General features: G+C 45.6%; 1 protein-coding gene across 1 annotated transcript; it reads left to right on the forward strand.

Moving 5' to 3' along the window:
• The first annotated feature begins 24,690 nt into the window (after positions 1–24,690).
• LOC123076182 (probable RNA-dependent RNA polymerase 3) lies at positions 24,691–56,121 on the forward strand. Its single transcript, XM_044498567.1, has 26 exons — positions 24,691–25,016; positions 26,071–26,527; positions 26,625–26,760; positions 27,467–27,553; positions 33,391–33,580; positions 34,608–34,809; positions 35,184–35,205; positions 35,517–35,657; positions 36,819–36,925; positions 37,566–37,714; positions 37,874–38,099; positions 40,661–40,889; positions 41,483–41,628; positions 42,241–42,403; positions 43,225–43,375; positions 46,480–46,659; positions 47,939–48,118; positions 49,398–49,580; positions 52,384–52,566; positions 52,730–52,818; positions 52,890–53,063; positions 53,781–53,832; positions 53,877–54,059; positions 55,370–55,552; positions 55,716–55,804; positions 55,876–56,121. Exons 1-26 carry the CDS (start codon positions 24,953–24,955, stop codon positions 56,119–56,121), a joined length of 4,212 nt encoding a protein of 1,403 aa, XP_044354502.1. The 5' UTR covers positions 24,691–24,952.
• The last annotated feature ends 15,968 nt before the right edge of the window (positions 56,122–72,089 follow it).

Consider the following 72,089-nt stretch of genomic DNA (forward strand, 5'->3'; position numbering starts at 1 on the left):
TCCGCGTTCAACACACGTACGGAGCAGAGACGTCTCCTCCTTCTTGATCCAGCAAAGGGGAAGGAGAGGTTGATGGAGATCCAGCAGCACGACGGCGTGGTGGTGGAAGTAGCGGGGATCCCGGCAGGGCTTCGCCAAGCACAAGCGGGAGGGAGAGGTGTTGCAGGGGGAGAGGGAGGCGCCAGGGGCTGTGGTGTTGCTGCCCTCCCTCCCCCCCCATATTTATAGGGGTCCTGGGGGGGCGCCGGCCACCCTGGAGATCCCATCTGAGGGGGGGCGGCGGCCAAGGGGGTGCCTTGCCCCCCAAGGCAAGTGGGGCGCCCCCCACCCCTAGGGTTTCCAACCCTAGGCGCAGGGGGAGGCCCAAGGGGGGGCGCCCCAGCCCACTAAGGGCTGGTTCCCTTCCCACTTCAGCCCATGGGGCCCTCCGGGATGGGTGGCCCCACCCGGTGGACCCCCGGGACCCTTTCGGTGGTCCCGGTACAATACCGATAACCCCCAAAACTTTCCCGGTGGCCGAAACTGGACTTCCTATATATAATTCTTCACCTCCGGACCATTCCGGAACTCCTCGTGACGTCCGGGATCTCATCCGGGACTCCTAACAACTTTCGGATTTCCGCATACTAATATCTCTACAACCCTAGCGTCACCGAACCTTAAGTGTGTAGACCCTACGGGTTCGGGAGACATGCAGACATGACCGAGACGCCTCTCCGGTCAATAACCAACAGCGGGATCTGGATACCCATGTTGGCTCCCACATGTTCCACGATGATCTCATCGGATGAACCACGATGTCGAGGATTCAATCAATCCCGTATACAATTCCCTTTGTCAATCGGTACGTTACTTGCCCGAGATTCGATCGTCGGTATCCCAAAACCTTGTTCAATATCGTTACCAGCAAGTCACTTTACTCGTACCGTAATGCATGATCCCGTGGCTAACTCCTTAGTCACAATGAGCTCATTATGATGATGCATTACCGAGTGGGCCCAGAGATACCTCTCCGTCATACGGAGTGACAAATCCCAGTCTCGATCCGTGCCAACTCAACAGACACTTTCGGAGATACCCGTAGTGTACCTTTATAGTCACCCAGTTACGTTGTGACGTTTGGTACACCCAAAGCACTCCTACGGTATCCGGGAGTTGCACGATCTCATGGTCTAAGGAAATGATACTTGACATTGGAAAAGCTCTAGCAAACGAACTACACAATCTTTTGTGCTATGCTTAGGATTGGGTCTTGTCCATCACATCATTCTCCTAATGATGTGATCCCGTTATCAATGACATCCAATGTCCATAGTCAGGAAACCATGACTATCTGTTGATCAACGAGCTAGTCAACTAGAGGCTTACTAGGGACACGTTGTGGTCTATGTATTCACACATGTATTACGATTTCCGGATAACACAATTGTAGCATGAACAATAGACAATTATCATGAACAAAGAAATATAATAATAACCATTTATTATTGCCTCTAGGGCATATTTCTAACAGTTTGGATCATGCGCTGATAGGTGGCGCCGGCATTTTTAAGCCCGAAGGGCATGGTGTTGGCAGAAAGGCCCATATGGGGTAATGAATGTCGTTGCGGCTTGATCTGACTCCTTCATCTTGATTTGATGGTATCCGGAATATGTGTCGAGGAAGCACAGTAAATCGTGTCCTGCGGTTGCATCAATAATCTGATCGATGCGAGGGAGAGGGAAGGGATCCTTAGGGCAGGCCTTATTGAGGTCTTTGAAATCGACGCACAGGCGCCAGGACTTATCTTTCTTTGGTACCATAACAAGGTTTGCTAGCTAGTCCGGGTGTTTTATTTCTCTAATGAATCCAGCTTCGATTAGCTTGGCTAGCTCCTCCCCCATAGCTTGGCGTTTGGGTTCGGAAAAGCACTGCAGTGCTTGTTTGACCGGTTTATATCCCTTCAGTATATTGAGGCTGTGTTCGGCCAACCTGCGTGGGATTCCTGGCATGTCAGAAGGGTGACAGGCGAATATATCCCAGTTCTCGCGCAGGAACTCTCGTAGTGCGGTGGCAACCGTTGGGTCTAGTTGTGCTCCAACAGATGCTGTCTTCTTGGGGTCCGTTGGATGGACCTAGAATTTGACTATTTCTTCCACCGGTTTGAAGGAGGTGGATTTGGGCCGTTTGTCTAGGATTACATCGTCCCTGTCCACCGTGGAGCGCAGCGCGGTTAGTTCTTCGGCCGCGAGGGCTTCAGATAATGCCTCCAGGGCCACTATTTTCGGCGCGGAGTGCTATGTCCGGATCACTGACGAGAGTGATTATGCTGTTGGGCCCGGGCATCTTAAGCTTCATGTACCCATAATGGGGTACAGCTTGGAAGCGTGTGAATGCATCTCACCCCAAGAGGGCGTGATATCCGCTGTTGAAAGGGGCCACTTGGAAGGTTATTTCTTCGGACCGATAATTCTCCGGCTTGCCGAATACCACGTCGAGTGTTATTTTTCCCGCACACCGCACCTCCCGGCCGGGAATTATTCCTCGGAAGGTCGTGCTGCTTTGCTCGATGCGGCTCCTGTCTATTTCCATCTTCTGGAGTGTATCTTCATAGATGAGGTTTAGTCCGCTGCCGCCGTCCATGAGAACCTTGGTGAGCCGAAAGCCGTCCATGATTGGACTGAGGACCAAGGCGGCTGGCGCTCGGACTGTCCTGTATTTTGGTTCGTCACCGGCATTAAAAGTTATGGCCGCGTCGTTCCAAGGGTTTATTGTTGCGATTTGACAGACTTCGGCAAGTTCGCGGAGTGCCCTTTTGCGCCTATTGTTTGAAGCGAATGTCTCGAAGACCGTCAGTACTTTGGGGTCATCGTCTTTTGGGGGGTGTTGTTCTGGGGTATTCTTGGTGAGGATATCCTCGCCGCTCTTAGCCACCTGCCGGAGTACCCAACATGCTCTAAGGCTGTGGGTTGGTATGTTATCCGGTGTTGCGTGTATTTTGCAGGGCCCATAGAGCCATCCTTCCAGAACGGTTCCGCGCCCCGTAATGGACTTATATTTCTTTACTATTGGTTCGGGCGTGCCACTAGGGTGTGCCCTTTTCGCCTGAGCAAGGGGTTGAGTGGAGACCGATGGTTCCCAACGGGCTGCCTGAGTTTTCCAGGCGCTTTCCATTGCGCTGTACTTCTATACGATAGTTGCCAAGTCGGCGAAGTGTAATATGCGACGGCGGTTGATGGCGTTGAGAATTCCCTCGTCCATGCAATTGTTGCGGAACGCTGAGATCGCCTCCTCCTCGCGGCAATCTTTGATCTTGTCCTTGACAAGAAGGAATCTGGCCCAGAAGTGGTGGACCGTTTCCTGAGACTGTTGTTGTATGCTCATGAGAGCCCTTATGTTAGGGTGGGTGGGTGGTTTTAAATCCGAACCCTGACCCAGTTTTGGATCCGGAGTCTGAAGGTCTTCCGAACTTAACAGATCGGGTTCTGGGATATCCACTGATTTCTTAGGCCCGTCGTCTGGTTCTATGTTCAGAGGGAAGGATGTATCTCCTCGCAGGTGGGTGTCCGGCTCCTCGAAATCGGAGATCCAGACATAGTCCATCCTCAGTATGGAGGAAGAGTGGTCGTCCCGCTCCTCGCCACCGCTATCTGGTGGGTGATCGGTGGAGATTTAATTTCTCTCTGATCGGGTTTAAGCGCAATTCGATCGTAGTCTACAGCGACCCCCAGGGCGGCGATGCGATCTAGGAGCACGTTTAAAGACGAAAGCTCTGCTGGATCCATCTTCTTGGAGTGTTCGGAGTTGATACGAGCGGGATTTTCGATGACCCGAGAGGTCATCGTCGGCTTAATGGCCGAACGGGCGGTCATGGTAAAGCCGCCCAGCCGGAGGGTTTGGCTTAGGGCCAGTGCTCCTCCGGAGGTGATATTGTCCTTGAGAACAAGGCGAGCCATCGATCGGATCTTCGGCGTCACAGTGGAACTCTCAATGAAAGCACCAATGTCGGTGTCAAAACCGGCGGATCTCCGGTAGGGGGTCCCGAACTGTGCGTCTAAGGTCTATGGTAGCAGGAGACAGGGGACACAATGTTTACCCAGGTTCGGGCTCTCTCTATGGAGGTAATACCCTACTTCCTGCTTGATTGATCTTGATGAATATGAGTATTACAAGAGTTGATCTACCACGAGATCGTAATGGCTAAAATCCTAGAAGTCTAGCCTGTATGATTATGATTGTCCCTACGAACTAAAGAGAAAGGAATCTTCATATCCGGACGCCAAGCTTGCGTTCTAGGCCAAGGAGAGTCCCATCCGGACACGGGTGAGAGTCTTCGGTCTTACATCTTCACAGCCCATCAGTCTGGCCCATGGTTAATAGGGCGGACCCCCGAGGACCCCTTAATCCAGGACTCCCTCAAGGACGACAAGGGCAAGGGCAAGGCGGTCTACTAGGGCAGCGTGCGACGCTTATTAGGTTTTTTATGTTTAGTTAATGTTTAAGTGGACTTTGGCTGGCGGTTGACCAGCCATTTATGTATAATTATGCTTTATGAAGTTTGTTTTAGCCACGTCGGCAAAAATGAATATGCTCCTGTTGGGTGCACGCGCCGACCCAAATGGAAAAACGGACACGGGCGTCCGCGCGGCCGATCCAAATGGACGAAAAGCGGACCAAGCGTCTGTTTGGGTCGTCCAGTTGGAGTTGCTCTTACAAACCGAATTCACTTGTTAGGAATCATGTCAACACACCTAAATAATGGAGTAGACCTAGCTGTAACAATTACCTCAATATATGATTTTTATGCCACAAATCAGTAAAAAAAGTGTTTTTGCAATACTTCCTTCATTCCAAAATAAAGTGTGCTCGCGCTTCCCGAGGTCCAATTTTGACCACAAATTTAACCAGCGAGACCAACTGCGGCGGGAGAAAAAAATATATAATTAAAAACTTCTTTTGAATACGAATTCACCGATATAACTTTTTCTCCCGTCGCAGTCGGTCTCGTTGGTTAAATTTATGGTCAAAGTTGAAACACGGAAATAGAGAAAGCATTATATTTTGAAACGAAGGGAGTACTAGCATGAAAAGCAGGCGAAATTGCGTTGGAGCACTCGGCGATGAACCCCACCGGAATCACGCCCGCTCAGTTGTCTCAAGATCTGCACTCACTATATTAGCCCCTAGGTATTGGCTTCATTTATCGCCTCGTATTCTCTCTTGTCTCACATTTACTCGAAGTGTTCAGAGATGCTTCTGACCACACCTACTAACGTCCAACTACCCACTAGTCCATTCAATGCAGACACGCTCCACTTCTTCCCAGCCATTTCATCCCATCTTCCATCGGCTTCCCCTCACCCCTACCATCGTTTCTTCATTGTTCTTTCATAGCTCAAACCGTCAAGACTTTGTTCGACCCTGGTCTCTCGATGGTCCTAACAACCATGTCAAGTTCAAGCACATCGCATGTCGGCCTCAATATCGCATCATCCACGTGTGCCAGACATGGATTATCAACTACTCCCTCTGTCCTAAAATATGTGACTCAACTTTGTATTGGCTTTAGTACAAAGTTGAGTCACTTATTTCGAAACGGAGAGAGTACTTTGTATTTTTTTTATTCTAAAGCATCGAACCTAGTTGCTATATGTTAAGAAACTTGTACAACCTACTATCAATGTTAATCTTAAATGTGTTTATGTGAATCTTTGGACGAATCAAACTATTTAATTACGAACCTTCAATCTGTATAGTGCATTTCGCCTGGCGACATGTCATAATGCGACGTGCATATTTATTATTACTGCCCCATCTACTTTCCCCAGCACCTACATCTTCACATACCATAGTTTACGTGGACATTGTTTTACACCCTACAATCAATACGTCATGCAAAAGTCGTCCCTGAAGTCTTTGTTTTGAAAACTTTACAGACCAATTAACACTATAAACCCACCACGCTGTCATATATTAAATGACAATGGACATGTAGGAACTGTTACGATGTAATTTCCTCGGGAAGGAACAAGAGCTGTGATGACCCTTTTTAATAGTATTTGTAAAAAAGTTTACTGCAATTAACACTATAAAGCAAAAGCAAGAGCTGTGATCACCCTTTTTAATAGTATTTGTAAAAAAGTTTTGACCTTATTTAGACTAAAGAACTGGGAGTTTTTGAATTTTTTTGCACACCGTTAACTTTTGAGCCCCCTTCATTTTCTTTCATGATTTGTCACTGCTCACATCGGTCCGTAGGACGCGTCCGCGCGTTCGTTTTCGAGTAAAACGGAAGCAAATCAGGGGGCTTTGTCCAAGTATGGACCTCGAGCATGCAAGACTCTGACACCCTCGCCCCACCCAAAATCACACCCGGAGCCCATATCCATCTTGTCCCCCTTGCTTTGCATCCGCTTCCTTTTTGGCCGATGCCGTTGTTGTACCACCCAGCCGCCTGTCAAGGCCTTGCCGGACCTCCACCGCTCCACCCGGTCCCCATGCCGCTTTGCCTATGTCGTTGTTCGACCTCTTGTCCGTTCACCGTGCAAGAATATCTGCCCTGCAGATGCTGTCCATGGGGTCACCACGTTCCACAAGTGTTTGATGAAATGTCTATGCTTAAATTTTGACGAGTGTTATGCGCCTCATACTTAGGCACGGAAACGTGCAACTACGGTTCACTGCACGCCAGAAAAATGAGTACCGGCCTCAGAGGCACTGACTCACATGCCGCGCCTAACAAGTTGACGTTTCCGAAGAGCATCTCACACCACCTAGGATATTACTCCCACCGTCCCATAATATAAGAGCGTTTTTGACACTGGTGTAGTGTAAAAGGGAGTAGTTGACAAGCATCAGTGCACGAAAGCGCGAGACGGTATGAGAATTTTGAAGAAGCATTTGGGAGCCTCCACCACCTAAATCCAGGTTGATCACGCCTTACGAGAAGGCACAACAGGCAGATGCCATGTCGTCGGAAGGTCGTCAGCCACGGTCAAATGCGTCTTCGCGTAAGACATCTTCACATATCTCTATTATTAAAGGAGAATGGAACGTCCTGATGGTTCAACCTCTTCGTTTAGGATCCACCTCGTTCACTCCCCGCCTCGTGCTCTCCTCCCACCGATTTTTTTAGCGTAAGTCAGGTTCCCGTAAAAAGACCATTCGGTTAAGCAAAGCGAAAGCACACGTACTCCCCCTCTGGAGAAAAACCAGCCGGTTGAAACCCACCACGCACGTCCGCACGCACGTCTCGCCTCTCTGTACAGCTTACCGCCTCACGCACCCACGTCTCCCGCTCCCTCTCCAATGCGTGTGGCGCTCGACGCTCCTAAGCCGCGCTTCCGCCGCTACCCCTGCCTGTGCCACCACCTCAAGCTTCCGCCACCGTGCAACGCCATCGATTTCCTCCGCTACGACGTCTTCTCGAGCGATTCTGGACACCGCGTCCTACCCTGCACCAACACCTCAAACTTCCGCCGCCGCACGGCGCCATCGATCTCCTCCGTTGCGACGTCTTCTCGGACAATTCTTGGCACCCGTGGACATCACGAACATGGGGACATCGACCCGTGGTCAATTCCCCTAGCCGCCTGCCACCATGGCCAGAGAGGAGCACCGTGGATGTACTTTGTCTCCCATGTGCCGGGGCGCGCAGCTGTACTTCCTCTCATGGATGAGCGCGGAGGGGTTGCGGCATATAGCCTCCAGCAACAACGATGGCGGCGGCAACGACACCATCCTCACCGGACGATTACACGTGGCGCAGCGGTGGTGTCCTCTAGCCTCCCCCACTTTCTTTGTCAACACCAACAACGAGGTGGAAGCTTCCCAAGGCGGCCATGGCGGCTTGCCCACGCCACCAGGCGATGTACCAAGATGGCATCGTTCACTCAGTTTTGCCCTGCAGTTCAATGTATTGATTCATATATTGTATTCTGCATGCAACCTGTTTGCCGATATGCCAGTGTGATATCGTTGATCTCCTAATCGATTTTCTCCGTGCATGTAGCTCTTAGATGGGCTGGTGTCTCTTCTTGGCATTAATCCTCTACCAACCTCCAACTTTGTCAAGCAAGGAAGCTACTGCTGCAAGATCAATTCTTCCATCAGTTGCGATGCGGAGAAGTCATCAAGGTTCGCTTACAGAGCTATCTGATCATACTTACTTGTATTTTTTTAACTCATCACAACTGATGCTTCTCTGTTACCATCGGTATCCTGGCTAGGATCAGGGACTCAGGGTCTACAATACCATCACAGTTGCCATCAGTATCAGTGCTGAGACCTCAATCAAGAGATAATGAGATTAAAGAAGCTTCATCATTCCAACAGGGTCTGCACACATTTACAAAAACAGAGTGATGTAAATGATTGGTAATTTTTTAAGAAAATAAGAACAATGTCTTGCGAAATGTGAGTGATCTTACTGATCCAATAACTGATCTTGCAAAATTATAGTAGACAAGAAATGATACTATTTTTGGTTTTCGACTTTAGGGAAGCCGAATATTTCTGCACAACAGGGCACGTATATGCAGTGGAATTATTACACCTTTCTTTCCTCAGGTTTAGCATTTAATCAAAAATCATATTTTAAATTAGAGCATGCGATTCTATTGTATCATTCATAGTTTAGTGAAGCAATCTCTTAATGTTCAAAATAACAAACAATTCTAAGATAGTTATTAATTTGGTTTAGATTGCATTTTGGAAGAAGTATGAAGATTTTGGGTAGAATTACACATGTGGTATACCATATAACAGGCAAAGCATTACACATGCTCTAATGGGCTAATATATTTTGTTGGACTTAAATATGCCATATTATTGATACTCTGGTTTCGAGGGCAACTAAGTGAACGTAAACTCTGACTCTGCTTTCGTACTAATATAGTACTATGAGTCACTTATGCTAGGAGTTAATAATGGGGATAATGAAAAGCAAGTTTTTTCTGCTACAAGATACACAACAAAAGTTACAGGCAAATCTTGATAATGCAGAGTGTCTCTCTTTGATAGGGTAGTGTGTGTTGTTGTCAGCCTGATCTTTATGCTGGTAGTCTTTTGTGGGTGCATCTATGCTGGGTTTGTCTGTTTGGTTGGTTTTATGCTGCCAAATTCTTTCATTTTGTTTTTAGTTTATCTTTTTTTGCTACACTTGGAGAGGACAAAAAAAATAATCTGGGTAAACTTGGTATGGTTGTTTTGTTTTTCTATGAGGAATGGAACGGGAGGAGGGGGCTGCTCCTGTTGATCAAAAAAATAAGTCCACGGAAGAGAAAAATTTTCTTGGTGCTGGGTGTACTCGATTATTTGTTTAAGGTGGGTCTAAATGGCCGGGTTTAAAATTAATGATATGGTAACATGCTTACACATAATTTATTTATTTCATATTAATGCCATCGTAGAAATCGGTAGAAAGAATTACCGAAAAAGGCTTTCGCCCCACTTTATATATAAAGCACCGAACCACAAGAAAGAATTAGAAGTACAAGAAAGGTATTTTATTCATTAGTCGTCGAATTATTGCAAGAACAATGGATGAATGAAATTATTTTACTACACAGTTCAGTGTTCATTCCTTCTAGATTAGGGCTTAGCAGGGTAGAAGAGTATTTTCACTACCTACGAGACAACTAATTATTTTCTTGTGCTTGATGATAGCATTGATGAGCGGATCCCACGGCGTGGCTCAGACGATGACCTTAGTACTACAGTCTACAGAAGGTTCCTCCCTACTCTGAACCTTCGTTGTATTGGTTAACATTAACTTTAGTTTCAATTTGGTTGAGTTGTTTGTTATTGCCCAAACATAGTCTGTTACCAAGTTTTGTTGCATATGTGCTGCTAATACCAGAAATTGTCACCGACGGCTGCATCTATGAAAGGTAGCATAACTGTGGTTGTTTTCTTCGAACCTGACATGACATCCATTTTGCATTGCTCTAATCATGTTTTGTGAATGCATTTTTTGGTTACAGAGACCAAATAGCTCATGGAGAAGGCAGAAACTCACTTTGGAGGACGAGTTCGAATGAGCCCTATATTTTGAATAGTGCCAAAAGGTATTTTCAATAGTGCCAAAAAGTCACTCATGGAGAAGGATGTTAACAAAGCGACAAAAGTTGCATAGATTGAAAAATCAAAGTTGAGACAACTGAATAAAGATGTAAATTAATACGCACCATGCATGTAATTTTTGCCAACAAATACATGAGAAGTACTCATAATAATCCAATAGTAATGCACTCTTATAGATTTGATGTATGCTTCTTCACTATGAATAATCACAAGCTCTTCAACTCATGTTTAGAAAAATCTTGCAAACAGAGAAAAGCCAGGCTTTCCTAAGGAATTTAGGTGTGGACCGACCTCAGACACCAACAACCTGCTCCCAGTATTCTCTTGCTTGGCTTTTTTGTCACCGACCATACAAGAGGTCCATCATATATAGTTGAAGTATTTTATCATTATAAAAGAACTATATTTTTTCTGATAAGATTTAGTGTTGCTTACTTTGATTATCATAGGAGTCATGCACAACATCATCATCAATATGAGATGCTCAGACCTGCTTTAGCTTTTGAGGCTGTTTAATATAATGTCCTTGTCATACCAAGAAGGATTTAGCTGAAGGTTTGTGACTGAGGAGAATGAACCGGTGATATTAACCTAAAGAGTTATTTGGCCACTGATGTCGCACAATGTCTTTATTTCGAAAACCATCACATACTGCTTTTGGTTAATAGATTTGTTTAGTACGAAATGCTTATTACATTTCTGTGAAGGACGATGGCAATATCATGATGAAAAACAATTTAACAATAATGTGTGATACGTTGTATTTTTTATGCACTGTTTGATCACTGGATTTGAAAAAACATCTATCTAATTATATGGCATTTGTAGAACGGAACGCCTCTTTGAAATGCTCTGCAAATGAAAACATACATGAATATGTTGATCCTCATCTTTTTCTATCTCAGCGGATGAAAGTACTATGCACAGCTAGAGGAAGACACCACCATTGCTCTCCATGTGTGGCTGCCAAATGCGAGGGACAAAACACCTCTTTGAAATGCTCTGCAAATGGAAACATACATGAATATGTTAATCCGCATCTTTTTGTGTCTCAATGGATAAAAGTACTATGCAGAGCTACAGGAAGACACCGCCGTTGCTCTTCGTGTGTGGCTGCCGAATGCGAGGTTACAGTTGCTGCATGGTCTCAATTCTTCATTTTCATCCATCGGCTCTGCTGTTGGGAACCTTGGTCAAGACAAATTTGTGAAGCCATGCATGGAAGTGGCAGCAAGGCATAGTCCAAATGTCACAACAGAAAGGAAGTGACAGTGTGTACTGGTAATAAAAAGGGAAGGGAGCCACCCCCTGTGTTTGTGACAGCATAGAATGAATAGTTTGTCTATATATTTGTGTTCTGTACAAATGAAAGGTTTGGGATTGGAATAAGTGAGTCACTAGGGTGCATGCTGATAGTAAGAGAGGTACGACTATACAATATAAAAAAATTCAGATTATGCGTTTATTTCTCTTTTCATGAAAATGATTGTAGTCCGTGGCAACGCACGGGCAGTCAACTAATATTGTTCTAAAGGGCTACATGGTGCGGCCGACCGGCGCCTAGCTCTGGCCAATAATCTATATCTATATCTATACCTACTATTAAAGCAAGGTGATATTCTTGGTTTCGTCCCGTTTAGAGTTTTTTTTACGCGCCGTTGATTATTTTTCTAATATGCGAGGTGGTACTAATTGATACAGCGCCAATTTTTCTTACAATGCGCTCTGGCCCAATAAACAATCAATGGTAGCCCGTTAAGTTTTAAAAAAGCCCTTTCGTACCTATTCTGGGTCATTGGGCCTTTGTCATGTTTGTCCATCCAAAAAAAAAGTCAATTCAATAGGATTCGAACACACAACCTGCAGTTCAGAAAAGAAGTCATGACCAACTCAGCTAGCTCACATTGTGCGTACAGCATAAGGTTGTTTCTTTATTAAATACTACTACATCGCCCTCTTAGGTAAAATCTATCCAATTTATATACACCATCTAAGGGATAATGACGCAGAAGTACGAAAGGGAAGAAAGGCTAATAAAGGAAAGAGAGGCTAATTAACTACACAGACATTTAAAATTAATAAGAAAGATTGATTGACGTAGAGGAAAGGAAATAAGGGAGCGAGAAATAAGCAACGACAGAGAGGCTAATAATATACCTTCTATATATGTGGTGGGCTGCTATTAAACGGATTTCAGAGGGCCAAACATTCTATATGTGTGTAACAAATTCATGACATTTGCCTAAAAAGCAGATTCATAGGATATCCTCAATAATTTAAAAAGGGGCATTCCTGAGACATGCATGTTGCATTTTTTTTTTGAATTTTTGATTGTTTTTGAGATAGCTAACCGCTTATTCCAAGCGGCATGCATGCTCCATATTTTAACGAGAAGGGTCACATTGTGATGCCCTTAATCAATGTATAATGGAAAAGGTAGCCAGAAGGGGACGTACGAAATGCGGAGCTAATGAGAATAATTCAAACTCAACTCCATGCATGTGCCGGGTTGAAAGTCTCAAGAAAAAGTTATCAACATGGTTTTTGGTGCCGATCATTTTAAATTGAATTTGATGTTTGTTTCTGTCCTTCACACACTGGTATTAAACTACTACAACGTAAAAGCGAGAATAAAATTATGTAGATGTGGTTGAGATCTCAAACGCGATCGTTCGCCAACTTGTGCATCTAGGCCATGCAATTCTTTATTATTTCCAGGCTTATGTGAAATGTCGGTCGTGTAGTGGACAATGTGACTATCATCAACGATGGTGACAAAGAAGAGAAGTGGTAACATGGATAGGGCGCAAGGGGTGAAATTTGTTTCTCCTGTTGCAACGCACGGGCTCTTTTGCTAGTATACTTTAAATGCCTGATTGTTAGGCGCGTATGTGGGGGTAGATCCCGAAATAAGTTTTTCTGGGGAAGGGGACGAGTACTGTGCTAATTAAGTTTCTTGAGTGGCCATTTAGTAAAAATAACACCACTAGTAGTCACGTTACTATTGCCACAAGTGACACATGCTCTCTCGTTGTCCTGTCCACGACCTTCATCCAAGCGCAGTATTGACTTTTTGAACTGCATATTCGTCCCTTATTTAACATCACCGTTGCCAGATGCAAGCAATGAAGGCCAGACTCTCGGTTTTCACCCAGTGATCGCACCTGGTACTTGGAATGCACCACCAAATCGGACCTGGTACTTGGAATGCACCGCCAAACCGAAAGTCGTCGCGTGTTGCATGCCACCACTTCTCGAAGAAGATGATGTTGCATGGAGGGGCCCGCCCACACACCATGATCACAAAAACCTAAAATCCAAACTATTCCACGGCAATATATGCCCGGACAGCCGCTCGCATGCATAACCTTGACATGGCATCACCACGCGACCAAAGCCATGCCTTTCGAACACGAACTGTTGCACCACACGGAGAGTCAAACATCATCATGAGAATTTCAACACCTCGCCCGCACGTGCTCCAAAGTCGTTGTGGTAGAGGTCGACGACATTCGGACGTGGCAACACGTAGCCGCACCTTCACAATTTCACACCGCTTCCATTGATGTTGCATCGCCGAGTTAGGCCGCCCCTAAACAGCTCCCGGACCACCACCGGCCACATCAAGGGAGGCACTGATCCGCCGCCAAGAGTCGCCGGCCAGGTCAGCGTACCCTGATATGCCGCAATGGGCGTCCGTGGCCGCACGCCATACCTCATGTACTTCCCACAAACATCATGGAAAGGGGCGCGGCCCCGCGCCCGAGAGCCAACCGCCGCCGCCGCCTGAGGAGAGGGAGTGCCTGACCACCACATCATTGGCATTTGCGCGAGCTTTGCCCGGGGAGTTCTTCGATGGCGGTAAGATGGGAGGAAGGGAGTGGTGGGTGAAGTATTCAGCGGGCTAGGGTTCTCCGTTTTGCCGGGCTAGGGCAACACGGGGTCTGGTTGCACGACCCAGTGGTATAAGACTATCTTCCAAGGATTTTCCACCGCATGAAAAGATTAGGCTGGTTTCTATTCGGCACCTTCTTCACCAGTTAACGTTCGTTAACCGGCACCTCAAGGCGTTCTGCATGGCCCAACCCATCTAAGCTTTGTAGCGAGACAGAGTTGTTCCCGGTTTTGAGAAGCTTCTCATCCGGGTTTTTTTCGTTTAGGTTATTCTGGTGTGGTTTTGTTTGTTTTTTCTTTTTAGTTTTTTTCTTTTATATTTTTCTTTTTCCTTGTTCCTTTTTTAAAATGAATGACCTTTTTTTGAAAACCAAAACTTTTCCTCAAATCCGTGTAATTTTATCAATTTTGTGATTTAAAAAAAAATATAAGATCTTTTTTCAAATTCGTGAACTTATTTTTTCAAATCGGTGAACTTGTTTCAATTCCGTGTTTTTTTTCAAAAACCCGCAATCTTTTTTCAAATTCATGAACTTTTTTTCAAAATTGATGAAATTTTTAAAATTGTTATTTTTTTAAATCAATGAACTTTTCCCAAATTGGTGATTTTTTCATACTTCATGAACATTTTCCAGTTTCCCCATCCTGTTTTCAAATTTGTGAACTTTTTTCATTTTTATGTTTTTTTTATTTTTTTACATACTTTTTTGTGAACTTTTCTCAAATTCGCAATTATTTTCAAAAATAGTTGTAAACTATTTTCAGATTTGCAAATTTTCTTAATTTTTATGAACTTAAATTCAGTGGTCAACCGGTCAATTGGTCAGCCAGCCAACCAGCGAGAATGAGCTAATTCGGCCCACTACGGCCACTAGCCCTCGCATTGGAGCCCCAAGTAGGTTAAGCGGCGCTGAGGGGCTTTTTTGCTTTGAGCAGGGGCGCTTAAAGAGTAGCATGAGGCGCCCCCTATCAGCTGAGACATATACGATCCTAAATTGAACCTTTTTTTTTAAATCCCAACTGAACTGTTCCATGCTCAAACCGCATAAGAACTCTGCACTTTAGAGCAACTCCAATACGCTGACCCAAACGGACGATGCTTTTTATCCGCATTTTGTCTGTTTGGATCGGCGGTTGCGTCCGCCCTTTTTTTGATTTGGGTCGGCAATGCCCAACGCCCGCGACCCATTTCATGTTGGCACACAAATTTAAAAAAGGCCCGCGGCTGTAGATCATGCCAGCGACCATGTCGTCGCCCAAAGTTCATGCCAGCACCATATGCCAGCGGCCGGCATACAATGCCAACTCCCAAAAAACACCACACAGTTCATGTTGGCGCACTTGCTAGCGGCCGACACACATGCCAGCACAGAAAAATAGAATGGAGTTCGACCACGCCATCGCGACCGTGGTCATGCCAGCACACTTGTCGGCATACAAAAAGGGATGGCGCCTCGAGAGGGAGTTCACTTGGGAGGAAATCGTCGAAGCTATCAACCACTCACCAAACAACCGCAACCCTGGCCCGGATGGCTTCACTAATGAGTTTTATAAAGTCTTTCACGGTGTTATTAAAACTGACTTGCAACTCTTCTTCTCCCAATTCTATCAGAATCAGCTGGACATGTCTGGCATTAACCTGGCTCACATCTCCCTCCTGCCCAAGAAGGAAACCCCGCTTGAGCTCAAGGACTTCAGGCCAATCTCTAGTACACAGCGTGCCCAAACTTGCAAGCAAAGTACTGACCAGGAGGCTTCAAACTCAGATCCCCGGTCTAATTCACTCCCTGCAATCCGGTTTTATCAAGGGTCGGGCCATTGTGGAAAACTTTGCTTTGGCTGCAGACATGATCCAAGCGGCACATAAAAGGAAGTTGCCCATGGTGGCCCTTAAGTTGGATTTTCAAAAAGCTTTCGACTACGTCAGTTGGTCATGCCTTCTCAGAGTTTTGTCTATCCGAGGTTTCCCTCAGCGTTGGATCAGTTGGATTGAGAATGCCTGCTGTCTATGGCAACCTCTCGCGTCATGTTGAATGGGGAGCTGGGTGACTCTTTTGCTAATAAGCGAGGCTTCAGACAGGGCGATTCCATCTCGCCGTATCTCTTCATTCTAGTGGCTGATGTTCTGCAACGCCTTTGCTACTCTGCTTTTGAAAATGGCAGTTTGATACACCCTCTTGGATCGGACAGGATGTTCCCAGTTCTGCAATACGCCGATGACAACCTGATCCTCTTCCATGGAAGCATGGAGCAAGCTACCATCATCAAGCAGATTCTATCTGATTTCTCTGGGTTGCAGATCAACTACCACAAGAGCACTCTCATCCCAATTTATATAGATAGCTCTACCACTGATGTGATCGTTGGTTTGTTTGGATGCCCAACCTCAAGTTTCCCTTGCACATACCTCGGCTTGCCCCTCTCTTTGCACAATGTTGGGCATGACTTGCTGCTACCAGTCATTCACAAGGTGGACAAGAGACTATCTGGCTGGCTGGCTACTCTCTTGTCTTGGGGCGGCAGGCTTACACTGATCAATTCGGTCCTGGCCAGCATTCCAAGTTACTTCATGACATGCTTCCGCTGGCCAAAGGAATCCATCCACAAGCTAGAGGGCTTGTTGAGATCGTTCTTATGGCAAGGCACGAGCACAACAAAAGGGGGCCAGTGTCTAGTTGCTTGGCATTTCGTCACCATAACGCGATCTGCTGGTGGCCTGGGTGTTAGAGATCTATCTGCGCACAATCAGGCTCTCCTGACCAAGTTTACAGCTTGGGTTCTTCAACACTCAAATGTTCCCTGCTATCAATGGTTTGCCCAACAATACTGCCACAATACTTTACCCAGGAGAAACTGCGTTCGGGACACTGCAATCTGGAATGGTTTTAAGCAGTCCATCACCATGATCCTCGCCTCTTCAAAATGCTCCTTGGGTTCTGGGAGGTTAATCTCTTTCTAGCATGATTGCTGGCTCCCGGTGGGACGTTTAAGCTCTGCCCTACCTACCTTATACACTTTTGCAAGAAACCAGGACTGCTCAGTGGCCTCTCAACGCTCTCAAGAGTTTTGGCACTTACAACTTCACCCCAACCTATCAGCCACGACCAACTATGAGTTACAACTCCTTCACTCACTCCTGGCTTCTGCCATGCCATCGCCAGATCGTCCAGACACCAGGTTTTCTGCCATCAATAACAAGTCTATCACTGCAGCTCACGTCTATGAGCTACTCACCTTCAGAGGAATGTCTTGTGTTTATAGTTCATGGGTTTGTGACCGGATCATTCCCGTCAAGCACCGTGTCTTCTTATGGCTCCTGTTCTGGGGCCGGCTCAACACTCGAGATAATATGATGAAGAAACACTGGACGTCTATCGTGACACACCAGGATTATGATATCCGTCCTGCTTCTGAATCTGCATCCCACCTGGTGCTACGTTGCTATCCGGCTTCAGTGATTTGGAACGTGTTCAACCTGAATGACCTTGCCTCCAGTTCTCTAGACCTCATAAGCTTTGTGGAGCAAGCTGAACAGCGTTGGTCGGCCACTAGTAAGTTTCACATTCTCTTTGCTGCCACCGCTGTCACCACATGGCACGCCTGGAATGACAGGGTTTTCAACTCTAAGAGATGGTCCTCGGCTTGTGTAAAACAGTCTGTGACACAGTTGCTTCATCTATGGCAAAGTAGGAGCTGTGAGCAAGATGACAACGATGCTATAGCCGCTTGGATACATTGCCTAGCTTAAGCTAGTTTCAGTTTAAGTTAGCTAGTTGTATATCTCTCTTCTCTCCCCCCTCTTACTTGTATCTCTCCAAACTGGCAGCTTATAACCAGGGCACCTTGGTGCTAAATATAAGCTTCATGTAATCGACCCCTCCGGTCCCCAGGCTTTGTTGCCTGTTTTGAAATATATAAGGTAGACCATATCTACCTTTCATTTCAAAAAAAGGATGGCGCTCGCCGCCATAGATCACTCGTCGTCGAACTTGAGCATGTCGGCCTTCATCTTCTCGAACCACGGCCTCTTCCTCGACGACACGGTGTTGAGGTCCACCTTCATGATCTCCACGCCCATCATCATGCTAGCGAGAGCCACTTCTTTCGCCCTGGTCTTGGCATTTGCGGCCTCGATCTCTAGCATCTTGGCTTGCTTCTCTGCCTCCATCTCAAGCCTCATTCTTTAGATCTCCATGAAGGCATTCATTTGCTCTTCCTTGTCTTGCCGGTGCTTCTCCTCCCTTGAGTCCTTCTTGGTCATCATGCCCTCCACGGTTGCGATCAAGGCGATCAACGCCATATCCCGCTTGTTCTCCTTCTTCGAGTTGGTCTTCCCTCGCGGCCGTGGCTTCTCGCCCTCCCCAACCTCCTCCACGGCTTTCTCCCCCCCCCCCACGCGCCATGATGACGACATATTGGGCCTTGAACTCCTCGTCTTTGATGACTCTCCAACAATGGGAGAGGTTGAGGGACTTGCCTTCGTGTTGGACCTTGAATGCCTCCAAATCTTTGAATGCCTACAAATGAAATGCATGCAAGCATAAACGGAACGAAAACAAAGAGGGGCGCATGCATGCATACCATGTCTTGCATGCCGATGCCGCTCACGGGGCGTGCCTTGATGCTCTCAAAAGTGGCACAAAACTTGTTGCACTCTTGTTGAATCACCTTCCATCGCTTCGAAATGGACACCCACTGATGAGACCCGAGTAGACGGCGAGTCGTTCGTTGGCCCAATCTTTCACAGTACACGAAAAACAACGACAAACCACGACAATTCTCGTAACAGCAGCAAACAAACGAAGAAGTAGACGAACGGCTCTTTGGATCAAGCAGGACGTCAGAAGACCAAAGTGCACAAAAACCAGCGTATAATCAATCACAGATCAATTCCACGCCAAGCAACTCTAGGATCCCTCGTGGATCAGCAAGCAAATATCTTTAGCGCAACCATAACGTTGCTTTTATGTATGTTATTCAACTCTCAAAACTCCCGTACAAAGGCCTAAGCCTGCCCATTATATAGGCGACGCGCACGCTGACCCCAAACGACCCTAACAAACCAATCTAGAAGCGGACTCTATCTCTTTCATATTTAAACTAATCAGAATTTAACTAATTAAGTATCCGGCACCTTTGATCACTAGAATCCAAACAAACCTGGAATAGGACTCACGACGTGAACTGCTACTAGAAAATAACCAATGGGACACTACGTTTTTTAACCCATACTACTTATCTACTCCGGCCACGGTTGATTACCATGGTGGGGTCCTGAAGTTTGGCTTGATTTCTTGTGTAACGACAAGTTTAACTGAAACTTCTCCAATGAAAATACTTGGCGCTTCCTCTCCTAGATTTGCCAAACTGTAATAATTAGAAGAAGTTGCCTCCTGTTCTTCCTTCGTGAAAGCACATGGAATAAGACCCAGTATACTTGCAGTTTCCCTCTCCTTTAGTGTTTTCTTCTTCTCACTTAGCAAATTATGTGCCTGCAAAAAAGTAGTAACTACAGAACTAGCACAACTTTGTAATGGCACAACAACAGCATCTGTGTTCACATCATCCCCTCCCCCTTCAAAGGAAACCGTCCTCGGTTTCAGGGCAGTCTTTCCAACCTTCCTCTTCGATGCAACATGTCCATCCACCTTGATTGCGTTGTCAAACATTGGTCGTAGCACACACCGCTTTCCAGCAGCCCAAAATGAATAAGTGTTTGTCCGACCTTCATGTGTAGCACTATGATCATACTGCCATGGTCTTCCCAATAACAAGTGACATGCATCCATCGGTATGACATCGCATATTACCATATCAGTATAATCACCGACAGAGAATTTGACGCGCCCTTATGAGTGACCTTGAGCTTTTCGGTATGGTACATCCACTCGACACGGTGGGGCTGCGGGTGCTTCCATGCAGGCAACCCCAAAGCATCAACTAACCCTTTACTGACTGCATTGGTGTAGCTTCCACCATCTATTATTAGTTTGCAGTTGGTGTTGTTGATCTTACACTCAGACTGGAAAATATTCCATCGCTGCCCCTTATCCTGAATACGGTCTTCTTTCACTCGTTGCACCATTAATGATGGGTATGCTTCGGCAGCTTCAAAACTCACAGTCACTTTTTCATCATCTTCAGATTTCTCGCTAGTTGTGTCATTATTTTTTTCTCCATCACTCATGGACATGTATCCTTCTTGTGCTGAAATTTTTGCGGTTGTTATTCAATCAAGTGAGGAAGAGGTCAACTCAAAACCGAGGACGGTTTTGTTTCAAGGGGGAGAGGATGATACGACCCGTTGTAGTATACACACTAAGGTCGTTGATATTTCACCAGAAGCCGGTTGTGTTCAAAAATACGCTGCCTTTACACTGGAGTATCTACGGCCAAGTTACAAAAATGAACATACAATAGTAGATAGATGCATGCATGCTGAAGCGTTGCAAGCTATGTGCAACAGGAGAGAAGAGAAGTATGTTCAGGTTGAGATGATAATTGCTTCGGCGTTAGACTTTCATGCGTTAAGAGGAAACCAAGCAAAGGAATACTTTAATTATCTTGGTAAGCCTCATTTAGATGGAGGAATTAAGGAGTCTACGATGGATCTTGTTTGTTGGCTTGGCAGGAATAGTTGCCGCGTGAGAAACAAGTACATAAAATATTTTATAGTTCTTTTCTTACCATGGAAGGAACGTGTGTGGAAGGGATGCTTGATACGTGATCAATTCTCCTTGCAAGAATGCGGTTGGGGTCCACCTGTAGAAGACATCATGATGGTACACTCATTTACATAATAAAGTCTGATTTTTTTTAGGGTGGGTCGTTCGGTTGTAAAGGTTATCTTGCTAATCTATAAAGCAAGAAATATATTAGACAGTTAAGGGTCCAAATACTTTTGTATACGTACGAAGAGTTTTTGTTGGTTAGTCAGCATGTTTTCCAAGCTATGTCACTTGGGTCGGCTCTTAAAGCCTAGGGTGTGCGTCATGTAAGACAGGTTATATTTTTATGAAATAGACAGATGTGTTTTTGAAGGTAGATACCCGTATCAAATTTTGGAGGGATCTTTAGAAAACCTCTTTGTTGCGATTTCTTTGTAGAAATTGTATTACGCGTGAGGTGCCGTCGTCCAGATTGTTTCTCTCGTGCTAAGCCGCAAGGTTCAAACCCTCTACTTCGTGTACATCGCGTGCGCGGGCGAGAGGCTACTGCTGTTTGAAGGAGGAGTGTCGTGAAAGATTGGGCCGCAACAACCGATCAAATCTTGCCACGAGGTTCGGTCTTCATCAGGTGGTATTCAGAGCATCAGGTTGTTCACGACACTATGGAGAAGATGGCGAACGCATCGTTATTCAGTAAGTTAAGCTATGGATTTCAGTTGGAGGAGGAAGGTCGATGGGATGGGCTTTTTCATACTCGTGTTGTGGTACAGGAGAGATCTTGTGCCATGACAATTGACCACATGAGTTTGATCAACGCTGCAAGCATCGAGATGGTGGAGAAGCTAGATCTACCAATGACACCACGAGCACAACCATACTTGTTTCGTTGGGGTCATGAAGAGCTCAGTGTCACACATCAAACAAAGGTACCGTTTTTGCTAGGAAAATATTTTTGCACGGTTTTGTGTGACGTGATTCCGGCATCGATGGTTTCATGTCACTTATTGTTGGGAAAGCCATGGTACAAAGAGCATGATGTTGTATGATTGTCAAACGCACATATATATACCGTCAAGAAGGGTAAGAAGTACGATCTCGTGCCCATGGGTCTGGATCGTTTTATTGCTTGGAGGGAAGAACATCTTGAGAAGATAAGAGAGCAAAAAGAAGAAGGCGAGAAGAAGGTCGAAGGTGCTAAAAATTTGACGGTCATCGTTCAATCTGCACATGAACATATTACTGAAGAGATTGACTCGAAACCGAGGACGGTTTCTCTTCAAGAAGGAGAGGACGATGCGGCCACGTTTAATGTTAGTGTTCTCACTATTTATAAAAGTTTTCCACAGGTCAATGAATTAGAGCGCAGAGATTTATACATGCCAAAATACAATAGTTTTGATGAGAACTACCATGAGAAGGTTGCACGCCTAGTTGAAGTCATGTGCATGCATTCTAGTTGGTTGCATGGTACGGATCAAGCAAAGAAAGGTCGGCTACATGCATGCATGCCAGTTTGCCAGGGAAACAAATTACTAGAAAGGCAATATACACGGGACTCCTACAAGTATGAATCATTAAGTGATGAAGCTAATTCTTTTTCTGAGATCCTGAGAGCACCAGCACAGATATTGCGTCAAGAAATTTGGGAAGCAAACACATATATATTAATCAGAAGGAAATCAAAGATTGCATCGGTTGTTAAAAATAGAGACCGGAATTACTACTACTTCTGTTGGGGTCGACCACCAGTAAAGATTACGAGCATCAGGAAGTTACTCACGTGGAATTTTACATGTTTACAGGAGATTGGATGGGGCCCACCAAGCTTGCCGATCCCGGAGTTAGTTTAAACTAAGAAAGAGTCTACAAATTAGGAAACATGTGTACGTGTGTCTTTTGGAACCTTTTAGGTATGCGTGTGTTTCAAGTTGGCTACTTCTATAAAGCCTAGGTGTGCGTCGTTGTAAAGGGGGCAGGTTATATTTTGATAATAAACACAATGTGTTTTTAGGGTAATACCCGTATTGAGTTTTGGAGGAAGCTGTCTAAAAATCCCTAAGTTTTGGAGGAAGCTTTAGAAAATCTCTATGTTGCGATTTCTCTGTGAGGAAATTGTTTTGCGCGTGAGTACCGTCATCGAGATTGGTTTTCTCGTGCTGAGCCGCAAGGTTCAAACCCTCTATTTCGTGTACATCGCGTGCGCGGGCGAGAGGTTATTGCTGCTGCTGGTGGTGTGTCGTGAAAGATCGGGCCGCAACAACAGATCGGATCTCATCACGAGGTTCGGTCTTCATCACCCACCCGCGCGTGCTTTGCATTTGGTACGGCGGAAACTTCTTGCGTTCATGGAACTCACGATGGACACGAGTCCAAAAGTTTGTTGCTCGACGCTGACCTTGGGGTCTTGCCCAATGTCCCTCCAACACTCAAAAAGGAGCTTGTCCTCGGTGGCCGTGTATGCCTTCGTCCGCTTGCTCTTGCGCTTCGGCTTCACCCCGGCGGCTTGGTTGGCGAGCCCGTCCTCGAACAAAGGCTCCCCGTCGATGTCCAACTCATCCTCTTCCTCGAGACCGTAGTCCTTCGGAAACTCGTGGTCGAGCGGGAAGCCATCCAAGTCCAGGCCGACCTGATCTTGCATGAAGTCGTCCTGCATGCCAGCTTGATCATAGGCCAATGGCGTGAATGACCCTCGGTCGTCCTGGTTTTGGGTCTCCTCGGGATCGTAGCCAGCCGCGGCGGCACCGCCAGTGGCCGCCGTATCACTTTCGAAGATGATGCTCTGCATGAAACGGTTGGTCGTCTCGTCGTCGCCGGTCGCTGGCATTCTGTCTAACAGCTTGCGGGCGCCGGGGAGCATGTCGGCGATCTCCCGCGCGAATTTCCTCGCGCCCTCCGGATGATGATCCACCGGCCACCGGCATGGCGTTGAGGTCGATGGGCGCGAGCGCGGGCGTGGAAGGCGCCACCATGCTCACCTCTGGCGAGCATTCCCCAGAGAGTCGGGAGGCTTGCGGGTAGACGTGGAAGCCGGGAATCGGGTAAGTCGTCGACGTGTGGGGCTACTCTGGCGGCACCATCCGAGGAACACGGACGAGACGGTGCTGGTCGCGGCCACGGCGGCGTTGACGAGCCCATGCTGGCTAGGGTTTAACCCTAGGTAGATCAACGCCTCCCTTGTTGCCGCCACCACACGGGCGACGGTGTCCTCCTGTTGCGCGGCGGTGGCTATGGCGGCGACGGCCGCTGCTTCGTCCCTTCCTCCGCCGCGTGCCTCCGGCCCTTTCTCTTCGCCGACTCCATGGCCAGCTCCTCGGGCGTCAGCTGCTTCTTCTTCTTGGGCGCGGCGGCTGTCTTGCGTGGGGCGCGGGGCTTGCCTTTGCCGGAGGGGACGAACGTGATGCCGGACGAGGCGAGGGAGGCGAGGCCGGCGGCGGCATCGAGGTTGTCGTCCATGACAAGCGGCCGGGAGCGCGCGCGAGCGGAAGGGTTTTTGGGAAGTGGAGGGAAATGGTGGAGGCTTTGCTACTCACTGGCGGCCCAGAAGTAGTTGGCCCACGGCGCGCGTCCGTCTTGTGTCGACACAAATGAAACTTAAAATTGGCCGGGAATAGGTTGGAAGGCGGACGAAAAACAGACGCGCGTCCGTTTAAATCGGTGCATTGAGCCGATTTGTCTGTCCGCCGTGATTCAAAGAAACACGTGAGGACAAAATGGGTCGCCGCTTTGGATTGCTGCTCATACTCTCTCCGTAGCGCTTTTGACACTAGAGTACGATATTTTGACAGGCAGTAGATACGTGACCAGTTTCGGAGCACATTTCCTTTGCTGACTGTCCACTGTTTTTTTGGATGGTCAGATTTCCAAGTGACCAAGTCCAAAGAAGACTGATCCCGTTCATACTAGTGCAAGAACCGAGCTGTCTTTACTGAAGTGACAAGTCATGGTAGCAGGTACTCGTAGGCTCGTAGTAGCCTTTTTGCTTGGCACGGTGCCGGAGTAAAGACATACTGTACTGTATTAGTAGGCGCCCCTGCCATGCAGAAGCAGGCTGCCTCCTATGTTCTTCTTCCTTCCATAAGAAGGAGCTCCTATCCATCCATCCACACCAGCGACTCAAACTCAAATCTGTGACGCCCCGAAGGAACCTTGATGAGCGCCCTAGGCTCGACGGAGATGCGCGCAGCTCGAGGGGCGGCACGACCAGCGAGCGGACCCTCTGGCGCAGCGTCGGCTCGCGGAGCTCGGCGAGGCGGCGGCCGTGCGGGTGCTGCAGAGGATCGGGCGGTCCAGGCAGCCGGTGCAGAATCTGTCCGCCTACATCCAGTGGATGATGAAGCACGAGTCAGAGGAGCGCGCCGCCGCCGGCGGCTCCGTGCCGTCACAGCGAGGAGGTGCGAACACTGCCTCTCTCTCTCTCTCTCTCTCTCTCTCTCTCTCTCTCTCTCTCTCTCTTCCTCTGCTTGTGTGTTGGATGGTTGATTTTTATTTGCTTAATCAAGAACTGGGTTAGTACGAGTAGGACTACCGGTGCAAGGCATTGCGATTTTCTTCTTCTTTCAAGAACCGGTCGCTCGGTTTCGGGAGTCGAACGATCGATTTGGATAGAACTAGAAATAGCTTGATTTGGCTGAGAGGAGTAAGGAGTAAGCAGAAGCAGAAGGAGACGAGGAAATGGGAGAAGGAAGAGAAGGCCGTGGATGAACTGTGTCTCTTTTTCACTATATACTACTAGTACTAGTACATTTGTTTTAGTTTTGTACTAACTGGAGCAGTAGTTCTCACTACGGGGATTCGGGGAAGGTTTTGAGTTTTTTGTTTGGCAAAAGAAAGACTAGTGAAGATGGAGTAGGGAATCCATTCGTCATCCGGCAGAAGATAGGCCCGGCTGTAGAGATCCTCTGCAGTACTGTACGGTGCTGTAGTGTGGATGCCATGTGGGGCAGCACCATACAGTACTGCAGAGGATCCTAAGGTGTGCTCTTGGAACATTAGGTTAGCGGGGTGTGGCTGTGGCTGTGGCGGCGGGGTTAGGGGAGCCGGCGGCGCCGAGCTCTTGGCAGTTGTGAGGACGAGGAAGCAGGGAGGGGGTGCAGAGAAGCAGTTGGTGAGTACAGCGCAGAAGAGGGAGGGCCGGGTGAGATTCCGTTTGTATTAGCGTCGCGTGGTAGCGCGCGTCTCCTTCATCTTTTACTTGAGCTGTAACCGAGGCTTCCAGTTCAGTTCAAGCATGATGTTCCTTCTTGTTCCTCTTTGTCTGTCAAGCCCTACAGAAAGTTACGTGATTTCGGAGCATGATGTTCCTCTTTGATCCGTGTGTGTGGTGTGGCTATTTATTAAGAGAGTACCAGTATACACCTCACATTATGCCAATTTACACTTCTCCCCGAACGTCACATTCAAGTTAATTTTCTTTCTTTCTAATCGTCTGAATTCATGATCAAGCAGGTGATGCTGTATTGGGGACGGTGAATCATCACATTCACATTTCCTTGGGTCTCCCAACCCATGCCACGATCAATGCCGGGAGCCCTGCCCGATCGACGCATTACAGTTTGCAGCTGCCAGGAAGCTCTGGCCATGGCCTTGCGTCTGGGCCGCAGCATCAGGCGGGGATCGAGAGCCCGGCCCGGCATGCCATTGCTTCACCTACAAGAACGGTGTCCTCCCCAAGCCCCGTGAGGAACATCGTAAAATCTCTGCATCAGTTGGCACTAGGAGGCCTACCGAGAAACGTAGGGGCTGAACTCGATACACAGCCGACACCGGCGCGCATGATGCAAGCAGACCTTTCTCTTGTCAATGCAAACACATCAAAGGCAACAGCGAACCTGCACATGACCACGATGGCGCTTGGGGAGCTAGAGTTCAACGAGGTTTTCTTGATATATGTGTACCTTGGCCGGTAAATCTCGTTTAGTCCTTCCTGCTTCCAGCTTTTGCAAATTATGTTCTGGGTGAGTGTTATATTTTTGCTAACCTGTCCTGCCTTTCTTTTATAGCAACAAGATAGAAGATGTGTGTGAGTTACGAGAAGATTATATTAGGTCACTGCCTTCACTTTCAATGAAAGATTTTGAACCAGAAATTTGGCACAGATTTGGTCACAAGTTTGTAGCCGAATCAGATAGAAGGAGGGTTGTACTATATTTGAACTTGCTCTTGTTCATTACTATCTGTTATATTTGCTCATGGCTGCAGCCAACATATAATATTTTTTAGTAGCTTATGATTTCTCAGGTTTCAAGTTCATAATCTGGAACATAGACATTTGTAGGATTTTCTTCCCATGATGTTCCACATATTTAATTTTGTCAAATACTAGTATTGTTTGGTTAATTTACTTGATACCCAAGAATAGGATCACTAACTACTGCTAGTACCAAGCTGTCATCTCTATATGAAGAACTGATATTAGGATCACAAGTTTTCACTTTGCACTACTGCACCAGGTATTTTCTTCCCAAGTTTCGACAAAAGTACATTTTGCTTACCAAATATATCTATGTTTCATGAAAACACAATTTTATGAAATTTCTAGGGAAGAAAAATAAATCAACAGTATAATTATAACCCTTGTCACAGCTTGAATAATGTTCCTATCTGCAAGCTATTATGCATGTCCCGCAACTTGCTGTAGATTCAACTAGTAGTATATGTATACCCCAGTGTTGATTACTATCTGAATGTGAAATTTGTCGTCCCTGTTCAGATAAGTCAAGTATATTTGCTGCCTACCCCAACTTGTTTGGGACTAAAGGCTTTGTTGTTGTTGTATGTTTTTTGTTTTCAGTATAGTACGTGCACTTGTCTTATGGAATTGTTGTTCAACTGATACTTGCAGAACCTTGACTGGGGGGATTCAAGTAAGGCAAGAGTGTATCATTGCTGTTTGGAGATAGCAGATGGCTCCGTAGTTACCATCTTTAAGGTTTAAAAGTTCCCTAGTCTTCCTGTCGTGGAAATTTTTATATTTACTCTTTCCTCTGATATTTTCATATCTCCTAGTGGAATATTTCATTGGTGCCCTGTTAAACATCATCATGTCACGCATCATGTCACGATGACTTGTGTCACGTAGCTTCGGCAGGAGGTAGTTAGGAGATAGTTTAGATTCTCTCTAAACCGCATGTACTTATCTCTATCTCTTATCTCTTCCTTGTCCTCAAGATGTAATCTCTCCAAACTACTTGTATGCATATCCAGGGATAAGCCCCTGTCTATATAACACGCAGGCGCGACCCCGATCAGGGTACGACGCTTCACGCCTTTCGCACATGGTATACAGAGCCCCTTTTCGTCATCACGTCTAGTTCGCTAGGGTTTTCCTACCACCAAAGCTCGCCGCCATGTCCTCCTCTGCCGCAGCCAACTCCAACCTCTCCGGTCAAGTTACCGAGAGGCTATCCCGCACCAACTATGTTCTCTGGCGCACCCAGATAACCCCGCAGATCAGAGGAGCCGGCTTCTTCGGATACGTGGATGGAACCACACCGGAGCCGGCCAAGCACGTCGTCACCAAGGACAAGGATGGGAAAGAAGAGACGATTCCCAATCCCCTCCACTCGGTTTGGATCCGAGAAGATCAATAGGTATTGGGCTATCAGTTGAACAATCTGACAAAGAAGTACTAGTGCAGGTCACATCCATCGATCATGCACATGAGCTCTGGGCGGCACTAGCAGGGATGTTTTCCTCGCAGTCGCTGTCTAGGGTAAACAACATCCGCATCGCGCTCTCTCATGCTCAGAAGGGAACGCAGTCCGTGGCGACGTACTTCGCATATATGCGGTCGCTCGCGGACGAACTTGCTGCTGCGGGCAAGCCTCTTCAAGACGGCGAGCTAGTCTCCTACATCCGCGCCGGCCTCGACATGGAGTACCTGCCCCTCGTCTCCGCCCTCGACGCGCGCACACAGCCGGTCACCATCGACGAGCTCTTCTCCCAGATGAGCAACTTCGACCAGCGTGTTGTGCTCTTCCAGGGGAACGGCGGCTTCAAGTCGTCGGCCAATGCTGCCACTCGCGGCCGTGGTGGTGGCGGCGGCGGCGGATCACGCTACCGCGGCCCACCGCGGAAGGGAAAAACCAGCAACGGCGGCAACTTCAACAGCAACCCCCGCGGCCCCGGCAACAACAACGGCAGTGGGCGGCCCTCCTACACCAACTCCAAGGGCCGTCGCAACTCCCCCAAGTCACGCCCTGACACCATTCGGTGTCAAATCTGTTGAAAACCGGGGCACTCAGCAAAGGATTGCTGGTATCGCTTCGAAGAGGATGAAGACTCCTCCCAAGATGAGAAAGTTGCTGGCGGGGCAGAGGCCTCGTATGGGGTCGACACCAACTGGTATGTTGACAGTGGTGCTACAAACCACATCACCGGCGAGTTAGAGAAGGTCACCATGAGGGAGAAATACCGTGGCCCGGAGCAAGTCCACGCCGCAAATGGAGAAGGTATGAGAATTAGTCATATTGGTCACTCAATTATTAAAACCCCTCACCGAAAAATCCATCTTAGAAAAATATTGCATGTCCCTAGAGCTTCCATGAATCTCCTTTCAGTTCATCGCATTGCCATTGATAACCATGTCTTTCTTGAGTTTCACCCCTATTTCTTTTTGATTCGAGATCAGGTCACGAAGAAAATCCTCTATCGAGGTAGATGCGTTCGAGGGCTATATCCGTTGATTCCCGAGCTTAGGAGATTCAATAAAACAACATGTGTTGTCACCAAGTTATCTTCAACCCGGTGGCATGATCGTCTAGGGCATGCATCTTTTTCTTTAGTAGAACGAGTGCTTAGGAAAAATAAGCTCCCATATGTTGGAGAGCGTAATGTTGAAACAGTTTGTGATTCTTGCCAAAGAGCTAAAAGTCATCAGTTGCCATATCCTGTTTCTATGAGTGTTTCTACTAAACCATTGCAACTTATTTTCTCTGATGTTTGGGGTCGTGCCCCCTTTTCTGTGGGTAGACACACTTATTACGTAAGTTTTATTGATGACTATAGTAAATTCTCTTGAATCTATCTACTTAAAAAACGATCCGATGTTTTTCCAGTCTTTCAAAATTTCCAAGCACTCGTTGAACGAAAATTCGATAGCAAGATCATTGCTGTCCAATCCGATTGGGGAGGGGAATACGAAAAATTGAATTCCTTCTTCCAAAAACTTGGTATTTCTCACCACGTGTCATGCCCACATGCTCACCAACAGAACGGGTCTGCTGAATGCAAACACCGTCATATCGTAGAGGTTGGTCTCTCTCTTTTAGCCGGCGCATCCATGCCCTTGAAATTCTGGGATGAGGCTTTCCTCACAGCCGTGCACATCATAAACATGTTACCTAGTTGTGTCATTAATAATGAAACGCCTATGGAACGTCTTCTTCATACTAAACCCGACTACACCACTCTTCGCGTGTTTGGGTGTGCCTGTTGGCCAAATTTGCGCCCATACAACAAGCGTAAGCTCATGTTTCGGTCAAAACAGTGTGTCTTCATAGGGTATAGTGCTCAACACAAAGGTGTCAAATGCCTTGATGTCTCTACTGGCCGAGTATATATTTCTCGTGATGTAGTCTTTGATGAAACAAAATTTCCGTTTTCTGATCTACATCCTAATGTCGGCGCTCTTCTACGTCAAGGAATTCTTCTTCTCCCATCTCACCTAACCGGCGCAGACCCACGGGGAAATAATTGTGATGATACAATATTGACTGACCCTCATAACACCAGTTTGGCTGAGCTTTGTTGTGGAACAGGACAAGAAAATGGCGAAGAAACCGTGCAAAACGGTGAAGAAATCACCCTAAACAGGCAGTATTTCATGTGTCCAGCACCAGGGAGCATATCCCTCTCGGGATCGTCACCGCCGCAGACTGCTGCGCAATCTTCTGCGGATCCGTGCCGCCGCAGGAAACCTGCGCCTCGGGTTTAGCGCCAGCAGACAGCAGCGACCGTGCGGGCGCACCAGGCGACAACCGCGCTAGCAGCGGCGGTCCCGCATCCGCCACGCGGGCTTCTCCCGTTCGTCAAGCAGCGGACACCGGGCCGCGCTAATCAGCACCGGCCACTGGGTCGCCCCTGAGTCGGTGGCCCACGGGAGTGGACCGCTACTATGCGCGCCGTTCCACGAGCCACTCCACCGGTCGGCCTGATCCCCTCATCGGCTCGGGATCCAGCGCAGATCCTTGTCGGCCGGTGTCATCACCGCCCCCTAACGAGCCGCTGGCAGGGGCCGGGTCCCGGATCTTCTGCGCCGGGTCACGTGTCCTCTTCATCAGCTGAAGCCGCAGAAGATCCCGGCTTCATCTCCTGTGGACAGATCTGGTGCAGGACCGAGGCGGCTGATGGATCTTCTGTGCATCCTGCGGCTATACCTTCCTCACAAACACGTACACGTCTTCAAAAAGGGGTAATTAAACCTGTCAATTACAAGCATATTACCAAGTTTGGCATGGCATGTACCACGGGTGAACCGACTTCTTTGCAAGAAGCATTTGGTGATTTGAAGTGGAAAAGGGCTATGGAAGAAGAATACATGGCTCTTCAGAAGAACAAAACATGGCATTTGGTTCCCCCAAAGCAAGGTAAAAATTTGATAGATTGCAAATGGGTATTCAGAATCAAGAGAAAATCTGATGGAACAATAGATCGCTATAAAGCTAGACTGGTTGCAAAAGGATTCAAACAAAGGTATGGCATAGGCTATGAAGATACCTTTAGTCCAGTTGTAAAAATTGATACCATTCGTCTTGTTCTGTCTATTGCTGTTTCAAGAGGATGGAGTCTCAGGCAACTAGACGTACAGAACGCGTTCCTCCATGGTGTTCTGGAAGAAGAGGTTTACATGAAACAGCCTCCTGGGTTTGAAAACAGAAAATTTCCCTCTCATGTCTCCAGGCTTGATAAGGCCATTTATGGGTTGAAGCAAGCTCCTAGAGCATGGTATTCCAGGCTCAGTCATAAACTGCAAGCTCTTGGTTTCATTCCTTCTAAGTCTGACACTTCCTTGTTTATATACAATAGGTCAAATACATCTATATTTGTACTTATTTATGTGGATGATATAATTGTTACAAGCTTATCTGATGAGGCAGTGGCAGGACTATTAAAGGATTTGAGTGCTGAGTTTGCTTTGAAGGATCTTGGAGACTTGCATTTTTTCTTAGGGATTGAAGTCAAGAAACATGGTAATGATCTTCATCTCTCTCTCAAGAAAAGTATGCTACTGACCTAGTCAAACGAGTAGGGTTGCAAGGTTGTAAACCATCACCCACTCCCTTATCTAGTTCAGAAAATTTGTCACTTATAGAAGGAGATCCCTTGAATCAAGAGGACAGTACAAACTACAGAAGTCTGGTAGGTGCACTTCAATATTTGACGCTTACAAGACCAGATATTTCATTTGCTGTTAATAAAGTATGCCAGTTTCTTCATGCTCCTACAACAGTTCATTGGACTGCAGCCAAACGCATAGTCAGATATATCAAAAATACTCTGAACACTGGTCTTACTTTCAGCAAATCTCCATCAACTCTGGTTAGTGCTTTTTCTGACTCTGACTGGGCAGGATGTCTGGATGATAGACGGTCTACAGGTGGATTTGCAATCTTCTTTGGACCAAATCTTATATCTTGGTGTGCCAAGAAACAAGCTACAGTATCCAGGTCAAGTACAGAAGCAGAGTATAAAGCCTTAGCAAATGCAACGGCATAAATTATATGGGTTCAGTCTTTACTCAGAGAGCTTGGCATAAGACGAATCCCAGCACCATGCTTGTGGTGTGATAATCTTGGTGCTACATATCTCTCTGCAAATCCAGTTTTCCATGCCAGAACAAAACATATTGAGATTGATTTCCATTTTGTCAGAGAACATGTTGCTAACAAACAATTGGAAATCCGGTTTGTTCATTCCAGAGATCAGCTTGCAGATGGGTTTACCAAGGCATTACCTACACTGAGCTTTGAAGAGTTCAAACATAATCTCAACTTGTCCAAGTTGTGATTAAGGGAGGGTGTTAAACATCATCATGTCACGCATCATGTCACGATGACTTGTGTCACGTAGCTTCGGCAAGAGGTAGTTAGGAGATAGTTTAGATTCTCTCTAAACCGCATGTACTTATCTCTATCTCTTATCTCTTCCTTGCTCCTCAAGATGTAATCTCTCCAAACTACTTGTATGCATATCCAGGGATAAGCCCCTGTCTATATAACACGCAGGCGCGACCCCGATCAGGGTACGACGCTTCACGCCTTTCGCACATGCCCAACTGCCCATGTACTACACCAAATATACCCAAACTTGCACAGTGTTATATGTACCTGCAAACATTTCCTATTGAATTTCATTGCCGTGATGTATTCTTTAACATGGATATTGCATGCCACTCAGCGATATGTGGAAACTGTGTACTGGCATCCATACTCTTGTTGATTAATTTTATAGCTGAATGTTGAATGGTCATCATTCAGTATTCATCGTAGGCCAAGTTTGAATGTATTTTTTTTCTCTAATGTTGGAATATTATATAGAGAATATCTGTAGTTAGTTAGTTACCTATGATAAAGGCAAGTGCAGCTTGCCTTGAATTGCAGTAGATAAGTCCTGATTGTTGTGACTGTCCAGTGGACACCATCATTACAATGACTTCCTTCATTCTTATTTGTTTTCTACAACTTATAACCTCTTGTTTGATACTGCACATGGCGTACCAGTACATTCATATATTCCAGAACTTCATGTTGTTTTACTGGGTTTCAGGGGCCATATCTTGAAACCTCGAGGAACAAGCTGCAGAAAGTTGTTGGCGATGAAAACATTCTTGTTGTGAAGTTCTCGGATATACCTGGGCAAAGAAACTTTGGCAATAACGTCGGTGCCTACTATAGTGTTTACCATAAGGTTGCTGAAGATGGCATCAGCTTGGGTTTGCGTCGTTACCGTTATCTCAGTAATTTTCCATATCCTGGAATGCAACCTTTACTGGGATATATGCAAATGCCAGACTAAATAACGGATTTTGAAATATTAAGTGCACTAGTATTACACATGCACACTGATGTCAATTGCAGCTTTCTCTAAAAAAGGTCAATTGCAACATCCAAAAACAAAGCATTCCAGAGTAACCTATAAAGTGCCCGTGATGAATGAATCACCATTAAAGTTACTACTACTGCCAAGGAAAACTACAGAAGCACTGTTGCTAAAAATATTGACACATGCTACAGAGTAGGAGACTGAGTTTTAGCTAGAAGTCAGAATATTTAAATCTTGTCTAGACCACCCAGCTAAATCTTATTCTAGTTCAGTCTTTATTTACCATAGAAGAAGAATTATGCTAGGCTGCTACAAGAGATTACATATAGTTTGGTCAAGTAGAAGCTGCTGACCAACCAGCCTTGGCTGTTAATCAGGATGTAGACACCATGCCTAGAAAACATGCTATGATACCAAGGACCAAGAGAAACAAATACAGAGAGATCACATAATACAACACACCCTCTAGCTGGTGGACATCATGGAAATAAATTAAAAGTGTACTTCTTTCTCCTTGGCGAAAGTTTAAATACATGTTGATCGTGGCATGCCAGTTGTACTCTTCTCATAAGAAAATTATGCCTGTCTTTTTTTGTTTCTCAAGTAACGTATTGAACTGTAAATTACGACATAAGTCTTCCAGCACATCCTAGTTATGTAAACCATAGCGCAGTAAAATTGAAGTGAATTCATGAAAAGTTCCTCTGCTCTTAATTTTTCATAAAAAATCCTGTCTTATTTCCAAGGAAAAGATAGTTTTCAGTTGACGGTTCCGGATTTTGCTAGAAGCCACTCGGTTACTTGGATAGAAGTGGACAGTTCGCTAGTTTTACATGTTTTCCATACCAGTGTGAACCATCGGTGCTACTCTTTTATGTAGCTAAGTAGCTACACTGGTTAAGTTGAATTATTTGTCTTGACTTGTCTGCCTGTGTTGCCAGTTCACAAAGACGGGGGCAAGGAGGAGAAACGAAAAGAGGGAACCAAGAAATTTTCTTCCGGTGTTAAATGCTACTTTCTACGCACTGAATCTGGGTGGAACAGAGATGATGGTTATATCCTCTCCAATAAAACAATTGATGAGGCCCGCAAACTTTTTATGCACGTTCACACTGTTCCCACCTTGGCAAAATATTTGGCCAGGTTAAGAATCTTACTACTTCTGTTCAACAGTAGTAACTATTTAATGCATACCTTTAAGGATATATTCTAGGATATGCCCTGTTGTCAGTGTGCTCTTGCTATCTGCCTTAGAGTTTGGACTGCTGACAAAAATAATCAAAAAGATTTGCTCCATTGTTAAAACATGAAATTTTAATCGATTTGACAACAAGTATGATGTTTCTGCAGAAGTTCACAGCCTACTTTTGTTTTTCAATGTAACTGTGCTTGGGGTGTTTCAACATCCTACACAGTCGAAATAAACAATGGATGCCTTTTGCCTTCTTTTGTGGCTGCAATCACTGTCCCTATTTGTGGGTGATATTTATGTGGTTGCTCTCTGACTGAATCATCAGGTTTGCTTTGGTATTGTCCAAAGCTACAACACTACTACTCCCTCCGTTCCTAAATATAAGTCTTTTTAGACATTTCAAATGGACAACAACATACGGATGTATGTAGACATATTTTAGAGTGTATATTCACTCATTTTGCTCCGTATGTAGTCACTTGTTGGAATCTCTAGAAAGACTTATATTTGGGAACGGAGGGAGTAGATGCCAACGACCTATCAAAGGTTAATGTTATAATTAGCGAGGACATACCTTGCAAGGTAAATATCTCTCTTCCTCTCTGATGTTTTGGATTGGTACTTGACTGTACCATTTACATTTAGTGGAATATTTCAGGATAGAAATGGAAACATTGTTTTCAGTCATGGGGAGCCTTTGATCCACACTGATGGGACTGGCCTAATCTCAGAAGATATAGCCAATAAATGCCCGACGAGTGTCGTCAAGGGAAACTTTTCGAGGACACCTGACCTGCAAGTGTGTGATTCTCTTTTTACCCATATCTGCATGATATATTCCAGCATAGTTATTTTTTCCCAGTTATTTTATCTTTTCTTACAGAAATATTTTTTGGGGATGGTTTAACAGAATGATTGGATTTCTTGTCTCAGTTATCATATGTTTTTTAACAGAAATATTGGATCTCTGTGAAGGTTATTATTTTTGCTAATACAGGAAACATTTTAATATTTCTGTGAAGGTTATTATCCTCTACTTGTAAAATCCTGTACTGAACTTGAAGAGTTTGGCAGGGCAATGTCAAGTCAACATTAGTTTCCCCCACTTGAAAAATACCTTGAGGACATTTCAAGTTGCATTAGCAAATGTATCAGTAGGTTGATGATGCCCATGTCATGTTAACGTTAGTTCGGCTATGTAATCCTTGGACTGAAACATATGCCGAGCTTATTTGTTTCTTCTCAAATGCTCTATTATTTAACTAATCAGTCTTGCTCTTTCGCTCCCTCTCTCTAGCCTCTACTTTTGCAGATCCGTATGTTCTACTCCCTCCGTTCCTAAATATTTGTCTTTTTAGAGATGTCAAATGGTTACCACATACGGATGTATATAGACATATTTTAGAGTATAGATTCACTCATTTTGCTCCGTATGTAGTCACTTGTTGAAATCTCTAGAAAGACAAATATTTAGGAACGGAGGGAGTATAATGGACTTGCTGTAAAGGGAACCCTTCTCGTTGATAGAAGGGTACGTATAACTTAATTTAAGTTTTAGTAGGCTTGTTGTTGTTTAGAAAATGGCAGGTTCAATGAACAAATGGTTGTTTGCAATGTTACCTTGATTAGTACCTTTCTTATTTATCATCTCTGTTGATTATACTTTTTGTGCTTTAAATGCTTCTATTTGTACAATCTATGTTATATTTATTTATTGTATTGGCCTGAAATTTGGTTCTATTAATATGACCAAACTTCACAGTAAAGATTATTTATAATTCTCTGTTATATTGTCATCATCATGGATGAGTTGAAGCAAAAAAATTGGGTTCTTTTGCAAGCAAACCATTTTTCTTGACCTTATGGACTGTCAATTTTCTGAACTTTTTCCATGGAAGTGAAAATTTTAAATTGTATTCTTCTAAGTGAAGTCTGTAAATTGTATTCTTCTCTACTGCAGCTTCTTCCTGGAACTATTAAGATACGGCGGTCAATGATCAAAACAGCATCTGATCCAAATCTACAGGACGAGCAGTCCTTTAACTCACTGGAAATAGTTGGTACAAGGTAAGCAACGTAGGCTTGTGCTTAAATCCAGTAAATGCAAACATGCAAACCAATTTGGTTCGAGTAACTGCTGGGAAAGCTCCCATCAAATTGTGGAAACAAGTTCAGTTCCAGGATCATATTGGAATTGCCACCAACCAAACAAGAAATAGAAATCAATAACATGCTATAAATTTAAAGGAACAGGGAAAAGAGGACAGCTTACAAAGCCCACTGTTCACAACAAAAATTTCCTATTTGTTCCAACTAACTTGTTCAAAACCAAATTTGACTTGGAATTTGAGAGGATATTCATAGCCGTCCCCCTCCCCTCCAATCATTTTGATTTGGTTGTCAGACAATAGTTACTAAAAGATATCAATCTGCTACTGGAGGTGTCCTTCTTCGAGCTTATATGCCGAACAAGTGTTCTGTGTTAATGCATGAGTAGGGTTGTTCATGCTTACCCACTGCTTTTGTTCAGGACGAATTGGTTTATATAGCTAATATTCATAAGTCTAATTTCTCTGTAGTGGTAATCCTTGGAAGTTTTTTCCATCGAAGTATGCTTTCATTAATTGTACGGATTTTTCCATGAAAATTTCTACAGCTGTTGGAATCCTTTCCTTTTGGCTAACACTTGAACACTATTCTTTCTCAGCAAATATCCAAAAAGAGCCTTTACATCAAGGTTTTTAATCGCACTGCTTCACTATGGAGGGGTTCCAGCAGATTATTTTTTGGAGCTTGTAAGGAAGGCACTAAAAGATGTTGAGAAAGCTTGTTATAAAGCTAGTGATTCTCTCGAAGGTCAGTTAAAAATATTGTGAATAGATCTTTTGGTCATGTATGGCAGGAGTTGTATTTTTTTAATGTGAAATTTTGGCTTTCCGACTATCGTACCTTGTCATACCTTGTCACACTGAAGCGTTGGCTTGGAGCTTCTGTTAACATGGCCCCTATTTGCAGTTGCATATAACCATGCCAACTTGGATGATTCCATGTCGGCACGAATGATTCTTTCTGGAATTCAACCTGAAGATGATGCATATTTGCAATACCAGCTGGCTTTTATGAGTCGAGAAGAAAGAGAAGGAATCAAATTAGGAAGGATTCCTATTGAGGAGAGTTACTATCTGATGGGCACATCAGACCCTACAGGGACACTAAAGCCCAATGAAGTTTGTGTGATACAGTAAGTTGTAGCTATATTGCCAATATCCACCATGTCGTCCTGATGTTTTTTGATTTTTCCTCCGTCGCAATTTTTGAATCTAAAAATATCTTAGTCACAGTTTTACATGAACAAGACAATGGTTCATCTCAAATTAGTTTTTCATGTTTATTATAGGGGTGGTCTAATGGCTGCTGGGAGCTTGTACTACCAGGATGAACGATAAATTCGCAAAAAAAAGTTAAAATTTCATAAACTTCTGAATTTGTTCACACATGTACATTTTGTCAATTATGCGAGTTTAAAGTTTCGTAAAAAGAAGACAAGTTTCGTGTCCTGAAAAAATAAGCAGTGCTCTAAGAGAAGCAGTTCTAAGCACTTAACTTACTTTGTAATACTGGTTGTAATTTTTTTTCATGAAATTTTACGCGCACACAAATCTTTATCTTTACCTAATATTAAAGGGAGGATTGTTTTTCCACTTTTTTTTTGTTTGTGATGGGATTCAGATTGTTTTTCGTCCGTTGCAAATCCTCTAGCGCGAGATTGCTTTTTGTCTGGTGGTGCCCTGGTGGGAATCGAACACGCAACCGTAAGGTGGTACGCCTGCGCTGCTCGCCAGTACGACAAGCTAACTTTAGTGCAATATTTGTAGCGCGGGACTTAAAGAAAACAGCCGCAGTGGCAAAACATAAAACAGTGAGCAAAAAATTATGCGTGAGTGGGATCAATCATGTGACCTCCAGTAAGTTAACAACATCCCTAGCCACTGTACTTCTTCGATTTTTCTGTAAAAATTGCAGCGGAAGATTTAAACCTTTTTGAGTTTTCAAACTATTTTGAAAAGAAGTGAATTTTTTTGAATACTAAACCACTTTTGAATTTTTGGACAATTTTTTTAAAAAGGATTCATTTCTAAAAAATGAACTAATTTTTAAAAATGCAAACATTTTTTAATATTCTGAACATTATATTGAAAAAAGATAAAACCTTGAGTGGGTAAATTGAGCTAGCTCGTACTTCTGTCTATTACCTCCATCCATCATTATTAAGCCAGGTGCAATGAGTACGTCCGTTATTTTTGGGTCATTCATGAAAAATGTTTGATTTAATCTCCCCAGCAGATTGTTATAGAACACCAGCCAATGCATGCGATGGGTTTTCTTTCCTCCAATTGGTGCATTGTATGCGAGCCCAATTATCGCACGTGGCAGCCAAAATATAATATTTACATGGAAACTGCTTATTCATGCGGTCACTGGCTACAGTTAGATGCATTTAATCTTCGCGTGAGGTTGTTTCTTGGTCGTAGATTTTTGCCCCCCCCCCCTCCCCGAGCCCTTTAAATCCAAATGAGAGGGTTTGTTTACTTATCAAATTAAACAACCGCTTCTTATTTTCTTACACTAAATTTCATCAGTTTATATACATTTGCAAGTTGTATGAAAAACAATAAAGCTTCGGGAATCGATAGAGGGTGAGGAGTGGGTCCTGATTATCCCTGGAGAAACGAACACACAATTATTTTGTTACAGTTGAGAAGGAAGGATTTAACTCACATATCTAAAAAAAGAAAAAATTAACTCCCAATACTTTGGATGCTTTGTACACAAGATTTTCGGTGAACATGAGATAGATGGTATATAACTAAATATATAATTGCAATCCAACAGTGTTTAACTTCGTCGTGTTGTAAGTTCATCGGCTGCACGTTCACAACCTAGATTTAGGGTTAATACAAATGATTATAAGTTCAAATATAGTGGGGAGTTCCCTTAGGGCAATTGAGTGTGTCAGTTAAACTACTTAATGAGTTGATATGTTGTGCTTGCGCATCCAATGTTTCCTAAATTTAAGTACATATCAATTTTCATCCCCGTTGCAACGCACGGGAATATGTGCTAGTGATACAAAATGTACATGCATAGTTTGTTTCAGAATTTTGTACATTCGAACTCCTGTGCAACTTCGGATTACTCTTTTAATGTTGACATACCAACTTGTACCATCTTTCGAACTTTTGTATGTAGGCTTTACTGTAGAACATCAAGTCTTGTTATTGAATACCCTGCAGTTTTGTACTTAACTTTAGCATAGATGGTTTCATACTATTTCATATCATGAAGATGTCGAGTCATCAGTAGTTTGACTGTCCTTCTAGTAGTACTAGAATAGCTGAAGCAGTATGTTCAGCAACAAATTTTTAATTATATTGTCTGGAGTCTGGCTTCATGGTTACTGAACGATATGTAATACCCCCTCCATCTCAAAATGTAAGACCATTTTTGACACTATGATAGTGTCAAAAATGATCTTACATTTGGGTATACTCCCTCCGTCTCAAAATTCTTGTCTTAGATTTGTCTAGATACGTGTTAGATACATCCGTATCTAGACAAATCTAAGGCAAGAATTTTGGAACGGAGAGAGTACTAATAATGTATTATCAGGTTCCCACAGAATGTGGGACTTCTAGAAGCGTACTGCATTTAATTAATGTTGATAGCAAACCTTTTCGAGATCATTCCAAAGCGAAGTGTCAAATTATATTTTTCTAACTATTTCTTTATTTCATTAAACAGCGAGAATGGACAAATTTCTGGAGATGTTCTTGTCTATACAAATCCTGGGTTACATTTTGGCGATATACATGTGTTAACTGCAACTCCAATTCCTAATTTGGAGAAGGAGATTGTAGGATTTTCCAAATATGTTATAATATTTCCTATTTCTGGTCCACGGTCTTTGGCTGACAAGATGGCTAACAGCGACTTCGACGGTGATATGTACTTTGTATCAAGAAATCCCCAGGTAGGTTTATTTTTTCCTAGCATTTTGCAGTGAACTATTCATTTCAACTATATCTGCTTACCAATGGAATCCACTGGAGAACACTGATTGCTAGTATATTATATTTTTCTTCCATCAAAAGGCTGGAATTTGCGATATTGTTTCTGATAGTTGAAATCATATTACTACTTACCACGTGCATTGCTTGTTTATCTCAGCTCAACTGCATGTTTGTATTACGATATAATGTGGATGGTTTCTACCAATTTATACAATGTATCTACTATGTTTTTCAAAAATTATATTATGATATTTAGGAATATAATGTGATTCATTTTTTCATCTGATCTTTGGTATTTTTTTCAGTAAGTGTACTTCTGATGCACATGTTGTGGCTTCTTTAACTTAATAAGTGAGCAGAGTTAGGCTTGTGTGCCTCTGGGGTCATTTATTTCTTACAACACCCAAAGACATCGTTATTCTTACTTTATATTGTATATTAACAACAAATAAAATAGTGATATTTAGGAGCAGATTGTCATTTAGCACCAAACTTTTTTGTATGTCATCATTCTGCAGAATTATCACTTTGCTTGCATAAATGACCTTTTCAGTTACTTGAGCACTTCAGACCATCTGAAGCATGGGTTCCGAGAAACCCACCAAAAAAAGTCGAACAAAAGAATCCTCGGGATTATGGTGGACCCCAGCTGGAAAGCCTGTTGTTCAAAGAATTTTTGAAAAGTAGATTTGTACCCAGGTATTGTTATCTTATGATTATGTTATTGCCTGGCAAAACCTAGAAGGCTGGATATTGTCTTATCTTATAATGTTAAAAAATGAATTATTTGTATAATTATTGATGATGTTTAATTTGTTGTTAATACATATAGAAAATTTTGTAAATTACTACTACTGCCACTAGCATTTTCATTTTGCGAGTCAACATCAAGGCTAGTCGAGAACTGAAACGAGTAAAATCTTATGTGCTCTTTTCTTAAAATGAAACTTGGCATGTACTATCCTTCCAAAATCCTCTCAGCTCGTACATTTAGTCCTCGATTTTGACTATTTGGTGTGTGTTATGTTTACAAATTAGTGTGATTTCATCTTTACATAATATAATGATTTAGTGATTCGTCATCTTGGAAATAGTATATGAGTTCAGTAGTACATAACTATATATACGACCACTTAGTACTATATGTGAGATGGATATCATTATTATTAGCAAGATGCATACGTGGACATCAGATCTGATCAGTATGCATTAACTGTCTACTTTCCAGTGACCATTTTGTAGGCTTTATCAATACATATGAATTGTACAAGTAATATTGTTGAACATTATTTGAGTTTATTCTCGCTTCAGTTATACGATAGGTACAGCTGCAGATTGTTGGCTGGTATACATGGATCAACTTTTGGTAGGCCAAGTTCAAGAAAGCAAACGCGAAATGGAAATAAAGGATAAGACGCTTGACTTAGTTGACATATACTATGAGTCTCTGGATGCTCCCAAGACAGGGATCAAGGTTATTTTCAATCCTGATCTCATTTGCTTCCGTCGTCCTTTAGTTTTCTTACTGTCCATGTGCTGTTATTAGCTGGTTTGTGGTTTATAATATCCGAAAAGGCTGCTTTGTGGCGTCCAGCTCAGGAAGGCAAGTCCACAAGGGTTAGTAATCTAGGTGCAGTTGTAGATTCTTTTGCATGCTATCATGTGGTGTCCAGCTCAGAATCCAATTAGAGGCAAAATTTGGTGAAGAATTAGGGGAATCCAGTTGTAGTTGAATTTAGGTGCAGTCAGATTCTTTTGCATGCTATCATATCAAAACTTTAATTGCCCTGGTGCTAATGAATTTTTGTATGGGAACAGTAGGGAGAGCCCTACTGAAGAAATATATTAACATGGAGGGAAATAAAAATGATTCATAGGAGATCAAAACCGTCACAAGGCAGTTATAAAGTATGAACATAAAAATTCTCTGGTTGTATACTTCTCCTGCATGTCCCAACTACTGCCAGCACCGCCAGTGCCATGGATTGCCCACTGAGCCATTTGTCTGTCCGGAAGAGTTCCTTAGCTAGTGATAACATGTCCATGATGATTACCTAAAGAATATATCCAAAATGATGCTAAATAATGTCGTTGCAGGGTTGACTATTACTGGTTTGTCAATTATTCAATTTAGTTGGCATGTGAAACATTGCAAGTCTCTAATGCCGAAAAAGATGACATGATGTGGATTTCAATTTTGGTAGTATAATAATTTTGATATCATTTGTAAAAAAGACCCCTTATTCTACTTTAACTGGTGTTTAATCTTCCCTTCTCCGCCTATCTTTCAAATAGGTCGATGTCCCCGATGCACTGAGGGTCAAAAAATATCCCCACTATATGGAAAAAGGAGATGATCGGTCCTACCATTCAACATCAGTGCTCGGACAGATCTATGACGAAGCAAAAGCATTGTCAGAGCAGTCTAAAGATATTCCTCCAATCAGTAAGTTGCCATGTCCAGTTCCTTTGGTGTATAACTCTCTGTGGCTCTACCTTCTTTGAAATGGATCCTTAGTTCCTTACTGATCACACGTTATGTATCCAGAGATTACAGTAGAGAAGTATAGCTTAGCACGTGCTAGGATACTAGATCATAGAAGTTAGTACCCAAGGACATTGAGACTGTTAGAATAAATCCGAGGCATACCGTTGATCATCCGAAGACCAAGCAATCACACGAGCACGACACCGAGATTTGTTAACGAGGTTCACCGATATGGCTACATCCCCGGGGCCTGACTATGAGCGCTCCTCCCATGACACCGCTACAATACCGCACCCGGTAGCCCTGGACACCGGCACAAGCCGCCGGCTTCCCCTGCGTTCCGGTGCTATTATGTTGGCATAGGTTACATCGTGTGTCTACCCCCACTATATATGAGAGGCCTAGAATACAAGTGTCCTATTAGGACACGACTCCATATCCTATCTAAACACAATACTACTACAAGTCCAACTGTAACCTACGTTATACATCATATTCGACACAACTCTAACAAATTCCACCTTGGCGAATATTCTCCACCACCCTGAATTTGTCAATGCGTCAAACTTCCATGTACATTGGACTTGAGCTTATCCCATGAGTACCGCTGCTACTCCAAAGACTCCATATGACTCCACCTGCAACTTGTAGTCCCTTCTTTTCTTAACCACAGTCAATGCTCGAGCGAAATTAAGTTCCACATTACTCTAGTTTGCGCTCCCAACTTTCAGAGCATTAGTCCAATGCCATCACACACTGATCACTGACCTGCGTGAAAGTGAACAACTCACATATTGGGTATCATACATAAGAGTTACCTGAACTCAACATCACCGCTCTTCCTTGACCGCCTGTCTGAAACTTGAAGGAATTTCACCATTGCTTGTAGTCATCCCGAGTCAAATTCGCAGTTGTCTCATCACATGTATGACCACCAGAGCCCTGGCCCGTCTCCATGTCCCGTGCATACCGCACGCCTCGCCGCTATTACCGCGTCGAGCCTCCGCTGTCCCGGTTGAGTCTCAAGGGTCGCGACCCACACCACTCAACCCCCACTGCAGAGTACCACCGATCATCACCGACTGATGACGAGTTTCACGCTTCCATCAGACCACTGGGCTCCAGTCCGAACTACGTGTCCCTCGCTTTTTCCCGCTGAATTGGCTTCGACTCTCTGTGCACTAACGCCGTAGCCCCTCAATCCAGCTCCACCTTCGACATGACTCCATGGTAGATGATCAGTCCACCCTTGCGCCCGGTCGACTCCAAACTCTCATGTGCACCGTCTTAAATCAACCCCGCGCCATAGTCTTGTCGAAGCCACACAAGCCCTCGGGGCCTGCACCATGTGTTTCCACATGCAGAAGTCGGTCACCATCGGCATCACGCTCCTATGTCGTCGTCGCCGATCCCACCACCGTCTTCTGTACCAATCGACTTACGTCGATCCGTCAGACTGTCCAAGTCTGACCCAGCCGAACTTATCCGACTGCATGACACATTCGAGACTCCCAAATCGTCTTTCGCGAATCTCCATCCATCACCTGACAATTCCATCTTAGCTGACATGACTTCCTGCAACACATTCAAGCATCTCTATTGCGCCAACAAATCTTTCACCTTTGTCCGCCACAACCCAAGGTTTTCAGTCCAGTCAACTTCTCCACCTCAAACCTGATACCCGTTGGCGCCATAGTCCTTTGTACGGCTCCCTGCGAAAAATTATCCGAGCTTTACACACGTTGCCCCAAGTACACGAACAGAACCTCCGGTCTTCCGCGTACTACTAGCAATTCCAACCAAAAAAGATCCTTCTGGTCTTCACGTGGCTCCCGTGGCTCAACTCCAATGCTAGCTTTGCTTTCCCATGACCTTCCGCTTTCTGATGGCTGCTTATCCTTGATGGATTTTCTCACGCACAAATCTGATCCCCTGCCTCCAGGGACTCGGTCCCGATTTTTTTTCTTCAAAACAAATCATCCACGGTGTTGCATCTGTACGCACACGCCACAAGTCCATGCAAACTCCAGCCTGCTCTTGGGCAGCACCTGCGCCGCGCTTCTGGCCAGCTTCGGCCTTGGCCCCCTGCTGCAGCCACATGCCCACATGGGCCGCACCGCCATGAGCCTCGCCTAGGCTTCCACTGCTACACGCACCAGCCGCCAGACGCCATCGATCCCACCAGCACCTATGCGCACCGCCTGATGCTCACCCGATTGATCCATCAGATCGATCGCCGCACATCCCACGTGCATGCGTCATAGGAGCCTTCTGTTGTTCCGACGCCCTTTGCAACTCACCGCCGCCGACGCATTCGGATGATTCCGATTGCTTATCAACCGAGGCTTTCATCCGCTAATCCGTTCACCACCGTGACGAAATAAACAGCAAACCAGCTTCGTCTCCTCTAGATCGACACAACTGCGGCCTCCAAATAACTTAGCTCTGATACCACTTGTTAGAATTAATCCGAGGCATACTGTTGATCGTCCGAGGACCAAGCAATCACACGAGCACAACACCGAGATTTGTTAACGAGGTTCATCGATATGGCTACATCACCGGGGCCTGACTATGGGAGCTCCTCTCCATGACACCGCTACAATACCGCACCCGATCACCCTGGACACCGGCACAAGTCGCTGGCTTCCCCTGCGTTCCGGTGCTATTATGTTGGCATAGGTTACATCGTGTGTCTACCCCACTATATATGAGAGGCACGACTCCATATTCTATCTAAACACAATACTACTACAAGTCCAACTGTAACCTACCTTGTACATCATATTCGACACAACTCTAACAGAGACATATGTGTACACGTATTTCTAATTACTTCTGTATACACTCTGTTACAATAGGTTAAGTTGTTTTCTGTAGACTCTGCTATCATGACATTGATTGGGTGTGGCATACACGAATCCATCTTTTCAGACTCTGCTTATCTTTTTATTTTTGCTGAATAGGGGTTCACGCTGCCACGGTCTCTGCATCATCGTGATGCACACAATCATGACTGTGCCTACCCTTGATATGTTTCCCATATCCATTATGTTTTTCAGATATATCGCCCGTGGCGTGCTTTACAGAGGTGGCCGTGGGGGTAACCAAAGAGCGCAAGGAGCAGTGGAAAAGGCTTTACGACGAGTATCGAGGAGAGAGCACAGCCCTCTACGATAAGAAGTACAGCAAAGAAGAGAGAGACGTGGGGTTTACGAAGCTTTACCAGGGAAAAATATCAGGTGCTACGGGAGCACCTAAGTTTAGGTGCTCCAAGAGCTTCTCGGCCATTGGATCTGAAATCCAACGGTCATCTACAGATGCGCTGGACCCGATTTGCAATAACAAATTTCTGGGAGTGTTTTCTGAATAAAAGCGTGAGCTCTCTCCTTGGCCTTCGGATCTCAGATCTAAAGGTTGAAAAGCTCCTGGAGCATCTAAGATTAGGTGCTCCCGTAGCACCAGATATCCTCCCGCTTTACCAGAAATACACGCGGGTAAGCATCCTGCGTAGTCAATATGCAGAGATTGGCTCCCGTGAAAAACTCTAACCCGGTTACCCTTACAGATGTTGTACGACGCCGAGGAGTTCGACCCACATGGGCCGCACCGCCATGAGCCTCGCCTAGGCTTCCACTGCTACACGCACCAGCCGCCAGACGCCATCGATCCCGATTGATCCATCAGATCGATCGCCGCACATCCCACGTGCATGCGTCATAGGAGCCTTCTCTTGTTCCGACGCCCTTTGCAACTCGCCGCCGCCGACGCATTCGGATGATTCCGATTGCTTATCAACCGAGGCTTTCATCCGCTAATCCGTTCGCCACCGTGACGAAATAAACAGCAAACCAGCTTCGTCTCCTCTAGATCGACACAACTGCGGCCTCCAAATAACTTAGCTCTGATACCACTTGTTAGAATTAATCCGAGGCATACCGTTGATCATCCGAGGACCAAGCAATCACACGAGCACAACACCGAGATTTGTTAACGAGGTTCATCGATATGGCTACATCCCCGGGGCCTGACTATGGGCGCTCCTCCCCATGACACCGCTACAATACCGCACCCGATCACCCTGGACACCGGCACAAGTCGCTGGCTTCCCCTGCGTTCCGGTGCTATTATGTTGGCATAGGTTACATCGTGTGTCTACCCCACTATATATGAGAGGCACGACTCCATATTCTATCTAAACACAATACTACTACAAGTCCAACTGTAACCTACCTTGTACATCATATTCGACACAACTCTAACAGAGACATATGTGTACACGTATTTCTAATTACTTCTGTATACACTCTGTTACAATAGGTTAAGTTGTTTTCTGTAGACTCTGCTATCATGACATTGATTGGGTGTGGCATACACGAATCCATCTTTTCAGACTCTGCTTATCTTTTTATTTTTGCTGAATAGGGGTTCACGCTGCCACGGTCTCTGCATCATCGTGATGCACACAATCATGACTGTGCCTACCCTTGATATGTTTCCCATATCCATTATGTTTTTCAGATATATCGCCCGTGGCGTGCTTTACAGAGGTGGCCGTGGGGGTAACCAAAGAGCGCAAGGAGCAGTGGAAAAGGCTTTACGACGAGTATCGAGGAGAGAGCACAGCCCTCTACGATAAGAAGTACAGCAAAGAAGAGAGAGACGTGGGGTTTACGAAGCTTTACCAGGGAAAAATATCAGGTGCTACGGGAGCACCTAAGTTTAGGTGCTCCAAGAGCTTCTCGGCCATTGGATCTGAAATCCAACGGTCATCTACAGATGCGCTGGACCCGATTTGCAATAACAAATTTCTGGGAGTGTTTTCTGAATAAAAGCGTGAGCTCTCTCCTTGGCCTTCGGATCTCAGATCTAAATGTTGAAAAGCTCCTGGAGCATCTAAGATTAGGTGCTCCCGTAGCACCAGATATCCTCCCGCTTTACCAGAAATACACGCGGGTAAGCATCCTGCGTAGTCAATATGCAGAGATTGGCTCCCGTGAAAAACTCTAACCCGGTTACCCTTACAGATGTTGTACGACGCCGAGGAGTTCGACCCACATGGGCCGCACCGCCATGAGCCTCGCCTAGGCTTCCACTGCTACACGCACCAGCCGCCAGACGCCATCGATCCCGATTGATCCATCAGATCGATCGCCGCACATCCCACATGCATGCGTCATAGGAGCCTTCTCTTGTTCCGACGCCCTTTGCAACTCTCCGCCGCCGACGCATTCGGATGATTCCGATTGCTTATCAACCGAGGCTTTCATCCGCTAATCCGTTCGCCACCGTGACGAAATAAACAGCAAACCAGCTTCGTCTCCTCTAGATCGACAGAACTGCGGCCTCCAAATAACTTAGCTCTGATACCACTTGTTAGAATTAATCCGAGGCATACCGTTGATCATCCGAGGACCAAGCAATCACACGAGCACAACACCGAGATTTGTTAACGAGGTTCATCGATATGGCTACATCCCCGGGGCCTGACTATGGGCGCTCCTCCCCATGACACCGCTACAATACCGCACCCGATCACCCTGGACACCGGCACAAGTCGCTGGCTTCCCCTGCGTTCCGGTGCTATTATGTTGGCATAGGTTACATCGTGTGTCTACCCCACTATATATGAGAGGCACGACTCCATATTCTATCTAAACACAATACTATTACAAGTCCAACTGTAACCTACCTTGTACATCATATTCGACACAACTCTAACAGAGACATATGTGTACACGTATTTCTAATTACTTCTGTATACACTCTGTTACAATAGGTTAAGTTGTTTTCTGTAGACTCTGCTATCATGACATTGATTGGGTGTGGCATACACGAATCCATCTTTTCAGACTCTGCTTATCTTTTTATTTTTGCTGCATAGGGGTTCACGCTGCCACGGTCTCTGCATCATCGTGATGCACACAATCATGACTGTGCCTACCCTTGATATGTTTCCCATATCCATTATGTTTTTCAGATATATCGCCCGTGGCGCGCTTTACAGAGGTGGCCGTGGGGGTAACCAAAGAGCGCAAGGAGCAGTGGAAAAGGCTTTACGACGAATATCGAGGAGAGAGCACATCCCTCTACGATAAGAAGTGCAGCAAAGAAGAGAGAGACGTGGGGTTTACGAAGCTTTACCAGGGGAAAATATCAGGTGGTACGGGAGCACCTAAGTTTAGGTGCTACAAGAGCTTCTCGGCCATTGGATCTGAAATCCAACGGTCATCTACAGATGCGCTGGACCCGATTTGCAATAACAAATTTCTGGGAGTGTTTTCTGAATAAAAGCCTGAGCTCTCTCCTTGGCCTTCGGATCTCAGATCTAAAGGTTGAAAAGCTCCTGGAGCATCTAAGATTAGGTGCTCCCGTAGCACCAAATATCCTCCCGCTTTACCAGAAGTACAGGCGGGTAAGCATCCTGCGTAGTCAATATGCAGAGATTGGCTCCCGTGAAAAACTCTAACCCGGTTACCCTTACAGATGTTGTACGACGCCGAGGAGTTCGACCCACATGGGCCGCACCGCCATGAGCCTCGCCTAGGCTTCCACTGCTACACGCACCAGCCGCCAGACGCCATCGATCCCACCAGCACCTATGCGCACCGCCTGATGCTCACCCGATTGATCCATCAGATCGATCGCCGCACATCCCACGTGCATGCGTCATAGGAGCCTTCTGTTGTTCCGACGCCCTTTGCAACTCGCCGCCGCCGACGCATTCGGATGATTCCGATTGCTTATCAACCGAGGCTTTCATCCGCTAATCCGTTCGCCACCGTGACGAAATAAACAGCAAACCAGCTTCGTCTCCTCTAGATCGACACAACTGCGGCCTCCAAATAACTTAGCTCTGATACCACTTGTTAGAATTAATCCGAGGCATACCGTCGATCATCCGAGGACCAAGCAATCACACGAGCACAACACCGAGATTTGTTAACGAGGTTCATCGATATGGCTACATCCCCGGGGCCTGACTATGGGCGCTCCTCCCCATGACACCCCTACAATACCGCACCCGATCACCCTGGACACCGGCACAAGTCGCTGGCTTCCCCTGCGTTCCGGTGCTATTATGTTGGCATAGGTTACATCGTGTGTCTACCCCACTATATATGAGAGGCACGACTCCATATTCTATCTAAACACAATACTACTACAAGTCCAACTGTAACCTACCTTGTACATCATATTCGACACAACTCTAACAGAGACATATGTGTACACGTATTTCTAATTACTTCTGTATACACTCTGTTACAATAGGTTAAGTTGTTTTCTGTAGACTCTGCTATCATGACATTGATTGGGTGTGGCATACACGAATCCATCTTTTCAGACTCTGCTTATCTTTTTATTTTTGCTGCATAGGGGTTCACGCTGCCACGGTCTCTGCATCATCGTGATGCACACAATCATGACTGTGCCTACCCTTGATATGTTTCCCATATCCATTATGTTTTTAAGATATATTGCCCGTGGCGCGCTTTACAGAGGTGGCCGTGGGGGTAACCAAAGAGCGCTGGAAGCAGTGGAAAAGGCTTTACGACGAATATCGAGGAGAGAGCACATCCCTCTACGATAAGAAGTGCAGCAAAGAAGAGAGAGACGTGGGGTTTACGAAGCTTTACCAGGGGAAAATATCAGGTGCTACGGGAGCACCTAAGTTTAGGTGCTACAAGAGCTTCTCGGCCATTGGATCTGAAATCCAACGGTCATCTACAGATGCGCTGGACCCGATTTGCAATAACAAATTTCTGGGAGTGTTTTCTGAATAAAAGCCTGAGCTCTCTCCTTGGCCTTCGGATCTCAGATCTAAAGGTTGAAAAGCTCCTGGAGCATCTAAGATTAGGTGCTCCCGTAGCACCAGATATCCTCCCGCTTTACCAGAAGTACAGGCGGGTAAGCATCCTGCGTAGTCAATATGCAGAGATTGGCTCCCGTGAAAAACTCTAACCCGGTTACCCTTACAGATGATGTACGACGCTGAGGAGTTCGACCCACATGGGCCGCACCGCCATGAGCCTCGCCTAGGCTTCCACTGCTACACGCACCAGCCGCCAGACGCCATCGATCCCACCAGCACCTATGCGCACCGCCTGATGCTCACCCGATTGATCCATCAGATCGATCGCCGCACATCCCACGTGCATGCATCATAGGAGCCTTCTGTTGTTCCGACGCCCTTTGCAACTCGCCGCCGCCGACGCATTCGGATGATTCCGATTGCTTATCAACCGAGGCTTTCATCCGCTAATCCGTTCGCCACCGTGACGAAATAAACAGCAAACCAGCTTCGTCTCCTCTAGATCGACACAACTGCGGCCTCCAAATAACTTAGCTCTGATACCACTTGTTAGAATTAATCCGAGGCATACCGTTGATCATCCGAGGACCAAGCAATCACACGAGCACAACACCGAGATTTGTTAACGAGGTTCATCGATATGGCTACATCCCCGGGGCCTGACTATGGGCGCTCCTCCCCATGACACCGCTACAATACCGCACCCGATCACCCTGGACACCGGCACAAGTCGCTGGCTTCCCCTGCGTTCCGGTGCTATTATGTTGGCATATGTTACATCGTGTGTCTACCCCACTATATATGAGAGGCACGACTCCATATTCTATCTAAACACAATACTACTACAAGTCCAACTGTAACCTACCTTGTACATCATATTCGACACAACTCTAACAGAGACATATGTGTACACGTATTTCTAATTACTTCTGTATACACTCTGTTACAATAGGTTAAGTTGTTTTCTGTAGACTCTGCTATCATGACATTGATTGGGTGTGGCATACACGAATCCATCTTTTCAGACTCTGCTTATCTTTTTATTTTTGCTGCATAGGGGTTCACGCTGCCACGGTCTCTGCATCATCGTGATGCACACAATCATGAATGTGCCTACCCTTGATATGTTTCCCATATCCATTATGTTTTTCAGATATATCGCCCGTGGCGCGCTTTACAGAGGTGGCCGTGGGGGTAACCAAAGAGCGCAAGGAGCAGTGGAAAAGGCTTTACGACGAATATCGAGGAGAGAGCACATCCCTCTACGATAAGAAGTGCAGCAAAGAAGAGAGAGACGTGGGGTTTACGAAGCTTTACCAGGGGAAAATATCAGGTGGTACGGGAGCACCTAAGTTTAGGTGCTACAAGAGCTTCTCGGCCATTGGATCTGAAATCCAACGGTCATCTACAGATGCGCTGGACCCGATTTGCAATAACAAATTTCTGGGAGTGTTTTCTGAATAAAAGCCTGAGCTCTCTCCTTGGCCTTCGGATCTCAGATCTAAAGGTTGAAAAGCTCCTGGAGCATCTAAGATTAGGTGCTCCCGTAGCACCAGATATCTTCCCGCTTTACCAGAAGTACAGGCGGGTAAGCATCCTGCGTAGTCAATATGCAGAGATTGGCTCCCGTGAAAAACTCTAAACCGGTTACCCTTACAGATGCTGTACGACGCCGAGGAGTTCGACCCACATGGGCCGCACCGCCATGAGCCTTGCCTAGGCTTCCACTGCTACACGCACCAGCCGCCGGACGCAATCGATCCCACCATCACCTATGCGCACCGCCTGATGCTCACCCGATTGATCCATCAGATCGATCGCCGCACATCCCACGTGCATGCGTCATAGGAGCCTTCTGTTGTTCCGACGCCCTTTGCAACTCGCCGCCGCCGACGCATTCGGATGATTCCGATTGCTTATCAACCGAGGCTTTCATCCGCTAATCCGTTCGCCACCGTGACGAAATAAACAGCAAACCAGCTTCGTCTCCTCTAGATCGACAGAACTGCGGCCTCCAAATAACTTAGCTCTGATACCACTTGTTAGAATTAATCCGAGGCGTACCGTTGATCATCCGAGGACCAAGCAATCACACGAGCAAAACACCGAGATTTGTTAACGAGGTTCATCGATATGGCTACATCCCCGGGGCCTGACTATGGGCGCTCCTCCCCATGACACCGCTACAATACCGCACCCGATCACCCTGGACACCGGCACAAGTCGCTGGCTTCCCCTGCGTTCCGGTGCTATTATGTTGGCATAGGTTACATCGTGTGTCTACCCCACTATATATGAGAGGCACGACTCCATATTCTATCTAAACACAATACTACTACAAGTCCAACTGTAACCTACCTTGTACATCATATTCGACACAACTCTAACAGAGACATATGTGTACACGTATTTCTAATTACTTCTGTATACACTCTGTTACAATAGGTTAAGTTGTTTTCTGTAGACTCTGCTATCATGACATTGATTGGGTGTGGCATACACGAATCCATCTTTTCAGACTCTGCTTATCTTTTTATTTTTGCTGCATAGGGGTTCACGCTGCCACGGTCTCTGCATCATCGTGATGCACACAATCATGACTGTGCCTACCCTTGATATGTTTCCCATATCCATTATGTTTTTCAGATATATCGCCCGTGGAGCGCTTTACAGAGGTGGCCGTGGGGGTAACCAAAGAGCGCAAGGAGCAGTGGAAAAGGCTTTACGACGAATATCGAGGAGAGAGCACATCCCTCTACGATAAGAAGTGCAGCAAAGAAGAGAGAGACGTGGGGTTTACGAAGCTTTACCAGGGGAAAATATCAGGTGGTACGGGAGCACCTAAGTTTAGGTGCTACAAGAGCTTCTCGGCCATTGGATCTGAAATCCAACGGTCATCTACAGATGCGCTGGACCCGATTTGCAATAACAAATTTCTGGGAGTGTTTTCTGAATAAAAGCCTGAGCTCTCTCCTTGGCCTTCGGATCTCAGATCTAAAGGTTGAAAAGCTCCTGGAGCATCTAAGATTAGGTGCTCCCGTAGCACCAGATATCCTCCCGCTTTACCAGAAGTACAGGCGGGCAAGCATCCTGCGTAGTCAATATGCAGAGATTGGCTCCCGTGAAAAACTCTAACCCGGTTACCCTTACAGATGCTGTACGACGCCGAGGAGTTCGACCCACATGGGCCGCACCGCCATGAGCCTCGCCTAGGCTTCCACTGCTACACGCACCAGCCGCCAGACGCCATCGATCCCACCAGCACCTATGCGCACCGCCTGATGCTCACCCGATTGATCCATCAGATCGATCGCCGCACATCCCACGTGCATGCGTCATAGGAGCCTTCTGTTGTTCCGACGCCCTTTGCAACTCGCCGCCGCCGACGCATTCGGATGATTCCGATTGCTTATCAACCGAGGCTTTCATCCGCTAATCCGTTCGCCACCGTGACGAAATAAACAGCAAACCAGCTTCGTCTCCTCTAGATCGACACAACTGCGGCCTCCAAATAACTTAGCTCTGATACCACTTGTTAGAATTAATCCGAGGCATACCGTCGATCATCCGAGGACCAAGCAATCACACGAGCACAACACCGAGATTTGTTAACGAGGTTCATCGATATGGCTACATCCCCGGGGCCTGACTATGGGCGCTCCTCCCCATGACACCCCTACAATACCGCACCCGATCACCCTGGACACCGGCACAAGTCGCTGGCTTCCCCTGCGTTCCGGTGCTATTATGTTGGCATAGGTTACATCGTGTGTCTACCCCACTATATATGAGAGGCACGACTCCATATTCTATCTAAACACAATACTACTACAAGTCCAACTGTAACCTACCTTGTACATCATATTCGACACAACTCTAACAGAGACATATGTGTACACGTATTTCTAATTACTTCTGTATACACTCTGTTACAATAGGTTAAGTTGTTTTCTGTAGACTCTGCTATCATGACATTGATTGGGTGTGGCATACACGAATCCATCTTTTCAGACTCTGCTTATCTTTTTATTTTTGCTGCATAGGGGTTCACGCTGCCACGGTCTCTGCATCATCGTGATGCACACAATCATGACTGTGCCTACCCTTGATATGTTTCCCATATCCATTATGTTTTTCAGATATATCGCCCGTGGCGCGCTTTACAGAGGTGGCCGTGGGGGTAACCAAAGAGCGCAAGGAGCAGTGGAAAAGGCTTTACGACGAATATCGAGGAGAGAGCACATCCCTCTACGATAAGAAGTGCAGCAAAGAAGAGAGAGACGTGGGGTTTACGAAGCTTTACCAGGGGAAAATATCAGGTGGTACGGGAGCACCTAAGTTTAGGTGCTACAAGAGCTTCTCGGCCATTGGATCTGAAATCCAACGGTCATCTACAGATGCGCTGGACCCGATTTGCAATAACAAATTTCTGGGAGTGTTTTCTGAATAAAAGCCTGAGCTCTCTCCTTGGCCTTCGGATCTCAGATCTAAAGGTTGAAAAGCTCCTGGAGCATCTAAGATTAGGTGCTCCCGTAGCACCAGATATCCTCCCGCTTTACCAGAAGTACAGGCGGGTAAGCATCCTGCGTAGTCAATATGCAGAGATTGGCTCCCGTGAAAAACTCTAACCCGGTTACCCTTACAGATGCTGTACGACGCCGAGGAGTTCGACGATAGCCTGAGGAACTACAACGAGGTGTTCGGCGAGGCCTGTGCCATCTACCAGATCGTCTATGAGTACGCGCAGAGTCAGAACAAGGCTACATTGTGCGGCTTTGCGTGGAAGGTCGCCGGCCGCGCACTGTGCCATCTCCACGCAATAAAGCGTGGCGGGGAGACGGTGCTCTGCTCGCAATCCGTCCTCCGGGACGCTTTCAAGAAGAACCGTTGAGGTCACGTGAGCTCCGCGGTTTTCAGTCACAAGCGTGTTATGCCGCCCTTGCTAGCGATCTAGTACCCGTGAGGGGGTCTACGTGCTAAATTGTTGATACTACCTGCGTATTGATCACTATCGTCCTTTTGTAGAGCTTTTATGCATATTCTGAGTTTCTGGAAAACTCTTTCATTTACATGATTACTAGCACATATGACCATGCATGAAAAAAAAAATTACTCCCTTCATGCTTTTATATTATGGGACAGAGAGTATATGTTTCTAGTATAATATGTATGGCTCAAGACGCTCTATTGGTCTACATTCTTTATTTGAACATGGCATCTAATCCGTGTATGAGCTTATACTTTTTCTCACCCTCATTGATAGTGGTTGCGGTGTTTACCTATTACAGTGCGCTCAAATGTAATCAACCCCAAGGTAATGACACAGACATGGCACCATTATCAATGCGATGCTCTCCTGGTCCAACACCGTCACCCACACTAATCTAAACTACGCATCGTCCTCGTCAAAGATGTCCACTATCTTTGTGTCGGGCGCCGGCTCCTCTTCCTCATCCATGTAGACAAGCATCTCGTCGATGTCCGTTTCCTGCACCGCCTGGATGATATGGCAGTTGGCCTCTGCCTCCGACTGGAGGGAATCGAGGATTGCCTGTTGCTCCGCCCACAGGTCCGCGTCCCCTGCGTCCTCCTGCTCTGTGTCCGTGTTGACCTCCATCACCACCACCTCCTCCTCCTCGAACTCCTCTTACGGATCCACCGCGTCCGATGGTAGCCCCGCGGTGATCCGGGCTTCGCGCCTTGTCCGGATTTGCTCAAGGAGGTGCAGTCGGCGCTCTGGAGTTAGATAGCTCACCTGTCATGGTGGTGGCATCGCTACTTGATTGTGCTAGCAGACGGCAAGTGGCCGACATTTGAAGAGTGCGGCGGAGAGGGAGAAAGATGGATGAGCTCAGGCTGGTGGCGTCAAGAGGGTGGAAGTGGATGTGGCTAGGGCTGTGGACGCCGTCCGGCTTACATAGCCGAACTTTGGCCCTCAGGCGGCGAGCCGGAGCGGCGCCACGGATCGTTCACTCCCCACCGGAGGAGACAGCCGTCAGACTGTCAGGTTTCCGGGTGTTTTCCCCATCATCGGTCTAATGTGGTGGATGTGCTCGGTCGCGCCCGGGCCTCCCCATAACTGCCCCATATTTGGGCTGGATATGAGGAATGCTGGTGGGCGTTTGAGGCCTGTTTGAGGTGCCCATTTGGGTCGTTTTCTTTTTTTGACCGATCACTGACCGGGCCGTCCGCCCGGACGTTTGAGAGGGGTTTGGGGGTGCTCGGCTGTAGATGCTCTTAAGACGAACAGAACATATTTCTAGCTCGTGTGTAACGCGTCCATTGTTGTTGTACTTTTTCTCTTGATGCAAAGATATATGGCCTTGATGTGTCTGTATACACGCCTGTTCAAATATTAGGCATATATAAATTCAGAAAATGTTCCTATTTTTAAATTTGTCCGAGAATTTATAAAATGTTCTTGTTTTCAGAAAGTATTCAGGATGTTAAGAAATGTTTCCATTTTAAAAAAAATCTCACAAACTCAGAAACTGTTTGCGTATTCAGAATATTTTGGGAATTTCAAAAAAAAATCGCACTTGTCAAAAAATGTTGCCAGTATCAAATTTCGTCCACGAATTTAAAATCTATGTTTTTTAATGTTCGTGTTTTTCAAAAAATATGTTCAGAATGTAAAAAGAATGTTCTCGTGTTTGAAAAATTGTGCCCATTTCAAAAGGTATTCACATTTCTCAAAGAAACCTTGTTTAAAATTTCAAAAAATGTTTTTAGAATTGTGGATGTTTCTAGTTCTTATACATCAGGCTGTCTGTCTAAACACCCAAGCTTTTTTTTCTCGAATACGCACGAGTGTGCGTATCATTCATTAAAGAAGAAAGAGGGAAGACTCCCAAATCCACGATTACAACATATAATTACATGCCGGGATTTACCGACACCACCAGGCTACCTAGTCACTACTCACGATCCGGCCCACCGTCTTCTACTTCAAAACCTACTGTGTTGCCTTTCATGAGGCCAGCCCTAACCCACAGAGCACCCTCCTCTCTATCCTAAGTAAGACCACGGTGAGTGACGGGCTAGCCCCATTAAACACGATGTCATTTCGATGCTTCCAAATACTCCACATCCCAAGTAGGCATTTAGCGCGAGTGGACTTCCGATGGGCAGAGCAACGATCCTGACGAAGACACCAATCGCCAAGGCGTTCTCCATCCTGGGGCTCAAAGTCAGGCCTGCTCATTTCCCATCCAATGCCAAACCTGCTTAGCAAAGACACAGCTAACTAGGATGTGTTGAATGGTTTCGTCATGTTGGTTGCAAAGTGGGCAAGAGTCCTGGTGAGGTAGTCCACGGCGGGCCAACCGGTCCGATGTCCATCATCTATTCTTGAGGGCAAGCCAAGCGAAAAAACAACATTGCAAGGGCGCCTTCGACTTCCAGGTGAATGCCGCTGATGGGGAGACCACACGCCCCATGAATCCTGCGACATAGGCAGATCTAGCCGAAAACTGTCCGTCCTTCTCCCAAGACCATGTCACCACGTCCTCAACATCATTCGTAAGCTGTCTTCCCGAGATTAAGGGCCATAACCACAAGAACTCGTGCAGTGCTTGGGGTGAAAGGTTGGGGCCAACGTCGGCAACCCAACTGTCATTGAGTAGAGCATCGACGACTAACTTTGATCTTCTTATCCGGTCCGGAATCAAGCCATGTACTGTGGGTGCAATCTCCTTAATTCTCCACCAGCTGATCCATCTCGTATCCCAGAAAAGGGTAGATTTTCCATTGCCAATTGTAGTGTGTGCCGCCGCGTGCACTAAGTCCAGAGATTCCGCCGGTACAGGGATGTTAAACTCGGCCTAGGGTCGGGATCGGTCCGCTCGCTGCAGCCAAGCCCATCTGGCTCGCAGGGCCTTGTTAAGCCATTGCAGATTCGGGATCCCCAAACCACCCGCCCATTTGGGTGTGGACACAACGTCCCAAGCAATGGCGCAGTTGCCCCCTCTCGCATCTTTTTTACCGCACCACAGAAAACCTCTGCAAATCTTGTTAAGGGCCACAAGAGTCTTCGCAGGGAGATCAAGCGCTAACATGGAATGGACTGGGATCGCACAGACCACCGAATGGATTAGGAGTAGCCGTCCACTTTTTGGCATAGTCGCCGCCTTCCAGAGAGGCAAACTGTCGCCCACTCGATCCACCAGCGGCTGGAGCTGTACCGCATTTTGCTTGCGAAGTGTCAACGGCAGACCCAAATATTTGCACGGAAAAGGAGCAATAAGGCATCCCAACATAGTGGACAGAAGCTCGATCTCGTCTTGAGAACATCTAATGGGGAGCACCGTACTCTTGGCCATATTGACAGACAAACCAGAAGCTTGGCCAAACAGATGCAAGATCGTCCTGCAGGTGGATGCCTCAAGTTCAGTTGGCTTGATGAAGACCACGACGTCATCCGCAAACATGGAGACACGCTGCTGCATGCCAGAACGAGCCAAAGGTGCTAGAAGGCCATGCTCAGAAGCATACTGGAAGAGTGCATAGAGGGGTTCCATGCAGAGGATGAATAGCGCCGGCGACAGCGGGTCACCCTGTCTGAAACCTTGACACGCCAAGATTGGCTTGCCGGGTCAGCCATTAATTATGATCCGCGTGGAGGAGGTGGCTAGGAGTCCACAAATCCAAGTCTGCCACTTGTGTCCAAAGCCTAGTCGACGCAAGACCTCAATCAAGAACGGCCACTGTATGGAGTCAAATGCTTTGGTGATGTCGAGTTTGAGCAGGGCCGTTGGATTCCTCAAAGATGCAGGCGCCGTGCCGTGCACTGCACGAGCATGAAGTTATCGTGGAGAGAACGCCCTTTGACAAAGGCGCTTTGGTGGCATCCCATGAGCTTTGGAAGCTCCACAACAAGTCTTGTGGCAAGGATCTTGTCAAAAAAATTGATCGGGCCATTAACCAAGATGATCGGCCGAAATTCTTTTATATCCACCACTCCGGCCACCTTCGGAAGGAGAGAAACGAGTGCCTTATTGATGTCAGCCATGCCCCTCGTGTCTCCCAGGTGAAAATAATGCAACGCCCGCATGAAATCGTCCTTGATGATGTGCCAACAGTTGGCAAAAAATCTGCCAGTAAGACCGTCCGGACCGGGAGCTTTATCTAGGAGCATCGTCTTGATGGTATTTTCCACTTCCTCTGCTATGAAAGGCTCTTCAAGGCTCGCGAGATCCAGGGAGGGAAGGTCAAGCAAATCCAAGTTTATCGTTGCCTCCCTAAGTGGAGCTCTCCCGAGTAGGTCAGTGTAGTAGTCATCCACCATATCTGCAACATCTTCCTGCCCAGTGTACATCGTGACATTATGTTGCATAGCCGTGATCACATTCTTACGTTGCTTATGTCGGGCCTTCCTTTGAAAGAATGTCGTATTGGCGTCACCTTCAGTGAGGTACAACAGGCGTGATCTTTGCCTCGGGATAGTCCTTTCGAGCGAGCACAACCCCAATAACTTTTTCTTCAGCAGCTTGCGCAGGGCATGTTCCTCATCCGAGAGAGATCTCGACTCCACGGCCACATCCAGTCTCCCAATAACCCCCATTGCAATTGATAGCTGCAAGCGAACATTTCCAATCCACCTATCACTCCAGCTTTGTAGGGCTTTTGCGGTGGCATGAAGTTTATTATCCAAGACCACAAAAGGATTTCCTTCAGATGGAACCGATTGCCAGGCCTCATGCACCGTGTCCATGAAACCATCGGCTTTGGGCTAGAAACTTTCAAACTTGAAACGTCGCCCAATCTGAAATTCAGCATCGAGGTCAACAAGCAATGGGCAGTGGTCAGAGGTTGCCATACTCATGGCAGCTAGCAAGTTCCTTGGGAATATATCTTCCCAGGAGTTAGTTATGAAGATGTGGTCTATCTTCTCCATGGTTGGGTCGCTAGTGGTCTTTCTCTTAAACACCCAAGCTGATCAGCTCCAGTCGCTAGTGACAATCTCGAACCAGATTAGGTCTTGAGTTCAAAACCTCCTAATGGATGAAAAAAGGTGGAAAAACAGCCCACCCTTTATAATATATTAATATTAGTGTAATAGTATAGATTAGTGGTCTTTCTCTTGCTATATGGTTAAGCGGTCTAGGCTTTGGGAAAACTCTCTTTTTTACCCGAGAACGGTTAAGTGTTCTCTATGGCTCTCTTTGATTTTAGTTTAGAGTGTCCTCTAGGTTTTGCAGGTGTTTTTTATCTCCTAAGAATACATATATATTATTCGTACCAAGATAATCTTCAATATATGAAGTAAAATGCATCATCAAATAGTGCTTCAACTAAAATTTACATCATTAAAAAGTGTTTTTTAACATCACCAAAAACCACTGATTCCAACAAATAATGTAAAAATAGCTCCAATAGATGATTTAAAATAGGGAAGCCACACAACAACCACTCCACAATTTCATACACATTTAAACCAAATAACATCAAAATCATCTCAAATAAATCATAAAACAAACATAACAATAATTTCATCAATCCAGAACATCAAATGCAACATAACTACAACAAAGTTCAGCACATAATACGACAAAGTTCATGAAAATTACAACAAACATAGAGATGAAACTAGGGATTTTGTTTCCTATGCCATGCCCACCACTCCTACATGATATCTTTTTGAAGATGTATTGGACACTCTGATGTCATGGTACACCTGCATAAAGCGTTCAATTAGGTCTTGCCTTCTACTCGGCCATACCCGTACTCCCATGAGGTCATGGAAGATGTAATTCAAATTTTGTCCATCCTCATTCTCAATGATCATGTTGTGCACGATCACACAAGCTGTCATGATGTACCAAAGGTTCTCTCTTGATCCTAAAACCTGGACGGTCCTTGCACAACAACAAATTGGTATTGCAAAATCCCAAGAGCCCTCTCCACATCTTTCCATGCCGCCGCTTGAGCATTATAAAAATAAAGTTCTTTATTACCTCAAGCGCTAGATGATCCGGCTTGCCTGCTCCCTCCCCATGCTCCCATCCGTGCTCCCACTTCATCCAATGGCTGTCTTTTTCCCTTTTTATTTTTAATCTAATCATCTCCCCCCTGATTTTAAGGGGATGGGGCCGGGTCTTAATTTGTTCCAATCAAATCAAGCCACGTACGCGGGAGCACGGATGGGAGCATGGGGACGGAGCAGGCAAGTCTTGTCCGGCGCTAGATATTGGCTTCACGAAAGTAGCCTACCTCGGACAGATCCCATCCGCAAGATAGTACTTGCATGTGCGGCCATTTGCTTGGAAGGTGACCGCGGTGCTTCTCCATTGTCTAACTTTGCAAAGAGAGGTGATCGGTTAAGCACGTTGATGTCATTGTAAGATCCAGGCATACCAAAATATACACGCCAAATCCATATCTTCTGATCGGCCACAGCCTCAATAATGATGGTGGCATCTTCGTTGCGTCCTTTGAACTATACATGCCATGATACAAGACAGTTCTTTCACTTTCAGTGCATGCAGATCATGGAGGCAAGAATATCTGGAAACCCACGGGCTTTGTTCATCTCCAAAAGTTTCGAGTGTTCGGAGTATTGGGTGATCCAAATACTCTGGGCCCAACACTTCTACCACCGTCTTTGTAGATTGCTTGACCAAAAAGATAGAAGTGCTTGCCAAATGATCATCAATGAAATCTGCGAACACCATAGGCCATCATGCGCAATATAGTAGACCATCTGCTCAGTGCTACGTCCAAGGAATCTGGTCCAACTCCTCCCCTGCTCGAAGGATCGGTCATGATGCTTCAAAGAATTGCATATATGAAGAAACAAATCCTTGAACATCCTAAACCGACGTCGAAAGTACCTCTTTGAAAAACTGGTTTAGGAGCAACATAGTTTTGCATCAATCTTTCGTGAGCCTCTATCTGCTATCTCCGTACGAACTCATAGCCACGCTTGATTCGCCGTGTTCATTCAGTTTATCTGTCTGTTTTAGATCACATTACGACATTACACCCAGAATTAGTTACTCGCCTCGTCCTGCCCTGATAGAAATCCAGCAGAAGAGAAAGAAAACGGCGAAAGAACCGAAGCAGCGACGACGGCACAAGTTTTATATCAGGCAGGCTTGTTAGCCTGAAGTACAAAATACAGCCCATGTGACATTGACATACTACCTCTCAACTCATGCATGCTTCAACAGTTTCAAGACTGTTGATGCCGCAGTACCAAACAGCCTTCTGGATTGATGATGACTTGTCAATTGCGGAATTCTTCCCAACAAACCAAGATTGCTACTTGGAATTGAAGAGGATCCTTCGGCTGCCTTATTCAGAATTTCATCCATCTCTCTAATGGTTTTCAATTCTATCATGGGACTGGGGCACGCCCTTGCTTCCAACTGGGAAAATAACACTGCTTTCCAGTGTGGGACAAAGCTTCTCCTTGCCTGTTCGAGCTCCCATCCTCTAGGCTGTTTCTTTCTGGCAGCCTGCATCATCGGTCAATAAAGTTGATGCTAAAGATCCCAACACAAATACTTCAGCGTGACCCACTGAGATCTTACATATTTTTTGGATTTTTTTTCATAGTATATCACCTGTCTACCATGGCATGCAGCTGAACTAAGCTATTCAAGGAACATGTGAAGTGATAGGGAGATACAACATTGACATTGCCTCTAGAATTGCTCTTTCCTTCACAAATGCAGTCATATTTTCGAATTCAAGGGAAAAGAAAAACAATTTTTCTCACATGCATCGAGTAAACCCAACGCCATAAAATTATTGAGCATCACTGCTAAGATCATGCAAGTAGGGATGAAAAATAAGCAAACTGGCACTACCAAGTGGATGCAGACCCCTTGTTGTTATTTCCAATGAATATTAATTTTATATTCAAAAGCATAGCAGCGTCATTGACCAAGACTCCAACCAAGAGCCATAATCTACTCCCTCCCTCCGTCCCATAATATAAGAGCGTTTTTGACACTAGTGTCAAAAACGCTCTTATATTATGGGACGGAGGGAGTAGTTTATAGTCTTTTTTTCTGCGTCAATGCTGTTCAAATTTAGATACTTGCACTTAGTTTTTTCTTCTGTTCATTCTAGCTTTTCTTTTTGGTGTGCAGCTTCATGCGAAACACTTAAGTTCCATCAGCATTTTAGACACATGCAGATCACAATTGGCATCTGTTAAACAATCTTCTGTCACGTTACATGTTGAGGAACTTGGTGCACAAGTCTAGGTAGTTAGGGAGATCTCTTTTTATGTTTATCTTTGTATCTCTCTACTCCCTTATCTCCATGTATCTCTTCTGGTTGTTGCAACCGAATCATGTATGCCTCTGCGAGAGCTGGCCTCGCCCCAATCAATATATAACCACGGGCTGTCATGTATGACAGTTGAGACGCTTCTACGAATCCTAACATGGTATACAGAGCCTCCCTCTTCCATCTCATCTAGCCATCATCTTCAACCTTCGCCCATCTCCCATCGCCATGTCTTCCTCCAGCCAAATCATCTCCTCTGGCCTAAACAATACAATCTCAGAACCTCTTACTCGCACAAACTATGTTTTGTGGCGAGCCCAAGCCCGATCTCAGATCATAGGGGCAGGTCTCTTCGGATACCTTGATCAAACAGTCCCAGAACCACCAGCCACCATTACCTCCAAAAACGCAGAAGGAAAAGATCAAACCATACCAAACCTAGCCTACTCCGCCTGGTTGATTCAAGATCAACAGCTTGTGGCATATCTACTCCGCAACCTCTCCAAAGAAGTCCTAGTACAGGTCGCTTCCCTAGAAAAATCACATGCCATCTGGTCTTCTCTCACAAACATGTTTGCGGCTCAATCCAGATCACGCGCCAACAATTGTCGTGCTGCCCTTTCCAATGCCCAAAAGGGCTCCCAATCTGCCGCAGCCTACTTTGGTTAGATGCGCGCGCTTGCAGACGAACTTGCCATGGCTGGAAAGCCGCTTCTCGAGGGGGAGTTAATCTCTTTCCTCATCTCTGGCCTCGATATGGACTACCAACCTCTTATATCTGCATTTGACGTCCGCACTGAGCCTCTCTCCATCGATGATCTGTTCGGCATGGTGTCGAACTTTGATCAAAGGGTGGAGATGTTCCACGGCTCTGGATCGGGTGCTTTCAAAACATCCGCCAAGGCTGCCTCTCGAGGGCGCGGTGGCTTCTCCAAAGGCAACCGTGGCGGCTTCCCCAAGGGCGGCAACAACGACGGTTGCTATGGTGGCTACCGCGGCGGCGGTGGTGGAAACTACTACAACAACTACGGCGGCGGCGGGGGCTAATACAACAACAACGGCCCTCCGCGCCCTTTCTACAACAACAATCAAGGGCGTCGTTTTGCTGGGTATGAAGAGTACGAAAATAAATGTCAGATCTGTAAAAAAACTAACCATATTGCAAAAGAATGCAAATGGCGCTATGCAGAGGACAACTCCCAGAAGAAGCGTGTTGCCGCTGCAGCTGATATCTCCTATGGTAGTGCCGACTCAAACTGGTATGTTGATTCGGGCTCCAACGAGCACATTACCTCAGATCTCGAGAAGCTGACCATGCATGAGAGATACCACGGCAAAGATCAGATCAACACGGCAGAGAATGCTCCGGGTATGATGATAAGTCATGTTGGTCAGTCTACTGTTAAAACCCCACATTGTGATATCCAGCTTAAAGATGTTTTACATGTTCCCGCTGCATCAAAGAATCTCGTTTCTGTTCATCGCATCACTCTTGATAATGGTGTCTTCATAGAATTTCACCCATTCTTCTTTTTGATCAAGGATCAGGTCACGAGGAGGGTCCTCTATCGCGGTAGATGTGTGCAAGGTCTCTATCCGTTGATTTCCAAGTTTTGCAAGTTCAATAAACAAGTTCATGGAGCCTTCAAGGTCTCTTCAGAACGATGGCACAATCGTTTAGGCCATCCGTCCTTTTCTATTGTTTATCAAATTCTTAGCAAACATAAGCTCCCATTTGTCGGTGAGCATGATCGTGAAACTATTTGTGATGCTTGTCAGAAAGCAAAAAGTCATCAATTGCCTTACTCTATTTCTACTAGTGTGTCAACAAAACCCTTGCAACGTATTTTTTCCGATGTGTGGGGTCCTGCCCCCTCTTCCGTTGGTAGACACACATATTACGTAAGCTTCATTGATGATTACAGCAAGTACACATGGATTTATTTGCTTAAAAAACATTCCGATGTCTTTCAAGTATTCCATAACTTTCAAGCCCTAGTTGAGAGAAAATTTGATCGCAAAATCATTGCCATGCAATCGGACTGGGGTGGTGGGTATGAGAAGTTAAATTCCTTCTTTCAACAAATAGGAATTTCCCATCACGTGTCTTGTCCCCATGCTCATCAGCAGAACGGTTCCGCTGAACGCAAGCATATGCACATTGTTGATGTAGGTTTCTCCCTTCTTGCTGCTGCATCTATGCCGTTAAAGTTTTGGGATGAAGCCTTCCTAACTGCGGTTCATCTTATAAACTTGTTACCTAGCCGAGTCATCAACAATGAATCCCCGACCGAACATCTTTTTCATACCAAACCAGATTATGCCTCTCTCCGTGTGTTTGGGTGCGCCTGTTGGCCAAATCTACGTCCTTCCAATAATCACAAACTCAGCTTCCGGTCCAAACAGTGCGTCTTCCTTGGCTATAGTGCCCAACACAAGGGGGTCAAGTGCCTTGATGTTGCCACGGGTAGAATATATATCTCTCATGATGTTGTATTTGATGAAACAAAATTCCCCTTCGAAACCCTTCATCCCAATGCCGGTGCCCTCCTAAAACAGGAAATTCTTCTTCTTCCAACTACTCTTTCCGGTGTTGATCATGGGGGTGAAAACAATAGTACTGATCAACCTTTGACTACTCATCATATTTTGCCTGAGTATATTGCTGCAGATCCATCTTCAGAAGAAAATTTGGGCTCAAACAGTGGAAATGGCCATTATTTCATGTGTACCCCGGCTGGGAACAACGAAGCACGAGGCAGATCCGCCCCGGGATCACCGCTGCATGCAGCAGGTCGATCTGCACCGGGATCTACAACTACAGCACCTGGTCCCTCTTCGGTTTCCGCACGTACGGACGTGGCCAGCGGGACCGCGGGCGGCCGCATGCAGCCCACCAGCTGCAAAGGCAAAATCGACAAATTTAACCTATGGATGAAAAGAATTCACAAAGTGAACTGTTAACGAAAAAAATTCATCCGGCTGACCCTTTTGTGTAGCGCCCGACAGATAGGCGCCACACTACACTGTGCAGCGCCTGATTGACATGCGTTACACGTCTGGCCAGCGTCGCACTCCGAACTGCCTAAAAATTGCTAAGTCAGTGTGCAACGCCCAACAGCTAGGCGCTACACTGTAGTGTATCGCCTATAGCTTAGGCGCTACACTAATGGACTTTGAAAAGGAATCGTGTCTCGTTGGGGCTAGTGTTAGTCGGTCATAGTAGTTGCATCTTCTTGGACTAAAGTCAGCTCGCAAGCAGACGCCCTTCCCACACTTCCAAATATTCACCTGCCTACTGTACAGCTCGTGACATACTGCACTTGCAGCTTGATGCGATCTTGCTGCGGTGGTGCCGATCGATCGCTTTGGATTTCGGAAGATTTGGCAAATGTTTAACCCAGCACGTTGCGCCTGGGTGACTGACTCACTGACATTGCATGTTCATGACACTTTCAGGGGCTAGCGCTTTCAGTTCAAGATTTTCACTATATGAACCCATGAATCCATCTCAAAATCAACGTGGGATGGGATCGGTTGCTTTTTTGACTGGTTAGCTAAATCACAGCTCATCTAAAGGCCATGTGTTCTTTTGCAAAGAAAGAATTAGTGCGTGCATGTGTACGCACGTCTCTAAACCATACAATCAGCTGGAAGAGAATACAAAAAATGATTAATTCTAAAAAAAGTGAAACAAGAAAGATTAAGACGTGATTTTTTTAGCGTTCTACAGACCAAAGAGAGCTTCTTTCACCGTAGCACAGTGCGTGGCTAGGAGAGACACGACACGACAGTGCTTGTACCTGCCCTGCTAATTCAGATTTCTTGCGGTTGACACAACAGTAATCTCTATGTATAGTGCAACCCAGTTTTATATGCATTTAGACAGTAGTCAGATATTTTGAACATGGGGTGGCTAGCTAATCCCTGACAAGCCCCTCCTTCCATGCTACAGAATCTAAGTGAGACAAACCCTTGATTGTGCAACGCCTACGCCTTAGGCGCTACACTGTATAGTGTAGCGCCTAACTTTAAGGCGTTGCACACTGACTTAGCAATTTTTAGGTAGCTTGAAGTGCGACGCTGGTTAGGCGTGTAGCGCCTGTCGGTCAAACGCTGCACAGTGTAGTGTGGCGCCTGACTGTCGGGCGCTACACAAAAGGGTCAGTCGGGTGAAATTTTTTCGTCAACAGTTCACTTTATGAATTCTTTTTGTCCACAGGTCAAATTTGTCGCTTTTGCCAGCTGCAGAGGCGACAGCGCCCAGCCGCGCCAACAGGAGGACGGCGCGTGGCGGGATGGGACACGCGGTCCAGCACCAGATTCCTCTGGGTCCACATCTCCTGGCCCCGCCAGCGTGGACCGGTCGCACGAGCCGCGGTCGCCCGAGCCGCGTTCGCCCGCCCCTGCGACAGCGACAGGACCCCCTTCGGGATTGGGGTCGCCAGCACCTGACGCTGACGCAGAGGAGACACCACCTCCTGGATCGCCTGCGCCGCAGCATCTTGTGATCCCTCCTGTGGCGCCACGCACCAGGCTACAAAGGGGAGTTACTTCTCGCCTAAATTATAAAAATTTCTCTAAATTTGGAATGCTGTGTACTACTGGTGAACCTAACACTTTGAAAGAAGCTCTTAATGACTCCAGGTGGAAAGCAGCCATGGATGATGAATTCAGGGCACTGAAGAAGAACAAGACATGGCATCTTGTTCCTCCTCAGCAAGGCAGAAATCTGATTGATTGTAAATGGGTGTATCGAATCAAGAAGAAATCTGATGGTACCATAGATCGATACAAAGCACGACTTGTAGCCAAGGGCTTCAAGCAAAGGTATGGCATAGACTAGGAGGACACCTTTAGTCCGGTAGTTAAAGCTGCAACAATACGTTTGGTACTGTTAATTGCTGTGTCCAGGGGATGGAGTCTTAGATAGCTAGATGTACAGAACGCGTTCCTTCATGGTGTTCTGGAAGAGGAAGTGTACATGAAACAACCTCCTAGGTTTGAAGACAGAAATGCACCATTCCATGTATACAAGCTTGACAAGGCCCTGTATGGATTAAAACAAGCACCTAGAGCGTGGTATTCACGGCTGAGTATGAAGCTTCAAGCACTTGGGTTTGCTCCATCCAAATTTGACACCTCCCTGTTTATCTACAGCAAGTATCAAACCTTTATATTTGTTCTTATATATGTTGATGATATCATCATCACTAGTTCCTCGAATGGGGCAGTATCAGCCTTACTCAAGGATCTAGGGCCTGAATTTGCTCTTAAGGACTTGGTAGACTTGCATTTCTTTTTAGGCATTGAGGTGAACAAAATAAACAATGGTATTCACCTGTCACAAGCAAAGTATGCAACCGAATTGTTGAATAGGATTGGAATGGAAAACTGCAAGCCTACACCAACACCTTTATCCAGCTCAGAAACTCTATCCTTGACAGAAGGAGAACCTTTGACTCAAGAGGACATCACTGGGTACAGAAGTCTGGTTGGTGGTCTTCAGTACTTGACTCTCACCAGGCCTGACATTTCTTTTGCAGTTAATAAAGTGTGTCAATATCTTCATGCACCAACCACAGCTCATTGGACAACAGCCAAGAGAATTCTAAGGTACATAAAGAACACTTTGACCACAGGTCTTACCTTCAGACGCTCATCTTCCACACTTGTCAATGCTTTCTCAGATGCTGACTGGGCTGGCTGTTTAGATGATAGAAGATCAACAGGTGGTTTTGCTATTTTCTATGGTCCTAACTTAATTTCATGGTGTGCCAAGAAACAAGCTACTGTTTCCAGGTCAAGTACAGAAGCAGAATACAAGGCCTTAGCAAACGCAACAGCAGAAGTTATTTGGATTCAGTCTATGCTCAAAGAGCTTAGAGTGCCACAAGCCCAACCTCCTTGTTTATGGTGTGATAATCTTGGTGCCACCTACTTATATGCTAACCCAGTTTTTCATGCCAGGACCGAACACATTGAGATAGATTTTCATTTTGTAAGAGAACGAGTTGCAAACAAACAGCTAGATGTCAGGTTCATTCCCTCCAAGGAACAAATTGCAGATGGACTTACCAAGGCCTTGCCAACCAGAAGTTTTGAGGAATTTAGACGTAATCTCAACCTAATCCAGTTGTGATTAAGGGGGAGTGTTAAAACATCTTCTGTCATGTTACATGTTGAGGAACTTGGCGCACAAGTCTAGGTAGTTAGGGAGATCTCTTTTTATGTTTATCTTTGTATCTCTCTACTCCCTTATCTCCATGTATCTCTTCTGGTTGTTGCAACCGAATCATGTATGCCTCTGCGAGAGCTGGCCTCGCCCCAATCAATATATAACCACGAGCTGTCATGTATGACAGTTGAGACGCTTCTACGAATCCTAACAGGATCTACTCCCTCCGTTCCTAAATGTAAGTCTTTTTTAGGAATTTCACTACAAACTACATACATATGTATATAGACATATTTTAAAGTGTAGATTCACTCATTTTACTCCGTATGTAGTCCCTAGTTGAATCTCTAAAAAGACTTATATTTAGGAACGGAGGGAGTATAAAGTGGCAAATGAATCATCTGATTTTATAGGCAATACAAGCTTGGCCACAGATAACAGGGTATATAAACTATGAAGTAAGATTCGACATACTGGGAACCTTCATTCCGAAAATATTTCAATCCCCATTTCAAAATTATTTGCAAGTAAAAATTACTGAGTGAAACGATTTGATTTGTTGATAAGTTTTACCTACTTTTTGACTCATCATCAGTAAAAAGATACCTGGATCAGGGGAGTAAAAAGGTCTATGTGTCATTATTTCAATCTAACGTGTCTCATCTTTAGTACCATGTGATGCAATGTAGATCTTTCTTCTTTTCCTAGTTATGTATCGTTATTATCCTGCTTTCACTGTAACATCTTTTGGTTGCCATGATACAGATAAACATCACAGTTTGGACTAGCCCTTGGAATTCAGATGATTTCAGCTAACAAATTAGCACATTCAACCCATGATAAATCTCACCAGAAAAATGTCAAAAGAAGATTGCTAGTCATTGCATAAAGCCAAAGCAAGAACATTAAAGAATACGTCTCTAGTGACAGGATACTTCCCATAGATTCATCAAGTATTAAGTTTTAGTGTGACACCCTGCGGACAGAAATTGGATAGCGAACAAGCCTACCGCGTACAAATAGAAACACTCCAGTTTTAGAATATCTTTACCTTCTCAGCTGTAGCATATCCACCATGTTTGTTGGGCAACATTTTGTCCGACAAACAGGACGATTGTTGAACATAGGGGCAGCTACAAGAAAAAAATTGAATAACTTAATGAACATAACTCAACAGTGTAGTTTTATGCAAAAATATAATAATAAAAAAAGATGAAAAACAAGTGTAGAAGACAGTACATATTTTCTATGTTGATGCATTCTCCAGTAGGACAAAAACCATGGTTATTCAGAATCGATGAGACACGTTTCAGAACTTCATCGTGAGCCACCTGCATGGCATAGGGGACCTGCATGACACATTAAACTTGTATAAGAAAACGCCACTGAACGTGACCGTTAGAGCATCTACAGCCGGACGCCTCAAACACTTGGGCGGACCG

This window comes from Triticum aestivum, chromosome 3D (assembly GCF_018294505.1).
Source record: "Triticum aestivum cultivar Chinese Spring chromosome 3D, IWGSC CS RefSeq v2.1, whole genome shotgun sequence".
Classification (NCBI taxonomy): domain Eukaryota; kingdom Viridiplantae; phylum Streptophyta; class Magnoliopsida; order Poales; family Poaceae; genus Triticum; species Triticum aestivum.

What these genes read in the sequence shown, in the direction of transcription:
- LOC123076182 (XM_044498567.1), top strand. Translation starts at nt 24,953, where the DNA reads ATGATGAAGCACGAGTCAGAGGAGCGCGCCGCCGCCGGCGGCTCCGTG. An exon ending in GCGTCGTTACCGTTATCTCA is followed by an intron (nt 33,581 to 34,607) that starts GTAATTTTCCAT and finishes CTGTGTTGCCAG; the next exon opens with TTCACAAAGACGGGGGCAAG. An exon ending in CGAGGACACCTGACCTGCAA is followed by an intron (nt 35,658 to 36,818) that starts GTGTGTGATTCT and finishes TCTCTACTGCAG; the next exon opens with CTTCTTCCTGGAACTATTAA.